The sequence below is a fragment of the Rhinoderma darwinii genome, chromosome 2, assembly GCF_050947455.1.
Source record: "Rhinoderma darwinii isolate aRhiDar2 chromosome 2, aRhiDar2.hap1, whole genome shotgun sequence".
Classification (NCBI taxonomy): Eukaryota; Metazoa; Chordata; class Amphibia; order Anura; family Rhinodermatidae; genus Rhinoderma; species Rhinoderma darwinii.
This window is the reverse complement of record NC_134688.1, coordinates 321,258,387-321,330,475: the sequence shown is the minus strand read 5'-3', so window position 1 is coordinate 321,330,475 and position 72,089 is coordinate 321,258,387.

Genomic DNA, 72,089 nt, shown 5'->3' with positions numbered 1-72,089 from the left:
ATGTTAGATAACATTATGATAAGAGAAAATACTTTGCTTTACTAATATATGTTATGTAACATACATATAGATTTATAGCAGGTGTTAATATTATTTCATTATTCCATTGTTTAGCTATATATCTAATGGACATCTTATAATGTATTTTATTAGGATGACAATAAAAACTTTTTTTTTACACAGGTGGAGGTTTGTATATTAATTTTTCACTTGGCACTTATTCACGTGTGTTCACATTTTGGTTGTTTCACCTTTTATTTCATTATTATTATTTTATAATTTTAATGTTTTTCACAATCATATAGGTTTTTTTAAATCTAAAAATTCTCTATATATCCACATAAAGCTATATATATATATATATATATATATATATATATATATACTCCTATATAGAAATGTTATACTAATATAAATGATGGTTCTTCAGTGGGCTTTGAGCTGATATACTTGGCTCATGCTCTATATATGTCTCTTTTAAATATCTTATAAAATCCTGTTTATACTCATCTGTGATGCATTTGAACCCTAGGTCCCTCCTCTGTTCCGGAGTGGCTGGTGTTTCGTGTCCATCACGGATGGGTTAATTTATAAATATATATACTCCTGGCAACTTTTCTCTACATTAAGATTGCCGCACGTTCCTATGCAATGTGCATGCGCCGTCTTGCTCCTTCCATTCTGGCGCCGTGTGGTGACGCGGGTAGGCATGAATATGCAATATTCGCCCCCTGCCACTCCGGGTTGGCAGGATCATGGCAGCACAGCATGGTGACATGTCAGCTATTTACAAGATGCGTGAACCAACTGTTATGTATCCATTTATACCACACCTGCTTATGTGATGTAAACTGTTAAGTGGGTTCTCGTGGGTATGGTGATGCCATATAGGTGGATGTAAACTGCTGTTGAGGCACGCCGTAGGGTTCAGAAGGGAGGGAGCGCCATGGTAGTTCTGTTTTGCTGGTATTTCAGTTTATAATGTGGGGGCATATGTAAGCTGCGCGGAGTACATCAGGGCATAATAAAATTGTATAATAATGTGGTAAATAAATAATAATTCATAGATATGTGGCCAGTGTCTCACTAATAAATGGTGCCCAATCTTATTCGCTTTTGGAACACTCTGCACATTTTTCATTGCCATATTCGAGCGAGAGCCAGAACTTTCTTATTTTTTCTACAATTTGTAGTTTTTATTGGTACCATATTGGGGTACACGCGATTTTTTGATCACTTTTTATTTCATTTTTTGGCAAGCAAGGTTTCTAAAAACCAGCAATTCTGATAAAGTTTTTTATTCTTTTTTTTACGGCGTTCACCGTGGGCTATAAATGATAATTTTACCTTATTCTGCGGGTCGATACAATTACGGAGATACCATATGTATATAGTTTTTTTATATTTTGCAGTGTCTGCACAATAAAATCACTTGTGTTTCAAATAATTAATTTTTTGTCACCATATTCTGAGTCATAACTTTTTTATTTTTCCATCAAAAAAGCTGTGGGAGGGCTTGATTTTTGTGGGACGGACTGTAGTTTTTAATGATGTAATTTTGGGGTACATGCAACTTTCAGATCACTTTTTTCATATTGTTTAGGTAGGGGTAGTGACCAAACAACAGCGATTCTGGAACTGATTTTTATTTTGTTTATTTACTGTGTTCAACGTGCGAGGCCGGCAGACCGTTGTGATTGGTACCCTGCCGTCTTACTGTGCCAATCAGCAGTTATAAACAGTTGATGGGACAGTTCTGTCACCTTGTCCTTTAACAGGGTCACAGTTGTTAGCCAGGCCGCACCAGTATGTCTCATGCCTTAAAGCACTGCAATAAAGGACGTACTGGTGTATCCTGGTACGTTAAGGGGTTAAGGCGTCTTTTTTCCAAGCTAAACACGCTTAATTTCTCTAGCCTTTTAGGCATTGTTCACACAGTGCAGATTTGTTGCAGGTTTTGCATGCATTTGCTAAGCCAAAAGCAGAATTTAATCCAGGAGAGCAGACCTAGAAGTCTTTCCTTTTATATATTTTTTCTGTTTAGGTCCCTGATTTTAGTAAAAAAAAAAAAAGCAAAATCTTCAGCAAATCTGCACTGTCTGAACAAGGCCTCATTGTAAGTGACTCTTCCCATCCCATTTGATAATCTAGTCGCCCGTCTTTGAACTCTTCAATTATGTGCCATGTTTTTTTCAGCACTCCCTAAGAACAATGCAGCGAAACACAAACTGTCGCTTCCAGAGGGGGCTCACTATGATTGATAGAGCTCTCCCTATTTGTCCATAAGGAAAGACCTGCCAATGGGCCTGGCATGGGGAAACTAGAAGAAGCCTCCCATTGGACTCTTCTCACCCACGCTGGACGCAGTACATGTTTTCACGTTATGCTGCCCGGGTTTAGGACAGCATGATCCTGATTGCAGGTTCTTTTTAATAGTCTGAAAATTATTATAATTTAGTGTCCAGTAGACAGTTTAGATTGTAGTATTCCGTGGAAAGCCTGTAGAGTGTACTATGTGGGGAAGAACCCAAAACGTTTAAAGGGGCTTGATTGTATTTACGGCCAGTGATGACACTGTTTATGTGTATTTATAATGGCCAGAATGAGAACAACGGAGCCGCGGCACGTCGGGGGAGCAGCGGCTTGACTGGGTGGGGAGACGCTGCGCATGCGCAGAGAGGCGGAGTTCGGCAGAAGAGTCGGACGAAGGGAAGGAGAAGGAGCGTTTGGGCCATGCTGAGGATGTCAGTAGAAGAACTGATCGTGTGTATTTGCGGGTGTTGGCGGAGGATCGCGGGCTGGACTGGCTGGCGACGCAGGTGTCCGGGATGAGGTCGGCAGCGGTGGATTCTGGGAGGCCGATGAGGATTTCCAGGCTGCCGGTGCGTTTGAGCCCCAGCCCAGTGAGGCCTACCATGAGGCACAAGAGCGGAAGCCCAGAGCGGCAGGCTGATGAGCGGAGACGGAGAACGGCAGGAAGTGAGGTGCAGCAAGAGTCAAGGCCTTGGGGTCCTGTGAGGAGTGGCACGTCGCCCATCAGAGACAGGCAAGTGGTTGCTGTGACTGCCGGAGAGGGCTTGGTCCGGCCACTCACGGTGAGGGGTAGCCTGGCCGTGTGTGATGGTGTGGCTGGTGTGGGTGGCGATCGGCCACCTGAACGACCTGCACCAGCTGCGGTAGTGAGGCCCATGGACGAGGATGGGTGGGCTCCTGAGGCTAGGGCCGGGGCTCCTTCCAGGGGTCTTGCGGCTTTGAGGAAGGGCCGAGCGCAGGACAACCGTTTATTTGATGTCCTCTCATTTGCCCGTAGGATGGAGGTGGGGACCGGATCGGCGAGCCAATCGGTGACTGGCGACAGATACTGGAGGTCAAGCACGAGGACGGTCAGCAGGCAGAGGAGTCGGGTGGATCGTGGAAGTCGTTCAACGGGAGGATCGGACAGATGCAGCTCTGGAGGTTCGCGACTGTTCGGCGCCGTCAGGAGAATGTTGTTGGATTGGAATCGAGGAGGACATCTTCGGTGTATGGTCGGGAGACCTTATCACCGGCGCCACAGGGAGGTCGCTCAGTGTGGATGGACACCGCTGGTGAGAGTCGTGGTGATCTGGGTCGAAGGACCGTGGTGAGGCAGTTGGAGCTTCAGTTGTCGGAGTACACCGTTGAACCAAGTGGTCAGGCTTCAGGAGGTGGAGGTGAGTGCTGTGAGGCATATAGTGACTTAGTTAGGGATTTACTATCATCCCGGGGTGTTTGTGCAGACTCAGCGGTGGATCCTGGGGTGGTGGGGGCATGAAGATCGGTCCCAGGGTCAGTGTTTTTTTCCCAGGTGGGTAGCGGGGCGGATCGGCAGGAATGGTTGTCGCAGGTCGGGGAATCTTCTATGGTGGGGGATAGGGACGCCACGGGCGTGGAGGTGGGTCCTGTGTCGGATGTGGCCCAGAGGGGCCACACTTATTTGGCTTTCTCAGGTCCTTTGGGGGCTCATCTGAAGACTGAGGACCAGGAGAAGATTGAAAAAGGGGAGTACGTGGAGCTTTTCTCGCTATTGCCGTTGGACGAGTTCCCGGAAACTAAGGAAACTGACGGGGCTGAAAAACAGAAGAAACGGGAGGAGGAGGAACAGAAATGTCGTTACCGGAAGATTCCAAAAACGTTTGGAAATTGGTTGAGGGCTTTTTGTGTTTTTGCGAGCGTGTGGGGGTCGAAATTCCCTGTTAGGTGCGCCTCCTTGTTTTGCTCCGTGGAAGGAATCTGGGATGAATGTAAGACTTATGGGGGGTTAGCCTGGTGGCGGTATGACAAACCATTTCATCAACACTTGGCGTCTTGCCCGTCCATGAGGTGGGACCAGTTGGACCTGCCTTTGTGGATGTGGTTGATGATGGCCCAGTGCCCATCCCCCTTTCAGCCCGGGGCCGGAGGACAGTCATCTGGCCAAACGACGGTTAGCAGAAAAGGAGTTTGTTAGCTGTTTAACGACAGACAATGTAAAGCTGGGGTGACGTGTAAATTCCGACACGAATGCTCTGGGTGCATAGAGGTTGGCACCCCTTCTCTAGATGCTTTAAGCGCTCCGATAAATGGCCGGGGGAGTTTGGAAAAGGGGAAGGCTCCGGTGAACCTCGGCACGATGCTGCCGTGGCTAGGCCAGTATGGTAATAGGCGGCAGGGGAAATTATTACATGACGGGTTTTCGGTGGGTTTTCGGATTCCTGGTAGTGGGGGGTGGGTGGATTGGGGGGGTTCTGGTAATTTCAAATTTGCGGTTCAATTACCGGATGTGGTCAGAGCCAAGCTGAGCACGGAAGTGGCTCTGGGTCGGATGGCGGTCCCCTTTTCATGCCCTCATTGGGTGGATTTGAGGGTGTCCCCTTTGGGGGTGGTTCCAAAGAAGGAACCGGGAATTTTCAGATGATTCATCATCTTTCCTGCCTTAAGGGGGCTTCGGTCAACGACAACATAGATAAGGAACTATGTTCAGTGACGTATGCGTTCTTTGATCGGGCCGTTGATTTGGTTCTGGAAACTGGCCAGGGAGCTTTGTTTTTTGAAGGGGCTTATTTTGTGGATTTATGCCTGCCAATGGGGTGTTCGTTACCATGCTCCTACTCTGAAGCTTTTAGCACCTTCCTGGAGTGGGAGGTTAAGGAATCGTCAGGTTGTGATAGTATCATTCATTACCTTGATGATTTCTCATGTGTTTGGGGCCGGGCGGATCCGCAATGTGTCGTCACATTCTGGACACGCTGATGGCTGTTGCTGGAAAGTTTGGCATTCCGATGGCGGAGGACAATACGGTGGGGCCGGTATCGTGTTTGACCTTTCTGGGATTGGAATTGGATTCGGTGGGAGGTATTTGATGGCTGCCGGAAGATAAATTGTTTGATCTAAGATCCAAGGTAGCGAAACTTCAAGGTCTCAAGAAAGTGAAGCTGCAGTCCCTTCAATAGGTTTTGGGTAAGTTGAATTTTGCTTGCCGGGTCATTCCGATGAGATGGATTTTTAGCTGATGTTTGTGCACGGCGACCTCGGGAGTGGTGGCTCCCCATCATTATGTACGAATCACCAAGGCTCACCGGGAGGATCTCCAAGTGTGGGATGACTTTTTGGTATCTTTCAACAGGGTTTTGGTTTTTCAAGCGAATTTGGTGGATTCAGTGGAGTTGGGCCTTCACACTGATGCGTCCGGTAGTGTTGGCTTTGGAGCTCTGCTAGGTGCTAGGTAGTGCGCGCCAAAATGGCCCTTGTCTTGGTCTGATTCTTCGCCGCTGAGGAATTTGACCTTCTTGGAGCTGTTTCCGATTGCAGTGGCGGTACATGTTTGGGAGGAGGAATTCAGAAATAGGAGGGTGGTGTTTCTGTCTGACAAAATGGGGGTGGTGCATGTGATTAATAATTTGTCTTCTGGTTCTGACCCGGTGGTTTGTTTGTTGAGGGTCTTGGTGTTACAATGTTTGCATTTGAATGTGCTTTTCCGGGCAAAACCTGGGGTTTCGAACGTTGCAGCTGACGCTCTTTCCCATTTTCAGTGGGCGCGCTTTTGGGAGGTGGCGCCAGAAGCCGAGGAGGTCGGATGCTCCTTCTCTCCAAGCCTGTGGTAGTTCCGTGATGGATGAACTGGTGCGGAATTCATTGGCGCCTTCTACTTGGAAATTTTATGGCAAGGCCTTGGGTGCAGTTACGGTATGGTGAAAGGAGTTTGGGAGTTCTGAAAGACAGCTGGAGTCTCTCGAGGAGGTTCTTGAGGCTTTTATGGTACATTTGGTTGAATTGGGGGTGTCGGCATCTGGTGTGGAGTGGAATTTGTCAGCCCTGGCCTTCCACTTTAAATTGGTGGGATGGTTTTGACGTGACCAAAGGACTTCGGATACGGCTGGCCCTGAAAGGGTTGAGGCACCAGAAGAAGTCTGTGAACACCAGGTGGCCGATTACAGCTGATCTCTTGGGCAGATTGATTGAGGGCTTGAATGGGATTTGTCTGTCAGGCTATGAGGTGGGGTTGTTTTCGTTAGTTTTTTCTTGGGCCTTTTTTGGGGCTTTTCAGGTAGGGGAGTTAGTGAGTGACAGTAGGTCCCGCCCTGGGGGTATAAGGATGGAAGGCATGTCTAGCAGGGGTGAGGGGGTGGTCAGAATATGGTTACGGGGTCAAAAACTGATCAACTCCAAAAAGGGGTGGTGGTGGTGCTGTCGGCCATTTCTGATTCACGGATCTGCCCGGTGGCCAATTTTAAGGGCTTCATACAGGCACGTGGGGTTGCTTTCAGGGGTCCGCTTTTCGTCCATGAGGATGGTGCCCCGCTTTCGCATTACCAATTTTTAACGGTTCTCAGGAAGGGTATTGGTAGCTTGGGGGGCAAGGAAGCAGAATTTGGCACACATTCCTTTAGGGTAGGGGCGGCTACAAGCTGCCCGCCTGGGGCTTGGAGTGATGGGGTAAAACGAGTGGGCAGATGGAAGTCTGTGATGTACAGACGGTATGTTCGGCCTCGACGTGTGTGGACTCCTGTGGTTTAGTGGGATAGGTGGTGTGATTGTGGGGGGCATTTTGCTTGATGGCGGGTGACTTTGCTTTTGTTTCAGGCTTCTCTCCGGCTGTGGCGTGGATTGTCAGTCACTCGTTTATCTACTGGGCTCATCGGGGGGTTGGAGTAAGGCGAAATGGAGAGCGGCTTGGGTTTTCAATGGAATAGTTGGACATATGTTGGTTTGGCTACAGGGGTCTTCCGTGTGACGACGCAGTGAGCGAAGTGATTCGTCTGGCAAGAATGGTTGGCCATCCGAAGATATTGGTGTTACACGTTGGAGGCAACAATCTGGGACAGCGGACGCAGAGGGATTTGCTTCGAACCATGAAGAGGGATGTGGTCCGCCTGCTGTGAATGTTGCCTGGAGATTGGTTGGTTTGGTCGGAGATCGTGCCACAGAAGTTGTAGAGTTACGCCAGGGTCTTTGGGGCATTATGCCGGTCCCGTGGTAAGGTTAACAAGGACATGGCTTCTTTTGTGTGTCTCCTTGGGGGTGTTGTGGTGCGTCACCGTCTGCTGGAAGGTGGGACGACTGGTTTGTTCAGTCCGGATGGGGTGCATCTGACGGATGTTGGCTTGGAGATATTCAACATCGGGCTGCAGGACGGCTTGGAAGAGGCCTTGGCGATTGTTAGGGGAGCTGAGGTGTCATATGTCTGGCTCTTGGCAGGGGTTAGTCAGCATGGGGGGGTGTGGTAGGCTTAAAAAAGGGAGTCTGAGTGCATGCTCACTCAGTTGTAAACTGGGTGAGGCATGAAGACCATCCCCTTCCGGGTAAAATGTTTAATTTTATGTTAATTATGTTATGATTGATTTGGATAACAGGTTATATTATATGACTGGCTAACCTTTTTTGGGGCTATCTGTACAGAGAGAGGTTGTAATTAATAAATCGTCTTGGTCAGAGTTTTATCCAACATATGTTTCTGAGTATTTACATTAAGTGTTTAGTTAATAAAGGAGCAAGTTATCCCATCCACCAGTCATGAGAGCTACGGAGCCGCGGCACGTTGGGGGAGGATTGGCTTGACCGGGTGGGGAGACGCTGCGCATGCGCCAAGAGGCGGAGTTCGGCAGAAGAGCCGGACGAAGGGAAGGAGAAGGAGCATTTGCCCGCCCACCCTGTGGAGAAGGCAGGGGAGGATGCGGTAAGGAATAGTGGGGGTTGTGTTGTATTTGATACCATGTTTTTATAAAAAAAATAAAAAAAAAGGATGATAATAGCTAGTGGAAATGCATTCTTATGCCTGAATATGGGTGTTACTTTATGATTTGAACATTGTGTTAGGGATTGTGGGGTTCTGTGGTTTTTGTCAAGACGGGAGTTAGTCAGCATGGGTGGTGTGGTAGGCTGAAAAAAAGGGAGTCTGAGCGCATGGGTGGGGCATGAAGACCATTCCCTTCCAGGTAAAATGTTTAATTTTATGTTAATTATGTTTATTTATGTTCATTTATGATTGATTTGGATAACAGGTTATGTTATATGGCTAGCTAACATTTTTTGGTGGTATCTGTACGGTTCTAATTAATAAATCGCCTTGGCCAGAGTTTTATCCAACATATGTCTTTGAGTATTTACTTTAAGTGTTTAGTTAATAAAGGAGCACGTTATCCCATCCACCCGTCAATGGTGTCTTTATTATTTATATGCACTGTTCCTTTAGCATGTGCTGTTGTGTGTTATTTATGTTGTTATGCTGTTATTTCTGCAAGGTGTGACCCTTAGAAAGATGGTGGTGCAAGGGCACTCTGCAAGTGTGTCGCGGCCAGGATATCATGAAGCAGGATATTGGTTGCAAAATTCAAACTTTAATATGACGGATTCTCAAGACAATCGACCACAACATGAAAAATACAAAGTTCGTCTTAATATGAGAGGCACAATTCAGGCAGGCAGATGATGGTTGGCTGGCCTCCTAGTCATCATGTACAGGACCAAGGGCGCCCCTCCCTGACATAGGGGTCGGTCTGGCAATTTAAGGCCTAGTAAGTCGCTGCTGGCTTACTGCTTAATAAAAAAGTGGGGCAAGGGACCAATTTCATCTGAAAGCATACAGACTATGCCATGCTCCAACGCATGCTGTATTGATATGGGGAAGGGTAAAAGGCAATTCTTATTTTACATTCCTCCTAGGTGCCATTCTAAGGCTGGGTTCACACGACCTATTTTCAGATGTAAACGAGGCGTATTATGCCTTGTTTTACGTCTGAAAATAGGGCTACAATACGTCGGCAAACATCTGCCCATTCATTTGAATGGGTTTGCCGACGTACTGTGCAGACAACCTGTCATTTACGCGTCGTCGTTTGACAGCTGTCAAACGACGACGCGTAAAAATACAGCCTCATCAAAAGAAGTGCAGGGCACTTCTTTCAGACGTAATTTGAGCCGTTCTTCATTGAAGTAATTGAAGCAAAGCTCAAAATTTACGGCTGTCAGAGAAGCCTCGCAAAATGCGAGGAGCAGCATTTACGTCTGAAACGAGGCAGCTGTTTTCTCCTGAAAACAGTCTGTCTTTTCAGACGTAAAAGCCTGCTACCGTGTGCACATACCCTTAAAGGGAATGTGTTGCCAGCAAAACATGTTTTGTTTTTTTTAGTTAAACAATTAGTGTGTAGGTGATTAAACATTGTTCTAATTTTTTTTATTTTTTTCACGAGTCAGGAAATATTATAAATTGGATTCAATTTATAATATTTCCCAGCACTGGTCACTAGATGGAGCAATTCCCAAAATTGCAGCATTGCATGTGGTAAAGCAACCACATTGCTTTATGCTGCAAAATTGGGAAAAAATCCCTCGCTCTAGTGAGCTCTCAGAATCCCCCCCTCCTTTATCCTGGCTAGTGCCGGGAGAAACGAGGGGTTTGAACGGTCTAACCTCCTACACTGTGTGTCGCCATTTTTTGAGCTAACACACAGTGTAGAAGGTTTACATACACTAGTAAAACACACTGAAACACGAACATACATAGAAATCACTTACCTGCTCCAGTCGCCGCCGCTCCCTCCGGTCCGTCTGCTGCCGCTGCTCCATGTGCACAAGTCCGGAAGCCGCGACCGGAAGTAGTAATCGGACTGTGTGGGAGCGGCGCATGCGCCGTTCCCACACACACGGCGTACACCATAGTGGATGGAACGGGCCCCGTTCGCAGTCCTATGGGACTGGAGCTGCCGTATTCCATGTCTGTATGTGTCGTTAATCGACACATACAGAAATGGAAAAAAAAATGGCAGCCCCCATAGGGAAGAAAAAGTGTAAAAATAGGAAAAAGTAACACACAAACACACAAATAAATATAAACGTTTTTAATAAAACCCTAACATAAAACTGATATAAAAAAAATATTTTTGGTGACACTGTTCCTTTAAGGTGAAGGCCTCTCCCAGCTACTGCACTTATGTGGCTAATCTGGTTTGTGTATATTGTGTTGTGCTGCTGTTTAGTTGCACTGTATCTTTACGTTTCTTTTGTACAGGTATGAAGATGGTTGGCTTTCTGTTCCCGAAATTGTAGGCGCTGGTATGTACAACCCCGACACCATTTTGTCTGTATTACCGCTCTATAACAGGATGATGATGTCAGTGTGGCTACGTTGCATCGTCACGCTGGGAGCAATGCTTCCTTTATTAAATGGCAGTGTTCCCACCAACCAGTGTTCAGTTTTTGGGTGCAAGATTGGGAATGAACCACGAACTGCGTTGCAAGAGCGAGATTTGCTGTAGGAGCAGCTGCAAATATGAGTGAAGTGTGAGGAGCTGGTAAGAAGCAACGGCACTAAGGGTATGTTCACACGCAAAGTCAAAAACATCTCAAAATATGGAGCTGTTTTCAAGGAAAAACAGCTCCTGATTTTCAGACATTTTTTGTGCCACTCTCGATTTTCGCAGCGTTTTTTGCGGCGTTTTTTACGGCTGTTTTTGGAGCTTTTTTCAATAGAGTCTATGGAAAACAGCTCCAAAAAGTCCCAAGAAGTGTCCTGCACTTATTTTTAGCGGCCGTTTTTTTACGCCGCGAAAAACGCTCCATCGGAACAGAACGCCGTTTTCCCATTGAAATCAATGGGCAGATGTTTGGAGGTGTTCTGCTTCCGACGTTTACGGCCTGAAAAACAGCCGAAAATAGGCCATGTGAACATACCCTAAGGGTATGTTCAAACGAGGTCATTACAGGGAGCCGGGCTCCAAGCATCATAGTTATGTATGACGCTAGGAGTCCCTGCCTCGATGCCGGACAACTGTCCCGTACATGATTACAGTACGGGACAGTTGTCCGGCAGCGAGGCAGGGACTCCTAGCATCGTACATAACTATGATGCTAGGAGCCCGGCTCCCTGCACTGTGTTTTCGGTCAGGTACTTGCGGCCGAAATACGTCCGTCAATTACGGACGTAATGACCTCGTGTGAACATACCCTAATTGTTAGGCCTGTGTCTGTGGTTCTGGCACGAGTAGTGGATCACGGGCAGGAGCCACCCTATGATTGTGTGTGAGAAGTCTTGTGAGCAGTGGTTGGTATGGACATGAGTCTTTCCACGTGGACGACAGCCAGCAAGAAAGAAAAGTGTAAATTAGTAGCGACTTACTAGGCCATACATTGCCGGACCCACCCCTATATCAGGGAGGAGCACCCTTGGCCCTGTATATGACAGCAAGCAAGCCAGCCAGCCATCATCTGTCTGCCTGAATCATGTCTAAGACTTGTGCCTCTCATATAGAGATGAACTATGTATTTTGTATGTTCTGGCCGATTGTGCTAAGCATATTCAAATTTTAGTTTTTCAACCAATCACCTGCTTCATATGATCCTTTCCGCGACACATCGGCATCGGACGCTTGTACCACCATCTTTCTAAGGGCCACACCTTACAGAGTCACATTTATCTAAGCTATCGCCTAGCCATGTCAATATTTTTCACAGGTATTGCACCACTTTGTGCTGCATGTGCCGCACCATTTGTTTTTCTAAACGACCTAGCTGCGAACTGCAATCTATAATGCTAGATTTCTGTAAACGTTGGAAGGGATAAGGCCTGCTAATTCAGATGTCAATGCAAAAAGAGATGGTTACTGCACTATTCTAAGGATACTCTCTGTAGCTGGACTTTATTTTGAGTTTATTCATAAGGAGGGCAATGGAGCAGGGCAAAGCTGTAGCGGCTTGACCTGGATTGAAGTAGGGAGGCTGAGAAAGGCACTTAAGGGGCTCAGTTTATATAGTCGTTCCAACATTGCACAGTAGATGGCGTGTGCACGTACTGCTGGGGCAGGGTTATAGTAAGTTCAGCAGGAGGAGGGATTTCAGTTTGGTGCCCAGAAGTGGAGCAGTTAGGTCGTGTTTCGGCAGCTCCTCATATTTTAGGCAATGGCCTCTTCTATGTAGGATTTATATGCTGCTTTTCCGCAGCATGGACAGGACTGGGCACAGGCCACACTAATGGCTGCGGTATCCAACAGTTGGGAGACGTAGCGGAACCACCGGCCCATCACTCATGGCCGCCAGAGCACCTCAGCCCTGAGGTTACTCCCCGGGTCAGGCGCCATTTAGGAAACCCAGCCAGGGAACCGCCCGCCGCAACCACCTGGGGATGATCTGCTCCGACAGGTCTGCGGTTGGTGTGGAATACGCTATAACAGCAGTAACCAGCGGGAGGCAGGTGGGGGTCGATGAAGAGCGTGGGGATCGGTGCGGCTGAATCGCATGGTGAAGAGCCGGCTGGGCAGGCAGACATGCAGGAGGCAGTGAGCTTACTTGCATCGGGAGATGCACTCTCCGAGCAGCGTGCAGGCTCCATTTTTGTGGAGCATCAGGCGGCTTCTGCTGCTGGAGCGGCGGGAAGACTCGGGCCTTCCATGCTGGCGGACCAGCACCACGGCCTGTGGGTCAGAGGGTGCTGGCGGCCTTCACACGGATGGTGGGAAGTGAACGGCAGATCTTGTGACCTCACCCGCAGGGAGGATGGCGGCGGTGTCTCTTCACAGGAGTCGCAAGAGGAGAGAGAGCTGCTGAATGATGTCGGCGACGGCGCAGGGGCATTCCCTAATGTGCCTTTGTACGGGGAGAAATCACCTGTGGTGGCCGGAGGGTCCAGATGCCCTGAAGGATGGCAATAGGTCACCACTGTGTCTGCTGGGGGTCCTGCCCAGGGACAGCCAGGTGAGGGCACCTTGGCGCAATTGGGTTTTGTCGGAAGGGGGCTCTGTATTGCCTTTAGGACAGGTAGGGCCGGTGGACCAGGATAGGGCTATGCAGGACGTATTATCAGGGGTTATGTCGTGGTTGGCCTGATTAGGGGGGGCGTCCCAGTGGGTGTGGGGTCTCCTCTGGCTTTATGGTCTGCGTTAGGGAAAGCAAATCCCATAGCGCCGGTTGGTGGGCCGGACGCAGTTGCGTCTGGATCAGGATCCCTGGGTTCTTTCTGTGTAGGGGTGACGGCGGTGGGTACAGCAGGGGTAGTGGATTCAGAAGTTGTCCCAACAACTCAGGTGGAGAAGGCGGCTGGTGAGGATTGGACTTCCAGTGATGGGGGTGAGGTTACCAAGGCTAAGCTGGTGGAGAATGTGCGGCTTGCGGACACGGTTTGCGCAAGCGGCTAAAGGGGAAGTTTATGTCTGTTTTGAAGGCCCCTTAGGTGCTCATTTAAAGCCGGAGACTAAATTGAAGGACGAGTTTGTTGAGATCTTTTCTTTATTGCCTCTTGAAACATTCTATTTAGATTGCATAAATCCGGATGAAGACAAGAAGGACGAGGAAGAGAAGCAGCGACACTGCTTGATTTCTTGTACTTTTGCAAATTGGCTTCAGGCGTTTGCAATATTAGAAAGTGTGGTGGGTGAAAAAGCGCCTGAAAATTGTTCTGCTATATGAACGGGATCGATGAGGCTTATCGGGTATATGGGGGTGTAGCATGGCTGCGTTATGATGAACAATTTCGCCAGTAAAGTCGGTGCGGCCCTGCTTGCTTTCTTATCATAATGACATCAGTTCGTGGATGCAGCTTATGGCGGTGCCTAAAATGAGTGGGCAGACTGGGGGCTTTCCTGGGGCAGCTGGGGGCTTCTCGGCTATGGGGTCCTTGGAAGGTACACAAACGGGCTGTTGTTGGCTGTTCAACGAGGGCCATTTTAAATTTCTGGCAGAATGCCGATACAATCATGAATGCGGATGCGGTCGCACGCATAGCTTGTCCTGGTGTTTGAAGCGGGGAAAAGGGAAGAGTCAACATGTTGGGCAGACGAGGCTTCCGTACCTAGAGAGGTATCCCAATAAAATGGTGGCGGCATTGATGCGCTCTGGGTTTGTGGAGGGCTTTTGGGATCCGTGTATTTGGTCTCTGACTTTGCTAGGCCCGGGGTTGTTGCTAAAAAAAGTTGGTTGAGCTCGGGAGGATAGCGGGCCCTTTCTGCGAACCTCACTGGCCAAACATGTGGGATTCTCACTTTATTTGCTTATCGGCGGACGTGGGGGCTGATCTGTCTGTTTCGGAAGAGTTTCTGGGTTTGTACATTGAAAAATTCTATGTGGACGTATGCCGTTGTATCAAATGTTGACCTTGAATTGCATACGTGGCTCACGGGTATGGTGCGTATTTTCAATGTGAATGGTGTGCCGTTGAGTGGCCAAGTTCGTGGAGGGAACAGGGTTTAGTGGCTAACTTGGCCTTGTTAGTATTGTTCCCCATTGTGATGGCGACAGATTTGAGGGGACAGCTTGCGTAACAAAAAGGTGCGTTTCTGCTGTGACAATTTGGGAGTTGTACAGGTGATTAACAACCAGACTGCCAGTTTCCCTCCGGTCGTACGTTTACTGCTTCAGCTGGTGTTGCGGTGTTTGGTTTTGAATGTTTGTATTGTGGTGGCTCAAGTTCCAGGAATTATTAATGGAATTGCCGATTCTCTCTCTCAGTTTCAGTAGGAGAGGTTTCGGAGGTTGGCACCGGGAGTGGAGCAACATGGGAGGTCCTATCCTTAGTGGCTGTGGAATGTGGTTTAGGGGTAGCGACATCCCTCATTCAACGGTCTGTGAGTAATACTACCTGTAAAGCGTATTCTAGGGTGTGGGTTCGTTGGGAGGAGATGATGCTGCATGTGGGTGTGTGTGAATCTGATGAGGCTTTTGTTTCTTTGTTGTTATAAATTGTGGGACTTTCATTTAGCGATGGGGCTTCTATTTCAGTGGTTTCGCAGCGGGTGGCCGCTGAGGCATTTTGGTATAAATGGAAGGGTGTAAAGGATATTTCCAAGTCCTTTTTGGTGAGGCAGGCTTTGAAGGCTTACTGGAAGCAAAGTGTGCAGCGAGATTCTCATATTCTGGTTTCGTTTGAGTTGTTGGGTTAGCTGCATGATCTCTTGGGTGTGCACTTCTCCTTATGTGGTGTGAGGTGTGTCTTTTTCGTTGGCGTTTTTTGGGACGTTTCGCATTTCTGAGTTGGTGGCGTGGAGTGGGTCTGTTGTTGGTGGTTTGTAGCGGTCTGATGTGTGTGTTTCAGATGTGCAGGTGTCATGTATAATTTGTCGGTCAAAAACGGATCGGGCAGGTAAAGGAATGAGGGCTGTATTGTCTCTTTTGGATAGGTATCCTTTGTGTCCTGTTGTGTGTGTTTTGTGGTTTTTGAAGTTGCGTGCACGGGCAGTGCTCCGTTTTTGGTTCATGTGGATGGAAAATTTTTGTCTCGGTGTCAGTTTGTGGCTGTGTTTCATCGTTGTGTGACTGCTTTGGGTCTGAATGCTGGGGAGTTTTTTTCTCATTCTTTTCGGAATGGAACAGCCACAGAGGAAGATCGTTGGGGTTTGGTTGACTCAGTGATCAAGAAAATAGGGCATAGGGAATCCTCTAGATTTAAAGGGTTTGTTTGTACTCAGCTGGTGTATTAATCTGGGATGTTTGTGTATTCCACTGGAATGTGTCTGTGATGGTGTTTTGTTACATGGTTGTTTTTTATATTTCCTTGTCTTTCAGGTTGGCATAGATAGTTGGCCAATCTTGCGTTTATTGGGTTGTTCTGCCTGCCGACGTCCGACCAGATGGCCAGTAACTGGGCTTCGATAGGTCGGGAATGCAGGTTCGTTGGATGGGGCTTTGTGGCATGTGTTGTGCCCATGGTCGCTGACCGCCGGCACATCCTACTTACCGGCAGCCACGACCACAGGACATTTTCTTCTTCTTTCCCCAGAGACACCGGCATCCGCGACTGCAGCTTCCCTTCTGTAACCTGTAGCCTTAAAGGGCCAGCATGCGCACATGTGTTTAGTTGACGAGCCAATTCCTTTACACCCTGGACTATAAAAAGGGCTCTGCCCTTCCTCTCCTTGCCTGAGCGTTGTTGTGTCTACCCATGTTTGTTTAGCAAATGGTCCCTTAGTTGTATCCTGTTCCCAGTTTTCCCGTATCCTGTTTCCTGTATCCGTATCCAGTAATTGTGTTTGTTCCTGAGTTAAGTCTAGTGTTGGAGTTAAGTTCATCCTCTGTACCACACCAAGTGTCATCTGCCACGCCAAGTGTCATCTGTGCCAAGGAGTCTGCTACGCCACATGTCTGTCAGAATTTCTATACAGGTACTCTAGCTCTAAAAACTTTCATTTACTGTAGTCTGGCCAGCTGCTACTCCGCTATGGGGGAGCAGCCTAGTGGGTCCACATACACTCAGAGCCGTGACAGCATGCTTTGGAATAGGATGCTCTACGAAGTATAATATTATGCTGGCCTGGATAGGCCTCCTGATGTTTTGTTATTGTATGAGGGGGGTAACGACCTGGGCATTAGGCCTTCCAGGGAAATAGTATGGGATATTAAGCTGGACTTGTTATGGCTTTGATCCGCCTTTCCGGATATTCAGGTCATCTGGTCAAACATTGTTGTTAAACGGGTTTGTCATCAGGCACGTTGTGTTGACAGTTTGAATAGGGCGCGGGCAAGGATTAATGAGTTTGCTCGATTTGCTTGCCGATACGGTGGTTTTGTGGTGCGGCATCGTGATCTGAAGAACCCATCTATGGAGTTTCTTAGGAGATGAGGTTCACCTTAACGAGATAGGCATCAATATCTGGTGCCTGGGTTTACAGGAGGGGTTGGAATTGGCCTATCGGGTGTGGAGGGACAGAATACAGGAAGGGGTCACTGTATCTGTCTGTGGCGGGGGGAGCAGGGTTCCTTGGAGGCAGAAAATGTATGGTCTGATGCACACAAATGGATCGTGTATAAGAATTTATTGCAAATATGCAACAAGTATAGTTCATGGGGGGAGATGAAGTTCCCAAGAGCAGTTGGAGAAGTTGTATTTGGTGCCCTTGGGTCAGGTTTTGACAGCTAAGGGTAAGGAGATTTAGACCACTTTGAAAGTGGGGGTGAGAATGGAGACTACCTTCAAGGATCGTTTTACCCATAACTTACTATGGTAAAATGTTAAAGAATTTTTGCGAGATTTGCATTCTGTTATTTATGCTATTTATGTTATTCATACTTCATGTTATTCAAATTGTATGTTAAAAGATTTGCACTGTTTAATAAATGCGGCTTCTATTGCCTTTTACCAGAATTTTAATTTGAGTCTCTATTCTGAAAGTGGTTGGTGTAGGTCATATATAAGCCGATTGTTAATCTTCTATCCTTTTAAAGTCTGGAGAGCAACGGAGCGGGGGCAAAGCCATAGCGTAATGCAGCTTGACTGGGGTAGAAGTAGGGAGGCTGAGAAAGGCAATTAAAGGGTTAAGTTTTATTAAAGCAGTTTCAATGTTGCACAGTAGATGGTGTGTCATGTACTGCCGGAGCAGGGTTATAGTTAGTTCAGCAGGGGGAGGGATTTCAGTTTGGCGCCCAAAAGTAGAGCAGTTAACACCCAGCCACCCTAATTTATAATGGAAGGGTTATGATGTTGCTTGTCATGGCGGCTTTTGAGATGGATTGCGGGGAGAAGGGGTCCTTGGAGGCAGAAAATTTATGGTTTGATGCACGAAAATGGGTCGTTCATCTGAATTTATTGCAAATATACAAATATAGTTCCTGGTCGGAGGAGTCCCCAGGAGCAGTTGGAGATGTTGTATTTGGTGCTCTTGGGTCAGGTTTGGATGGCTAAGGGTAGGGAGATTTACACCACTTGAAAAGTGGGGGTGGGAATGGAGACTGCCTTCAAGGATAATACTCCCCATAACTTACTAGGGTAAAATGTTAAAGAATATTTGCGAGATTTGCATTCTGTTATTTAAGATATTTATGTTATTTATACTTCATAATTGTATATTAAAAGATTTGTACTGTTTAATAAATGCAGCTGCTATGGCCTTTCACCACAACAGTAGTTTGAGTCTTTATTCTGGAAGATGATTGTGTAGGTCATATATAAGCTGACTGTCAATCTTCTATCCTTTAAAGTCAATTGATGCCAGAATTTGGCTACCAAAGGGTGTTTTTTCATAGAATGAAACGTAGTTGGCATAATTCTTAGTGGAACAACATACTCTGTGCTGAAAATGGAATATTTTTACTGCTGCTCCTGATATTATTCACCCTGTTTATTTTCCATCACAGTCTGGACCGTTGAAAATTGGAAGGAATCTGTATCCTGAAGTAACTGTTTCTGTCAGAGGAAATGAAAGAGACACTTAGAGACCAAGATCCATGAAAAAAACACAGACACTTAAGAGCTGTTCCAATGCATAGAACATTTCCACACAAAGTCTCTTCTCTGATCATGCTAGAGTTTAGTCAGAATGGCAACATTCTGCAGGAATGGTATACAGCTAATCCTATAATCGCGCTGTGGTTACATTGACTGAAATATTTTTTAAACAAAGGTTGATTTACTTACAGTTTTTTTTAATTCAAATTTTTATACTAGTACCCCATACCTTCCAACCATCCCGGATTCAGTGGGACAGTCCTGGATTCCGGGTGGTGTACTGCTGTCCCGGATTCCGGGTGGTGTCCTGCTGTCCTGGTCGGTGGTATGTCCCAGCGTCAACTGTATCTGCGTCCTGAGGATGCAGATACAGTTGAATCAAATGCTGAAGCAAGGTACCATCAGCTCCTTACTTCAGCATTTACTGTATGAAGTGGCTGTGAGCCGCTCGGCACAGACAGGCACGTTGCAGTGACATCATCGTGCCTGTCTGCGCCAAGCCACTCACCGTACAGACCCGATGAGAAGAGGGATCTCCCCCTCTCGTCGTGGGAACGGGGCTAGGTAAGTATGCTTTGTTTTTTATTAGGCACCTGATAAGGGGGCATTATACTGTATGGGGAAACCTGTTATGGGGCATTATATTGTATGGGGAACCAGCTAAAGGGGCATTATACTGCATGGGGGCTCCTGCTAAGGGGGCATTATACTGTATGGAGGGATCTGTGTGGGCATTATACTGCATGGGGGCACCTTCTAAGGGGCATTATAATGTATAGGGGCCCCAGCTAAGGGGGCATTTTACTGTATGAAGGCATCTGTGTGGGCATTATACTGTATTGGGGGATTATACTGTATATGGGCATCTGTGTGGGCATGACACTGTATGATGAATCTGTTTGGGCTTGATACTGTATGGAACAGCTATAGGGTATAGTACTGTATGGGGCATTATACTGTATGGGGGCAGCTACATAAGCATTATACAGCGTGGGGGCAGCTATTTCACATTATACTGTGTGGGAGGTACTATGGGGTATTGTACTGTGTGGGGGGTTCTATGGGGGATTATACTGTGGGGAGGCACTATGGGAGCATTATGCTGTGGGGAGGCATTATGGGAGCATGATACTGTGTGGGCTGAACTGAGTGTATATGGGTGGCTATAGATGCATGGCTTAACAGTCTAGAGAGACCCCCCTCCCCCCGCATTACTATATATTACATGTTGGTGTAATCCCGGCGCTCCAAGCTCGTTGGCCTACTACCTCTCCCAGCAAGCACAGCTGCCAGCTCACCTTTGGTATGCGCTTTATGGTTCCTGCATCTCCACACTGCCGTACACGTGCACTTCCTTCCTGCTGCTGGTGTTGCTGGGTCTGACCATAGGGCGGGCGAGTACTCACTTCCTGCATCTTATATGGCCAGCGTGTGCTCCCAAATCCAACCCCAGCCTATCCCTGTCAATCACCAGGTAAATTAGTCTCCTTCATTGGAAATCTTTTTGTTTTATTAAAAGTAAATGACATAACCAATCATAACATAATGTAACAAAATTGTCATCATCACATAACAAAAATGTTATCAATAATACAGAAACAAACGTTGGCCCAGTCGCTACTCACTCCCACATCCAAAACCACACATAACCTCACATAACCATTATTGTTATACCACCTTAACCAACCTAACCAGCCTACTTGCTGATCCAGCCATCCTATCCAATACCTACAAGAAGTAATCTCGTCAAAAAGTACAAACAAAACGAAATAAATCAATACACACAAATTTTTTTAAGTTTTTTTTTTTATTATTATTATTATTATAACACCTACTTAAAGGGATTTTCCCATCTTGGACAATTATGACATATCCAAAGGATATGCCATAAAAGTCTGATAGATGCGGGTCCCACCTCTGGGACCCGCACCTATGTCTAGAACAGGGTCCCCTAAACCCTGTTCTAGCTTACTCGGCTCTCGTTGCCTCCCGGACATTTCCTGGATAGGTGGTCTGGAGTTATGGAAACAGCTGAGCTCACTGTAACTCCCATGGAAGTAAATGGGAGTTACGGAAACAGCGTAGCGTGGCGAGCTACACTGTTTTGTAGCTACTGGGTTCCGGAAACAGTTTAGCTCGCCGTGCTACGCTGTTTAAAAAAAACTCCCATTCACTTCTATGGGAGCTACGGAAACAGCGTAGCTCAGCGAGCACTCGGCTGTTTCCGTTATTCTCCACCACCTATCTAGGAAGTGGCCGGGAGGCTGCGGAGCCGAGTAAGCTACAATGGGGTTTAGGGGGCCCCGTTCTAGAGATAGGTGGGACCCGCATCTATCTGACTTTTATGGCATATCCTGTGGATATGCCATAAATGTCCAAGATGGGAAAACCCCTTTAATATAACCCAATTAAATCCTCCACCCCACCATCCCATCACCCTATAACAAAGTTTATAGACAAAGTCCAAAGCCAGGTCCTTCAGCAAAAGTCTAAGTTTAGATGTCTATCAGTTCTTTCTCCACTGAACCAATCTGGTCAAATCAAAGAAGAAACAAGAAAAAAAACTGAGAACCAGAAAGAAAAAAAAACTAAAAGATAACACACCTATATACACTCCCCTCCCTTTTGCAATACCACCCATAAACAACCCATCCACAACCCATCCCATTAATAACTTACCCCCATTACAACCCTTTTCTATACCACACTTATTTGGCAGAACGGGAAACCGAGTAGGTACTCCTGAGGCCCTAAGCTTGCTCACCCCAATGAGAGAAGGTGAATCACCTTTGGTACGGCTTACTACTTACAAACACATCATCAAACCATCAACAAACCATAAGGCCCAAGTTCAGCGCCTGCAAGCTATATACTCACTGAATTACCATTCAAAGCAAAAAGGCTTAAGTGTTAGCATTTTGAGCCCCCCACCAGGAAGGGAGCCGAGAGAGTTTGTGCACCTGAAAGGCAAGTCCACTGCATAGTGAAGAGGCCCTGCTAGCACCAAGTCCCCCAAACTCCACCAGGTCCCCTAAGATGTTTCTACATACTTCATGTACAGGGAGGATTTTCTGATGCTTCGATACTAAAGAACATGCGTTTCAAGTGAAAAACTGGACCACTATACTAACTAGAAAAAGAGCACTAGTGCCTTCCACCAAGGCCTCTGAATGATCCATAGGCCCACTATGGATAGGAAAGGTCAGCCAACCTAAGCCAACCGATGGAATCACCCACCTTACTGTAGACCTCTGCGTTGAAGGGGCACTGAAGCATGAAGTGCTCCATGCTTTCCAGTGTGTCGCAACAATCTTCCCGAGGACAACCTCTTTCATCGTTGTTCCTAAACTTCATGTTACCCCCTTAACATGCAATATCCCATGGAAGCAGTGCTAAGCAAAGTCCTAAAACTTCACGGGAATCCTTTTCGCAGTTCAATAAACCAAAGCCAAAATCTAGGACCATGCTTGGGCAATCCTTGAGCGCTAGCAGTTTTAGAACTGAGTAAAAAAAAACCTCGAGTCAAGGAGTTTCCTTGACAGGGTTCTTATCTCGCACACCCCCAAACCCCACCGGTCGATGACCTTCAGAGCTAGGGTAACATAAGACGGGAGATGTCCATGTGGTGTGCAAATATCCTTCACTTGTCCTCCTATCTCCCTTTCCTGAAAGAAAGGATGAAACCAACCTGTAACGGCCGCAGTCACAGACCGATGCCTCTCCTTACCTGCTGACAGGCACAGACACCTCTCATCCTGCCGACGTCTCCCTCCCCGGAGATGCCAACACATGCGGCCAGCCTGCCCTGCAGTGACCACTAGAGTGCAAGCGCGAGCTTGTTCCCGGCCTTAAAGGGTCAGCGCGCACATGTAAAGAATGAATTAAATATCCCCAGATCACTCTGGATTATAAAAATGGCCCTGCCCATTAACTCCTTGCCTGAGCGTTGATTGCATTCCTTTGTTAGTCTTGCAAATGGTCCCTTAGTCGTACCCTGTTCCCAGTGTTCCTGTGCCCTGCTACCTGTATCCTGTATCCAATGCTGTATTTGTTCCTATGCCCTTTCTAGTGTTGGAGTCATGTTGTGCCATCTGCTATGCCTGCTATCTTACACCAGGCACGCCTAGTACCTCCTGTCACATTTTGCATCACCTGTCATCAAAGTACCATCTGTGCCTAAGCTGCTGCTACTGTCTGGACTATTGCAGGTACCCTTGAGCTTGGACTTTGTATAGACTTGGGACACTGTTATTCGGCGAGCTGCTACTCCGCTACGGCTAGTGGGTCCACATACCCACAGATGGTGACACTGCGCTCAGGTCTGGTCAACCCAAGCCCTTGACGACATCACAAATCACTCAGGCGGATATGCGAGACCTTCGGTCACGACACGTACAACTCCTCCAGGCGGTGAACGCTATTGCACATCGACTGGATACACAAGCTGCAGTCTTCATGGCACCTGCTACTATTGCTCCTGCTCCTGCACCTCCTGGCAGTACTGATTCCCAATTCCCTCTGCTACTACCTCCTCGCTATGACAGAGACGCGAGGACCTGCAGGGGATTTCTGAACCAATGTCAGATCCACTTCAGTCTACATGCTGGAGCATTTCCTTCTGATGACACAAAGATCGTCTTCATAGTCTCTCTTCTTACTGGCAAATCCCATCTGGGAACGTCAGGGAACAGAGACCCATGACTTACAGTGTTTCCTACTGACATTCCGCACAGTATTTGAGGAACCTGGGTGAATTTCTTCTGCATCTGCATCCATGCTGACCCATCACCAAGGAGAAACCTCCGTGGGTAAGTACACCATTCTGTTCCGTACCCTCGCGGCAGAGCTGACCAGGAACAACGAAGCCTTGGTGGCTACATTCTGGCAGGGTCTATCCTCCAATATCAAAGACGAGCTTGCCGCCCGAGATCTGCCTTCTACCCTAGATGACCACATTCTTCTAGCCACCAAGATTGACATGTGGATCCAGGAACGGTCTCAAGTGGTTTGCCGGGTCAGATGATTTCCTAGGCTGGCTACTACATTTCAGCAAACCACTGCTGTCCTCATCAGCTGTTCCACCAGATGAGACTATGCAAATAGACCGTTTCAAGTTATCTGTCCAAGAGAAACAACGCAGACGCACTTCGGGACTCTGTTTGTATTGCAGTCTCGGAGGTCATTTTGTGCGTCTCTGTCTCCAGAAAACCAAAAAACTCCAGCACCCAGGATTGGCGTGAGAGACAACACAAGGTGGAATGGCGTTACATAAGAAATTCTCTCCCAAACTGTCCATTCCTGTAACTATAGTGTCCGGCAAGAAGACACACCAGGTCTCTGCCTACCTGGACTACGGTTCTGCTGCAAATTTTATCCAACAATTATCATCTCAAGTTGCCTTGGATACACCCCTGGACACACCGCTGGCTGTTGCATCGATGAATGGACTTCCTTTGCCCGATCCTATTGTGTCTGAGACCATGACATTGAAGCTCCAAGTTGTAGTCCTTCACTCTAAGCAAATTGTATTCCTCATCTTGCCCAAAGCCGTCAATCCTGTGTTGCTGGGTCTGCCTTGGCCTGGGCTTGAATTCTGGAGAAGTTCTCCAATGGGGCTCCAAGTGTCTCCATCGCTGCCTGTTACAGATCTATCCTGTCCTGCCTCCTATGTCTCAGTCGTTAACAGGCTTACCCTCTTATTTTGCGCAGTTTGCAGACGTCTTCCCCCACACCGGGCGTACGACTGTCCGATTGAATAGGTTCCTAATGCTTCACCTCCCCGTGGACGGGTAAACCTCCTCTCCTTGTCAGAGACTCAATCCATATCGGCCTATATCAAGGAGAATCTGGAGAGGGGTTTCATACGAAAATACTCCTGCATGTCCGGTGACGTGTTCTTCCTTGTAAAGAAAAAAAGATGGACTTCTTCGACCCTGCATTGATTACCGTGGTCTCAACCAGCTCACAGTCAAAAAAAAAAAAACCTTTGCCACTGTTCTCTGAATTATTTGTTTTTTTTTACGTGGGGCCTAAAACTTAATCCGAATCCGTCAAGGTGACGAGTGGAAGACAGCATTTAACAGGACAGGCACTATGAATACCTGGTAATGCCCTTCGGCCTGTGTAATGCTCCTGTGGTCTTCCAAAAATTTGTGAATTATATCTTCAGAGATCTCCTCTATGTCTGTGTGGTTGTCTATCTCAATGATATTTTGATCTTCTCCCCAGATACGACAACACATCGAAGGCATGTCCGTCAAGTCCTGCTGCGATTAAGGGAGAATCATCTGTATGCCAAGCTGGAGCAGTGCACTTTTGAAAAAAAATCTTTGCCCTTCCTGGGTTACATCATCTCGGATCAGGGTCTCAAGATGGATCCTGAGAAAGTAAAGTCTGTCCTGGAATGGCCACAACCTGTCCTGCCACGCCTGGCGCCTGCCTGCTGCCTAGTCCCAGCCGAGCCTGTCTGTCTGAGCTACCACAGGTAACTATACGAACTACAGACTGTTGACTGTGTCCTGTTGGCGAGCTGCCATACCGTCAAGGCGGTACAGCCCAGTAGGTCCACATACCCAATGTGACAGTAGGCTCAGGCCATGGACCCTGCTGGTCAATCCAAGTCCATGACGACGTCACAAGAGATGCGGGCGGATATGCTAGACCTCTGGTCTCGACAGGACCAACTCCTCCAGGCATTGAACATTATTGCACGTCAGCTGGAGGTGCAAGCTGACGTTCCTCCTAATACACCTCCTGGCAGTGCTGATCCCCGATTTTCTTTGCCGCTTCCTGGCCGCTATGATGTAGATGCGAGGACGTGCCGTGGATTTTTTAACCAGTGCCAGATCCACTTTAGCCTGTATGCAAGGGCATTCTCGTCTGATGGAGCGAGGGTCGCGTTCATCATCTCTCTTCTCACTGGCAGGGCCCTTGCATGGGCGAACCCTATCTGGGAAAGACAAGGACCAGGGACCAGTGACCTTCAGGGGTTCCTACGGACATTTTGCATGGTGTTTGAGGAGCCTGGATGACTCTCGTCTGCAGCCGCCTCCTTGCTGAACCTACGCCAAAGAGACACCTCCGTGGGCAAGTATGCCATCCACTTCCGCACCCTGGTGGGAGAACTGTTGTGGAACAATGAGGCCCTAGTGGATACATGCTGGTAGGGACTGTCTCCTAGGATTAAGGACGTGCTGGCCTCCCGAGATCTACCATCTACCCTGGATGCCCTCATCCTTCTGGCTGCCCGGATTGATATAAGGATCCGAGAACGGTTCCAAGAAGTTTGGGGGAGGGAGGACTCCCTAGTCCTGTTCCTACTTTGCTGCAACCCCTGCTGTCCTCAGATGCTGATCCTACTATGGAGTCTGTGAGGACGGACCAGTTTAAGCTGTCTATACAAGAGAGACAACGCAGACGCACCTCAGGACTTGTCTATATTGCGGCCGCGGAGGCCATTTTGTGCGTCTGTGTCCACAAAAGCCCCAGGTTGGTGGGAGAAACAACCCTGGGTAAAGATGGACTTTTGTCTAAATTGTCCATCCCCGTGACCATAGTGTCCGGTGAGAAAACGTATCGAGTCTCTGCTGATCTGAACTCTGGATCCGCTGCTAACTTAATTCGTAGAGACCTGGTGGTTCTTCTCCATTTGCCCACAACCCCTCTGGAGGGGCCGTTGATGGTTGCATCTGTGAATGGACTACCTTTGCCAAACCCAATTGTAGCTGTGACCAAGCCGCTAAGGCTCCAAGTGGGAGCCCTCCATTCCGAGCTCCTTTCGTTCTTTGTCCTGGCTAAAGCTGTCAATCCTGTGCTGCTGGGACTGCCCTGGCTCCGACTACATGCCCCAGTCCTGGACTGGAATTCTAGAGAGGTTCTCTAGTGGGGTCCAGAGTGTCTCAAGCGTTGCCTGGTACAGTTTTGTTTGGCTCAGCCTCCTCTGCCTCAGTCCTTGGCAGGATTGCCTGGTCATTATTCTGCATTTTCGGATGTCTTCATCAAGAAAGAGGCAGAGTCGCTGCCCCCACATCGGGCGTATGACTGTCCTATCGACCTAGTTCCTGATGCATCCCTTCCCCGTGGTAGGGTATATCCTCACTTCGTGCCAGAGACTCTGTCCATGTCCGCCTATGTTAAGGAAAACTTGGAGAGGGGCTTCATATGGAAGTCTTCCTCCCCGGCAGGAGCCGGGTTCTTCTTCATCAAGACAAAGGATGGTTCTCTGCGTCCTTGCATCGACTACCGGGGTCTCAACCAGATCACGGTAAAAAATAGGTATCCATTGCCATTGATTTCTGAACTGTTTGATCGCATACGTGGAGCCAAGATTTTTTCAAAACTAGACCTGCGTGGGGCTTAGAACCTAATCCGGATTCGCCGGGGTGACGAATAAAAGACGGCATTTAACACCCGTGACGGACAATATGAATATGTAGTAATGCCTTTCGGTCTGTGTAATGCTCCTGCGGTCATCCAGGAGTTCGTTAATGACATCTCCAAGAAGCATGATGACTGGGTGTAGCTTCTTCCTTGGGCCGAGTTCTCGTTTAATAATCATACTAGCGAGTCGACAATAAATACACCATTCTACATAGTTTACAGCCAACATCCATGACTCCCTCTTCCGGTGTCCGTTATGTCCAAAGTGCCCGCAGCTGAATCTGCTTTTAGGGACTTCCTGTGGATCTGGCAGCAGATCCGATCCTTTATTCTGATGGTGGTGGACCGCATGAAACGTAAGGCAGACACAAGGAGAAGAGAACCTCCTCAGTTTTCTCCAGGTACCAAGGTCTGGCTGTCCTCCAGAAATATCCGGCTGAGGTTGCCATCTTACAAGTTTTCTCCCAGGTTCCTCAGACCCTTCGAGATCTTGCAACAGATTAACCTGGTCTCCTACAAGCTTCGGCTGCCTCCTACCCTCCGGATCCCCAACTCCTTTTATGTTTCTCTCCTGAAACCTGTGGTCCTGAACCGTTTCTCTAAGACTTTTAGCCCTGCAGTTGCCCCCAGCGGTTCTTCTGAGATATTTGAGGTTAAAGAGATCCTGGATACCAAAAAAGTAATAGGAAAAACCTTTTATTTAGTAGATTGGAGGGGGTTTGGTCCAGAAGAGAGGTCCTGGGAGCCAGAAGAGAATCTAAAAGCTCCTACCCTCATTAAGAAGTCTCTCTCTCTTTCTGATCCCAAGAGGATGGGGCGTAAGAGGGCCCTGACTCCATCTTCCACCACTCAGGATGGCAGGCTTAGGAGTGGGAGAGCCTATCACAGCCTGGCCAGACGGAGCTAGCTCCCGCCCACTGTCTATTTATACCTGCCTTTCCTGTTCCTCCTTTGCCTGTGATTCTTCTATGCTTGTTTCCTGGCTTGCTGCGGCTGCTTGTACTACTCATCATCTGCTTGTTATTGACCTTGGCTTTCTGACCACTCTCCTGCTCAGCGTTTTGTACCTCGTTCTCTCCTGGTTTGACTCGGCTCGTTCACTACTCCTTTTGTTCACGGTGTCTCCGTGGGCAGCTGCCCCGTTTCCCTAGCTTTTGTGTACCCTTGTCTCCTTGTCTGTCTTGCACTTACTGAGCGTAGGGACCGTCGTCCAGTTGTACCCCGTCGCTTAGGACGGGTCGTTGCAAGTAGGCAGGGACTGAGTGGCGGGTAGATTAGGGCTCACCTGTCTGTTTCCCTACCCTGTCATTACAGCCATCTTGGAAAATCGATGCACCACCACCCAGACAGCACTGCATCCAGCAGAGAGAGGCAGGTCAGTAATAAAGTCCATAGCTATATGCTGCCAGGGAGCATCGGGCACAGGCAATTCCTGGAGCAGGCCAGCAGGTCTGGAGTGAGCGACCTTGTTAGCTGCACACACTGAGCAGGAGGAAACAAAGTCCAAAATGTCCTTGGGCAGTTGTGGACCGCCAGAAATGACGGGCAATCAGATCTCTGGTCTTATGTGTCCCCGCATGACCTGCCAGTCTAGAGGAGTGTCCCCAGCGGAGGATTCTCCCTCGGTCAGCCAGGAGCACAAAAGCCCTCCCTGGAGGAATGTCTCCAACTTGCAGAGGATTGACAGAGACAATGCATGACAGATCAATAATGGTTTGTGGCATCTCCATGGTGTCCTCTGTCTCGAAAAACCTGGACAAGGCATTGGCCCTCACATTCTTGTCATCCGGGCGATAATGGAGCTCAAACTGGAACCTAGTAAAGAATAGCGACCACCTGGCATGACGAAGATTCAGCCGTTCGGCCATCTGGAGATAGGTGAGGTTCTTGTGGTCCGTAAAAATCAGGATGGGATGAGCTGCGCTCTCTAGTAGATGTCTCCACTCCTCCAGGGCCAAACTTGATGTAGCTCCCGATCCCCAATCGAGTAGTTGCGTTCTGCAGAACAGAAGAGCTTAGAGAAATATCCACATACCATAGACTTGCCCTTGGAACCTCTCTGGAACAGGAGTGCACCAGCACCTACAGAGGATGAGTCCACCTCCAGCGAGAACTGTAGAGAAATGCCGGGATGATGGAGGATAGAAGCTGACGTGAAGGCACTCTTCAGGCTAGTGAAGCAGACTCTGCCTCCTGAGTCCACACCTTGAAGTTCATGCCCTTCTTAGTAAGGTCAGAGATAGGAGAAGTCAGTGAGGAGAAGTTTGGAATAAACTCTCTGTAAAAATTGGCGAATCCCAGAAAGCGCTGTATGGCCCTCAAGCCTAGAGGGCATGGCCATTGCAGAATGGACTTTACCTTTTCAGGATCCATCTTGAGACCTCTATTCGAGAAAATGTAGCCGAGGAAGGGCAGAGCATCCTTTTCAAACACGCACTTCTCCAACTTAGCGTACAGACGATTCTCTCTTAACCGCAGCAAAACTTGACGGACATGTCTCTGATGAGTCACAGGATCTAGAGAAAAAATCAAGATGTCATCAAGATAGACCACAACACAAACATAGAGGAGGTCACGGAAAATGTCATTAACAAACTCCTGGAAGACTGCGGGAGCATTACACGGGCCGAAGGGCATTACTAGATACTCATAGTGTCCATCAAGGGTGTTAAATGCAGTCTTCCATTTGTCACCCTGGCGAATCCGGATTAGGTTGTAAGCCCCACGCAGGTCTAGTTTTGAAAAAATGTTGGCATCACGTATACGATAAAATAATTCAGAGATCAGCGGCAACGGATATTTATTCTTCACCGTGATTTGATTGAGACCCTGGTAGTCAATACAAGGATTCAGGCAGCAATACTTTTTCTTGATGAAGAAGAACCCGGCTACTGCCGGGGAGGAAGACTTCCGTATGAAGCCCCTTTCCAAGTTCTCCTTAACATAGGTGGACATGGACAAAGTCTCTAGCAAGGAGAGGGGATATATCCTATCACGGGGAAGGGATGCATCAGGAATCAGCTTGATAGGACAGCCTTACGGCCGGTGTGGGGGCAGTGTCTCTGCCTCCCTTTTGCTGAAGACGTCCGAAAATGCAACATAATGACCAGGCAATCCTGCCAATGATCGAGGCAGAGGAGGCTGAGCCAAACAAATCTGTACCAGGCAATGGTTGTGACACTAGGGGCCCCACTGGAGAACCTCTCCAGAGTTGCAGTCCAGGACTGGGGCATGTAGTCGGAGCCAATGAGACCCAGCAGCACAGCATTAATGGCCTTGGACAGGACATAGAACGGTAGAAGTTCGGAGTGGAGAGTCCCTTCTTGGAGCCTCAGCGGTTTGGTCACAGCTAAAACTGGGTCTGGCAGAGGTAGTACATTTACTGATGCAACCATCAACGGTCTCTCAAGAGGGGTAGTAGGTAATTAGAGAAGGTCCACCAGGTCTTTACAAATGAAATTAGCAGCGGATCCAGAGTCCAGATACGCAGAGGCCTGATGCGTTTTCTCACCGGACACTATGGTCACGGGTGTGGACAACTTAGACGGGAGTCCTTTACCCATGGTTGTCTCTCCTACCATCCCTAGGCTTTGGGGCTTTTGGGGACACAGACGCACAAGATAGCCTCCGAGGCCGCAATAAAGACAGAGTCCCGAAGTGCGTCTGCGTTGTCTCTCCTTGGTAGATAGCTTACATTGGTCCATCCTCACAGACTCCTTAGGAGGATCGGCATCTGAGGATGGCAGGGGATGCTGCAAGGTAGGGGCCAGATTAGGAACTCCTCCCTTCGACGAACTTCTTGGAGCCATTCTCGGAGCCTTCTATCAAACCGAGCAGCCACGAGGATGAGATCATCCAGGGTAGACGGCAGGTCTCGAGTGGCAAGTTCGTCTTTAATCTTAGGAGACAGTCCATGCCAGAATGTAGCCACCAGGGCCTCATTGTTCCACAACAGTTCTCCCGCCAGGGTGCAGAAGTGGATGGCGTACTCGCCCAGAGAGATGTCTCCTTGGCATAGGTTCAGCAAGGAAGCTGCGGCATAGGGGACTCATCCAGGCACCTCAAACACTGTGCGAAATATCTGGAGAAACCCCTGGAAGTCACGTGTCTCTGGTCCTTGCCTCTCCCAAATAGGGTTCACCCATGCAAGGGCCTTGCCAGTAAGAAGAGAGATGACGAAAGCGACCCTTGCGCCATCTGATAAAAATGCCCTTGAATACAGGCTGAAGTGGATCTGGCACTGGTTCAAAAATCCACGACAGGTATTTGCATCTCCATCATAGCGGTCAGGAAGTGGCAAAGAAAAACGAGGATCAACACTGCCAGGAGGTGTAGTCTGAGGAACAGTACTGCCATGAGGTGTAGTAGGAGGAACGGTAGCTCGTGCATACTGCTGACGTGCGAGAATGTTCAAGGCCGTGAGGAGTTGGTCCTGTCGAGACCGGAGGTCTAGCATATCCGCCCGCATCTCTTGTGACGTCATCATGGTCTTGGATCGACCAGCGGGGTCAAAGGGCCTGAGAGTACTGTCACGTAGGGTTCGTGGACCCACAGGGCGGTACCGCCTTGGCGGTATGGCAGCTGGCCAACAGGGTGCAGGTCAGAGTCTATAGTTCATATAGGGTACCTGTGGCAGCTCGGACAGTAGCAAGGCAGGCTTGGCTGGGACTAGGCAGCAGGTAGGTGTCAGTCGTGGAGTAGCAGGACAGGCATGATATACAGTACAGCACGGCAACAGCTCAACACGGCACTAGATCATGATACAGTTTACAGGATACAGGAACAGGGAACACAAGGAGCAGAAAACACTACGGGACCATTTGCAAGACAAACTTAGGATACGACAACAATACTCAGATGGCGTGGGATGAAGGGGCTGAGTCCTTCTTATAGCCCAGGCTGCTCTGGGAGCAGTCAGCTAAATATCCCACATGCGTGCGCTCTGGCATCTTGAGTCTGGACTGAGCTCGCGAGCGCACCCTTGTTATCACCGTGGAACAGGACGGCCGCATGTGCAAACATCTCTGGAGAGAGGGGCGTCGACTGGATGGATGGAGTTTGTGGTCAGTGACCACAGGCGTTACAGTACTTGGAAAGTCCAGACACTGGCCGCAGCTCTGGCATGGATGGAAATGGGTGCAGCAGGTAATGCCAGACGTGGCGGATGACAGCAGGTGCCACAGTTTGCGCCAGACTTGGCAAATCCCTCTGGACGTGGCAGATGACACAGGACATGGCAGATGACACAGGTGCAGTAGACACGACTCCAACTAGTACGCAAAGGAACAAGAACACAGCACGGGATACAGGAACAGGTAACAGGGCACGGGTAACAAATCATGTGTGTTGATGATGATGATTTTCATGTGCGCGCGCGCTGACCCTTTAAGTGCAGGCACGAGCATGCGTGCGCACCCTACGAGACACAGCAGACTGGAGCGGAAGTGATCCATGGCTGCGGGTGTCAGGTGGTGAGTAGACCCGACGGCCCGCGGCCATGGACGCTACAACTCCTTTTGTTTTGCATAGCTTGCCCCTTCATATCGTGTCTGATCGGGGGGTCCTGCTCACCTAGAAATTCTGGAGATTCCTCTGTAAACTCCTAGATGTGAAATTGGACTTTTCCTCAGTCTACCACCCCTAGTCCAATGGTCAAGTCGAGAGGATTAACTAGATCATGGAGAATTATCTTCGTCACTTCATTTCCATGCGGCATGATGACTGGGTACAGCTTCTTTCATGGGCCGAGTTCTCATATAACAATTACACAAGTGAGTCCACTACTTCCACACCATTCTACATTGTCTACGGTCAACATCCATGAATCCCTCTTCCTGTTTCGTCTACATGACATGTACCCGCATCTGAATCTGCAATTGGGGACTTTCTACAAATCTGGCAGCAGACCCGGGCCTCTTTTCTACTGGCAGTCGATCGCATGAAGCGAAAAGCAGATACAAGAAGAAGGCATCCGTCTCAGTTTCTTCCGGGTACCAAGTCAGGCTGTCCTCAAGAAATATTTACCTGAAGGTTCCTTCGTACAAATTTGCTCCCAGGTTCCTCGGTCCTTTTGAGATCCTACAACATATTAACCTTGTCTCCTATGAGCTTCAACTGCCTCCTTCCCTCAAAATCCCCAACTCTTTTCATTGTCCCTCCTGAAACCTGTGGTGCTATGAGAAGTGCTATTGGTCGTCAATTCTCAATACTTGATGAATCCGGCAAAACTTTTCCAGCCAGGCTCATTCTTTGTCAGTTCATAGTTCCCCCAGAAGAGCTCGAGCCCCTCTAGATGAACTAAACTTACATCAATAGGTATAAATCATGGCATAGGCATAGATGTCATTTGCCCTGAACCCCATCTTAAAAAGGCGCTCCACAACCCTAGATCTAAGATGGGCCACATTCCTACGGGTCCAAGCTGTTGGGAGAGACCCAACTATTTGACCTCCCCTTTCTTTTCGGGAAGACCCCAGACCATGCCTTTCAATCCAAAAATTCATGTCCACCTCTCTACCCTCTATGAGGATTGATCTCTTCCCTCTCTTAAGAGCCTAAAAAAGACTCTGCTGCAATACGCTGTCCCCAGAGCCCAGAGATGAAGGGGATGCTCCCGCTCCCTCTGCTGCCACACTGGCATAACTCCTTATGCCAGCAGTAATTGCAGAAGTGGTTGCAGCAGATTGAGGAATGGCTGGAACAGCTGGACCAATTCCCTTACTCTGCCCCCTCTAATACTCACACCTGCATTACCTTCTGTCTGACCTGCTTGCACCACAGCATCCCTCTCCTCACCTAGTTCCTCCACAATTATACACCCTTTTCCATTCAAGCCTTCTCCTTCCATCCCTTTAACAACACTTGCCTATATGGCTGGGCCAAGGGGCTTAGGGGACAAAAAACACAATTCCTTTTTATTTACATTTACTATGTGTTTCCCCATATTATTTTTGTTTTTGTTTCCACTACTCTCTGCCTGATCAAGAAGCTGAGATGGGGACTTCTCCTGGGAAGCAGACTTATCTCTGCCTCCAGCTGAAGCCCCACCCCCTGATGTCATGCCACTCTCTGCCTCATTGAGGTGTTTTGATTTTGCTACAACTATATACCATGCTCACCTCTTTGGTAGTCTGCACTTTCCCTCTTCCTTTGGATATCTTGAAATCCAGCCCTAGGTCCTCGCCAAAGGAAAAGGACTAGAGGCTATAGACTGGTGACTCGCGCCCCCCTGCCTACTGCTCTGGATGTCCTCTCGGCAGTCCTCTCAAGACGATCCTGCACTAGGGGACAGAGCCACCTGCTCTGCCGGAGGTCCGCTGTACAGGACCTACTTGGATGGACGCAGGCCGCCAGTCGAAGTCGGAGTATTGCCATCTTCCGCCTCCTCTGACTGGTTCCTGCCCAATGCCCCTTGGACACTTGCCTGATCCGGGTCTCGATGATCATTTACTCCCTGAAGGACCCACTGCCTTTGACAAGGCTCAGGCATTTGTTATCCAGCAGGTTAATCTCCTCTTTCATTTCTTTCACCCTCGCAGATATTGCTGGCCTCCAGTAACGACTTATAATGTCCGCTTTGGCTCACAGAAACTTCAGCTCCTCCCAGAGCCTTCTCAGGGTCTTCCCTGATTCCTCATACATAGCAAGACAGCTGACGACCCGGGAGCTGTAAGTTGTCAAAGACTCCTGAGCCCTGCGCTTTCCCCATTCTGCAACAGTGAAGGCTTGTTTTGCCAGGTACTTCTTCCTCTTTGGGCTCCAGAAGGGCCTGCGTCATCATCCACCTGGACCTCGCGGTCCCCCGCTGATCCTGCTGGTGCCGAGGAGGTAGATGGAGCTGCATCCCTGGAACCCTATCCAGATCGTGTACTCCTCCCTGACGTGGCTAGCTGATTTTCACCTTGGGCCATGTGATGACCGCCCCTGCTCCCTCCGGCCTAGTATGGGAAGAAGGGGCCTGGGACTTTCCCACTTTGCACGGAGAAGACAGCAGGCCCCCAGGAAGCAGAAGCTTTGTCCTGGGTCTGAGGTATAAGCTGAGCCACTACATACACAACCGCACACTATGGCTGCTTTGCTTCACTGGACACACCCTGTGCCTGTATGCATCTGATCCTGTCTGCTATTGCTACCAGTTATCAGCCTGTGGTCTGTTACAAGCCTGTATCCTGTCTGAACTTTTATGGACATTGACGTCAGGGGCTCCTCCAGAAGTGGAATCCCCGGCCAGTGCAATGATCTGGCTGGGGATTCCACTCCTAGAGGGAGCCCCTGTCTAGGTGTGGAATCCCCTGCCAGAGCGTTGCCGATGCAGTGGCCGGAGATTCTTCTTCTGGAGGAGACCGTGACATCACTGTCCATATATGGACAGTGAGGTTAGGGGCTCCTCCTGGATCATAATCCCCTGTATATAGTGCCACAGACACACCCTTGTAGATAGTGCCACAAACACATGCTTGTACATAGTGCCACACACACACACACACACACACACACACACACACACACACCCTTGTAGATAGTGCCACACACAGACACACCCTTGTAGATAGTGTCACACACACACACACACAATCGGGAAAAATTGCTTTACAAATGTTGGGGTGCTTTTTCTCCTTTATTCCTACATTTCTATGTTTTTCAGAAAACATTTAGATTTTCATTATCATAGCCTAATTCCAATAAATTCTGCAAAAAAAACTGTGTGGTCAAAAGGCACACTCTACCCCTAGATAAATTCCTTGAGAGGTGTAGTTTCCAAAACAGGGTCACTTTTGGGGGTTTCCACTGTTTTGGCACGACAAGACCTCTTCAAACCTGACATGGTGCCTAAAATATATTGTAATAAAAAGGAGTCCCCAAAATCCTCCTTTGCTTCTGAGGCCTGTGTTTCAGTCCATTAGCACACTAGTGCCACATGTCGGATATTTCTAAAAACGGCATAATTTAGGCAATAAATATTGAGTTGTGTTTCTCTGGCAAAACCTTTCTGTGGTACAGACAAAAGAAGGAATTATACTTACGCTATTCTTCTTTCCTGTAGTCCAAGCAGCAGCTTCTCAGATTCACCATCATGGCCGCTACCACCTTTGTGAAGATCCACGGGGCTGAAAATAGGCCGAATGGTAGGCATGTGAACTGGAAGTGTCTCATGACCCCTTCTTCTGGGAAGGCAACTCTTAACAATTTTCTGCAGGACCTCTTCATGGGAATGTGAAGATATGCCACGCTTAAATCCAGTGTGATCATGAAGTCTCCTTCCTCTAGCAAAGCTATTGCCGATTTTATAGTCTCCATACGAAAGTCTTTTTTCCTTATGAAAGTGTTCAGGTACCTCAAGTCTAATATGACCCGAAACTTCCCGTCTGGTTTTGGGACCAGAAATAGTGAAGAGTAAACTTCTGTGCCTCTTGAAGCTTGCAGTACTTCCTCCAATACACATTTGTGGATGAATTCATTGATAGAGATTTTGAGAACCACCTTTGCCTGGCAATCTGAGGAAAAATAAGTGACCTGAAAACTTGGTTGAGGAAGGAATTGAAAATCTATTGTGTAGACTTCTGAAACGACCCCCACTATCCAGGGATCCAAGCCTTGATCCCACCAGACTTAGGCGAAGGATAGAAGTCTTCCCCCCACTCGTGGGACACTGACGTCAGAATCTGTAGGAAGGTGAAGATTGATTCAATCTTTCTCTTCCTCGAGACCTACAAAAAGTTTCCCTCTGGGAAATCGGGCCTCCTTCTTCAAATCGAAAATTTTCTCTGAGGCTCCTTGAACCTGCCGCTGACGAGGAACCTCTGCGAGTGAATCTTCTTCTTGGCCTCTAAAAAAAAAAAAAAAGGAGAGACTTCTCCTTCTTATCCGAGAGTCCATCCATGAGTTAGTCTAACTCCTCTCCAAAAAGCCTCCCAGGCTTATATTCCATCGCACTTAATGCATTCTTGGATTTCCAGTCCACAACCCAAGGTTTGAGCCATATGGCCCACCGGCCTACTACAGACAAAGCCATATTTCTGGCCGCTAATCTTATCAATTGGCCAGAGGCGTCACTAAGAAAGTCCGTGGCTAAAGACATGTACCTGAAAGCCTTCAAGAGATCGTCCCTCTGGACTTCATCTTATATGTCATCCTGTAGCTGCACTATCCAACTCTTAAGGCTTTTAATTACTGCTGAACTGGCAATCGCGACCTTAGACTATGCCACTCCTGAATCATAGGACTTCCTAATGGCTGAGTCGGCTTTACAATCACGGGGCTCTCTAAGGCTTGCCCCATCCTCTACAGGCACTAGGGTACGGGTGGATAACTCTCTAATCCTCCATCTGCCCTGACTACCCGAATCAGTCTTATCTTTTCTAGAGGGAATAGATCCTCCATCGGATCTTCCTCTCCCTCTGAGGCTGACATGTACACCTCATCCAATATCTGTAGGTCCCCATAGGATAACACAGACACGTCTTCTCTAGGAGTTCTTGGGTTGAACATCTGATTAGATGTCGATTGAGATTGTGAGGCTCCTAGCTCTCTCACAGACTTGGCCACACATTCTTTTATGAAAGCTTTCATCTCCCGCGACATCGCGGTTGTAGTCCCGCCTTCCTTTTGTAGAAGTCTCTACATAATTTCTCCTGGCAACCATCAGGTAATGGAGTTTTACAGTCGCTGCAGATTAAGTTCCTTCTCTTAAAAGATGATTTTCCATTTCTCTTCTCATTTCTCCTTGGGTCTTCTGAACCTCAACTGGACATCTGATAAAAAAAGAACTGAATCTAATACAAGACTACAATACAGAAAATGGGACCAACACTCCTTGGCAAACTTACTTTAGAAGGACAGGCAGACAACCTTGCAGCCTATGAGGAAAAAAGCTCTTCACAGGCAGCAATAGACCTCAAACTGAAGCCTTAAATACTCCAGGGGGAAAAAAAACACTCCCAGTGGGAATATCCCCCTGTAAGGTGACTCCCCTCTCCAGAAACCACCTACCATAGGGAACATTTAATCCTATTCCAAGAAATAGAGGAGCTACCAACCCCCTCTAATATCTGGGAGACTAGAAAACTTTTCAATTATAGTCTATTTATTCCCTGCAGAGAGCAAGGAACATACGCTGCCTGTAGCTTCACCCACTTGCTGACAGGAATGGAGCAGCAGCCACTCCGGGCGCCAACACCAAAAAGATGGCAGCACCCAAGACGCTACCGAACGAAGACAGAGGCGGGACGCCTGATGTCGCACACAGATCCGCCCCTAGCACAGAGCTGACCAATCACACAGCAGCCAGTGGAACAGGAAGTTTAGCCTGGGCTGAGATACAAAGTACGGCTGCAAATCTCCCACATGAAAAAGCTTCCAATCGTGCTGCCAAAGAACAGAAGCTGGGGCCCAGAAGTGTCTAAAAAGGACTAGAGGAAAAACGACCTAGCTATTGTTTGTTGCTGACAGGAAGCTATCAATAAATTTAAAACTAACTTATTCAGTAAAAAGGAACCTGGGAAGGAAAAAAAAATACCTTCAATCAGGTAAAAGACAACATCACCTGCCAGTGCCAAAGGTAGGAAAAAAAGACTCAAGGAGGTGGGATTTAGGTTCCAGGATATAGTCTGCCTAATTAAGAATTTGATTGTTTCTTGTCACCTGTCCTACCAGCAGTGGGGAGTTAACCCATTTGTTTCTGTGCTGCTGAATAGAACGACCAGGAAAATGTATTACAAATTAATTACGCCCCCCAAAAAATTTTTAATATGTCAATTTAACCTCTACTTTGCTTTAATTCCTGTGAAACGCCTAAAGGGTTAAGAAACTTTCTAAATACGGTTTTTAAAATGGGGTGATTTATGGGAAATTTTTAATACTTAGGGCCCTCAAAGCCACTTCAGAAGTGAACTGGTACATAAAAAATAAATTTTCTTGAAAATGTGAGAAATTGCTGCTAAAGTTATAAGGCGGGATTCACACGACAGGGTTTCCCGGCCGGATGCCGGCCGTTCATAAATCGGCCGGCCCCCGGCTGCATTAGGAATAATAGACCCCTAATGGGGCTATTCACACAACGGATTTTTTGACAGCCGGGAAAACCGTCCGTCAAAAAATGGGACATGCCCTATTTTCGGCCGGGTGCCCGGCCGCCCGGCTCCCATAGAAGTCTATGGAGCCGGGTAATACACGGCCATCACCGGAATGTGTCCCGAGTGATGGCCGGGTCTACCATCACTCGCGCACTCTCTCTCCTCCTCCTCACAGTGCAGAGTGCATGTGAGGAGGAGGAGGAGGATGGTCTAATATTGCTCGCTGTAGGTGTCGGAATCCCCAAACCCCGGCCGGGGATTGGAGATTCCGCTACAGGAGAAGTGCGTGACTACGCTGTCCATATATGGACACAGCGATGTCACTCACTTCTGCAGCGGAATCCCCGACTCTATGGCCGGGGATGCCGCTACAGTAGAAGTGTGTGACTACACTGTCCATATATGGACATAGCGATGTCACTCACTTCTGCAGCGGAATCCCCGACTCTATGGCCGGGGATGCCGCTACAGGAGAAGTGCGTGACTACACTGTCCATATATGGACACAGCGAAGTCACTCACTTCTGCAGCGGAATCCCCGACTCTATGGCCGGGGATTCCGCTACAGGAGAAGTGAGTGACTACACTGTCCATATATGGACACAGTGACGTCACTCACTTCTGAAGCGGAATTCCCGACCTGTGGCAGGGAATTCCTCTCCAGGAGAAGTCAGTGACTACACTGTATATATGGACATTGAAATCAGTGACTTCTCCTGGAAGGGGGGATGGGTGCAACCTAGAGGGGGCTGTGTGGCATCACCTACAGGGGTCTTGGTGGCATCACCTACAGGGGGCTGGGTGGCATCACCTACAGAGGGCTGGGTGGCATCACCTACAGGGGGCAGGGTGGCATCGCCTGCAGGGGGCAGGGTGGCATCACCTGCAGGGGGCAGGGTGGCATCGCCTGCAGGGGGCTGAGTGGCATCGCCTACAGGGGGCAGGGTGGCATCGCCTGCAGGGGGCAGGGTGGCATCACCTACAGGGGGCTTGGTGGCATCACCTACAGGGCTGGGTGGCATCACCTGCAGGGGGCAGGGTGGCATCGCCTGCAGGGGGCAAGGTGGCATCGCCTGCAGGGGGCTGTGTGGCATCGCCTGCAGGGGGCTGTGTGGCATCGCCTGCAGGGGGCTGAGTGGCATCACCTGCAGGGGGCAGGGTGGCATCGCCTGCAGGGGGTTGTGTGGCATCGCCTATAGGGGGCAGGGTGGCATCGCCTGCAGGTGGCTGTGTGGCATCACCTACAGGGGGCTTGGTGGCATCACCTACAGGGGGCTTGGTGGCATCGCCTACAGGGGGCAGGGTGGCATCGCCTGCAGGGGGCAAGGTGGTATCGCCTACAGGGGGCAGGGTGGCATCACCTACAGGGGGCAGGGTGGCATCGCCTGCAGGGGGCTGTGTGGCATCACCTACAGGGGGCAGGGTGGCATCACCTACAGGTGGCTGTGTGGCATCACCTACAGGAGGCTTGGTGGCATCACCTACAGGGGGCTGGGTGGCATCACTTGCAGGGGGCAGGGTGACATCGCCTGCAGGGGGCAGGGTGGCATCGCCTGCAGGGGGCTGTGTGGCATCACCTGCAGGGGGCTGTGTGGCATCGCCTACAGGGGCAGGGTGGCATCGCCTACAGGGGGCAGGGTGGCATCGCCTACAGGGGCAGGGTGGCATCACCTACAGGTGGCTGTGTGGCATCACCTACAGGGGGCTGGGTGGCATTACCTACAGGGGGCTGGGTGGCATTACCTACAGGGGACAGGGTGGTATTCCTACAGGGGGCTGGGTGGCATCACCTACAGGGGGCAGGGTGGCATCGCCTACAGGGGGCAGTGTGGCTTCGCCTGCAGGGGGCTGTGTGGCATCGCCTACAGGGGGCTGTGTGGCATCATCTACAGGGGGCTGTGTGGCATCACCTACAGGGGGCTGTGTGGCATCACCTACAGTGGGCTGTGTGTCATCACCTACAGGGGGCTGTGTGGCATCACCGAATGGAATCGGAACGGATGCAAACCGGATGCAAACCGGCCGATTTTCCCGGCCGACACTCGGACCCTGTCGTGTGAATGAGGCCTAAGCCTTGTATCGTCCTAGATAAAATAAAAGGCCATTCAAAAAATGATGCAAACATAAAGAAGACATATGGGAAATGTTAACTAGTAACTATTTTTGTGTGGTATTACAATATGTCTTACAAGCAGATACATTCAAATTTAGAAAAATGCTAATTTTTGCAAATTTTCCTCAAGATTTTGGTGTTATTCACAAACAAACACTAAATGTATCGACCAAATTTTACCATTCACATAAAGTATAATGTGTTATGAGAAAACAGTCTCAGAATAGCTTGGAAAAATAAAAGCATTCCAAAGTTATTACCACATAAACTAACACATGTCAGATTTGAAAAAATTGGCTGTGTCCACAAGTCCAAAACAGGCTGTGACTTTAAGGGGCTAAACTGGAGAGTTGATGGACTATCCAGAGACTATGCCATCAATTTCTGCTTGTTGTCGGTCAAGCTCTATGCATATCAGTAGAAGGAGCTGTGGAGATTGTGCGAGTATTTCGTTTACCTGGTCCATACTTAGACTCTCTGACACATTTGTAGCAGTGCAATACAGTAGACCGCAGCGAGGGCCAGCCTTAGGGGTGTGCGACCTGTGCAAGTGCACAGGATGCACCACTGTGCAGGCCGTTTGAGCTCTGTTCTCTGCTCCTCCTTACACACACAGAGGAAGCAGAGGCAGAGCAGAGCAGAGGAAGATCCACCCACAGCCCGTCCTGCAAGAAACCTGTAAGCAAGGAGAGATGGTAAGTGATGGTCAGTGGCGGATTAAGTAGACCATAGGCCCTGGGCTGTTCCACAAACTTGAGCCCCCCTTTCCCACCGCCGCTCTGCTGAGAATAGTGAACACCACCTTTTTGTGTGAGCATTGACAAATGGTTGTTACGATTCCCCTTGTCAAAGGGCTGTGTCCCTACATACTGACAGTCTCCAACCGTCGCTGACAGTATCACACTGTTCAGGGACACTTCCTCCTGTCAATGAGAATGGTAACACGCATTTGTATATTAGTCCTAGGTACACAAAGATATGTAGAATACAAGGATTCCCTACAACAGACATGTCAGTAGAGGGGACAGATCCCCTATAGATCCAGTGACTCACAAGTGATGTCTTCTCTGATGGGAGTCATTTTCTTTTCTTCTCCATCTGACACAGACCGTTAAGGCGACTTCTCCTGATGAGACATCTTTTCTCCTCACTTCTGCAGCCATTTCCAGCATCTATAGAAACCCAAAAATTTAGACACCAAGGCCCAGGGCCATACATTAAAGGGGTTGTCCGAGCACGGACCGTTTTTTATACTGATGACCTATCGACGTGCCCGGACAACCCCTTTACTAATAAATTTGGACCCCAGACCAGATCCTAGAATACATACAGACCCCAGACCTTCTAAACTATTGCAGTCCCCAGACCAGACCCCCCTAAACAAATACAGACCCCACAACAAGCACCCTAAATAAATACAGACCTCGGACCAGAACCCTAAATACAGACCCCAGACCTGACTCCCTACACTAATAATGAACCCAGACCAGACCCCCTACACTAATAATGACCACAAACCTAAATCCCTTAATACAGACTACAGACAAGACCCCCTAAACTAATACAGACCCCTAAATAAAGACCCCTAAACTAATACAGACCCTAGAACAGGCCCCCTTAAATACAGATCCCATAAACTAATACAGACCCCAGACCCCTAAATGCAGACCTACTAAATACAGACCCCAGACCTCAAACTAAAACAGACCCCCTAAATACAGACCCCAGAGCTGATCCCCTACACTAATAATGACCCCAGACCTAACTACCTTAAGTAATACAGTCCCCAGACAAAGACCCCTTAATCTAATACAGACCCTAGACCAGACCCCTAAATACAGACCCCTAAATAACGACACCAAAACAAATACAGGCCCCTAAATACAGACCGCAGACATCAAACTAATACAGACCCCCTAAATACAGAGCCCAGACCACTTAAACTAACATACCCCTAAATATACAGACCCTAAACCCTTAAACTAACACAGACCTCAGATCCCCTAAACACAGACCCCAGACACTTTTAAACTAATACAGACACCAAACCTCCTAAATACAGACCAGACCCCCCTAAATACAGTCCCCCAACCAGGCCCCCTAAATACAGACCCCCTAAATACAGACCCCCTTAAACAAATCCATCCCCTTATACTTACATAGCAGCTCACCTCAGTCTTCTCTGTGGAATTTTGCTGCTGCTGCTGCTCATTGAGCTGCGGTCATGTGACCAGCAGATCTCTAAACCGTAGTAAGAACTTCAGAGATGAGGTCATGTGACCTTGTGTCTAAAAGTCCTTTTGCATGACATATACAAAGAAAAACGCAACAAAACTACATTGTTTTTTGGGCAGCCATGGGCATCCCGGGAGCCTCGGGCCCCCTCCAAAAATGCCCTATGGTGATCCGCCATTGGTGATGGTAAGTGAATATTTGTGTGTATATGTCTCTGTGTGTGTGTGTGTGTATGTGTGTGTGTATGTGTGTGTGTGTGTGTGTGTGTGTGTGTGTGTGTGTGTGTGTGTGTGTTTATCACTGTGTGTTATCTGTGGTGTTACATATGACTGCAGGTAACATCTACTACATTATCTGTACTCAGAAAGTTAACAGTGTGTTATCTGTGGTGTTACATAGGACTGCAGTTAACACTACTACATTATCTGTACTAGAGAGATATCACTGGCTGTTATCTGTGATGTTACATAGGACTGCAAATAACATTGTAATGGCGTAAGGAGGTGAAGGGAACAAGTGAGCCCTAATCTACCCACCGCCCTGTCCCTGCCTACTTGCAACGACCCGCCCTAGGAGACGGGGTAAAACTTGGCGGCGGTCCCTACGCTGACTAAGTGCAAGGGGATACAAACAGGGAACAAGCAAGGGAAGGGGCAGTAGCCCACGAAACACCGTGAGGGAACGGAGTGGTGAACGAGCAGTCAGGATCAGGATGTAATGAAGTATACAAACGCAGAGCACGGAGCAGGAAGCAAGCCGGGGGCAGAGCGAAGCAGGATAAGCGGGAACTGAAGCAAGGCTGAAGCACGGCAGAAGCAGGCTGGAGCAAGGCAGCAGTGGGGCCAGGAAACCAAGAAGAATCACAAGCAATGAGGAAGAGAAAACGGCAGGTATAAATGGACAGGGGGCGGAGCTAACTCCGACTGACCAGGCCGCGATAGGCTCTCCCACTCCTGAGCCTGCCACCCTGATTGGTGGGAGCCGGTGTCAGTCTAAGAGGTCTGGCCTCAGGTGTCGATTGATTAATCCTGGGAGTATCCACAGACGTAGTACCTTGTAGATCCTTTACAGTACTCCCCTTTTTATGAGGGGCCACAGGACCCTTACTAAGAGGACCCGGTTTAGTGGGGAAGAGAAGGTGGAACCTCCTGACCAATACCCCAGCGTGAACATCTCGAGCAGGTACCCAAGTCCTCTCCTCCGGCCCGTATACTCTCCAATGGACCAGGTACTGGAGGGAGCCCTGGATCATCCTACTGTCCACGATCTTGGCCACCTCGAATTCCACCCCCTCAGGGGTGAGAATGGGAACAGGAGGTTTCCTCGAGGGGGACCAGGACGGGGAGCAGCGTTTAAGGAGGGAGGCATGAAAGACGTGTATGCGAAAGGATGGGGGCAGCTCCAGACGGAAGGATACAGGGTTGAGGACTTCAATGACCTTATAAGGCCCAATAAATCGGGGAGCAAACTTCCTGGACGGGACCTTAAGGCGCAAGTTCCTAGACGACAACCACACCAGATCCCCGACGACAAACCGGGGGTTAGCAGAACGTCTTCTATCAGCCTGAATCTTTTGTACGCTCTGGGACGCCTCTAGATTCTTCTGAACCTGGGCCCAGAGTGTGCACCGTTCCCGATGAACGTCCTCTACCTCCGGATTATTGGAACAACCAGGAGAAACGGAGGAGAACCGTGGATTAAACCCGAAATTACAGAAAAACGGGGAGAGCCCTGACGAGTTACTGACCCGGTTATTCAGGGAAAATTCGGCGAGGGGAAGGAATGAGACCCAATCAAATTGACAGTCAGAGATGAAACACCTTAAATATTGTTCCAGGGATTGATTAGTCCTTTCCGTTTGGCCATTAGTTTCGGGATGGAAGGCGGAGGAGAAGGACAGATCAATCTCCAACTTTTTACAAAAAGCTCTCCAAAATAAGGAAACACATTGTACCCCTCTGTCAGAAACGATATTGACTGGGGCCCCATGGAGACGCAGAATGTGTTTAACAAACAAAGAAGCTAACGTCTTGGCATTAGGTAGTTTCTTAAGGGGCACAAAGTGGCACATCTTGCTGAAGTGGTCTACTACCACCCACACCACCGACTTGCCCTGAGATGGAGGCAAATCGGTGATAAAATCCATGGAGATATGGGTCCAAGGGCTCTGGGGAATGGGCAAAGAACGTAGTAAGCCCGCAGGTCGGGACCTAGGGGTCTTGGACCTAGCACAAACCTCACAAGCGGCGACGTAAGCCCTAACGTCCTTAGGCAACCCAGGCCACCAATAGTTTCTGGTAATGAGGTGTTTGGTACCCAAGATGCCAGGATGACCAGATAGTGCGGAGTCATGGTTTTCCCTGAGTACCCTTAGCCGGTATTGCAGGGGGACAAACAGCTTGTCCCCAGGGAGGTTCCCGGGAGCTGAACCATGATCAGCCGCAATGTCAGAGGCTAAATCAGAATCAGTGGACCCAGCCCTATAGGTAACCAAGAAGTTAAATCTGGTAAAGAATAGCGCCCATCGAGCTTGTCTAGGATTAAGCCTCCGGGCAGATTCTATGAAAACCAGATTCTTGTGGTCAGTAAGGACCGTTACCTGGTGTCTGGCCCCCTCCAGGAAGTGACGCCACTCTTCAAAAGCCCATTTAATGGCTAAAAGTTTGCGGTTGCCAATATCATAGTTACTCTCCGTGGGCGAAAACTTCCTAGAGAAGTAAGCACAGGGGCGGAGATGGGTGAGGGAGCTGGTACCCTGGGACAAGACGGCCCCCACTCCCACCTCGGACGCGTCAACCTCCACAATAAATGGCTCCCTTTTGTGGGGCTGAACCAGCACGGGGGCCGAGATAAAGCACTTCTTGAGAGTCTCAAAAGCCTGGACGGCCTCAGGAGGCCAGTGGAGGACATCAGCACCCTTGCGAGTGAGGTCCGTAAGAGGCTTAGCGACGACCGAGAAGTTGGCAATAAATCTCCTGTAATAGTTAGCGAACCCCAAAAAACACTGTAGCGCCTTCAGGGAGGCAGGTTGGACCCATTCCGCCACAGCCTGAACCTTGGCAGGGTCCATGTGGAATTCATGAGGAGTGAGGATTTGGCCCAAAAATGGTATCTCCTGTACCCCAAACACACATTTTTTCGGTTTTCGCAAACAGATTATTTTTCCGGAGGACCTGGAGGACCTTCCTGACATGCTCCACGTGGGAGGACCAGTCCTTGGAAAACACCAGTATGTCATCAAGGTACACTACAAGAAAATTTCCCAGGTAATCTCTCAGAATTTCATTAATAAAATTCTGGAAGACAGCAGGGGCATTACACAACCCAAAGGGCATGACCAGGTATTCGAAATGACCTTCGGGCGTGTTGAACGCAGTCTTCCACTCATCCCCCTCTTTGATGCGGATAAGGTTATACGCCCCCCGTAGATCGTACTTAGAGAACCATTGGGCCCCCTGAACCTGATTAAAAAGATCCGAAATCAAAGGAAGGGGATACTGGTTCCTTACTGTGACCTTATTCAAGTTCCGATAGTCAATGCACGGCCTAAGACCACCATCCTTCTTCCCCACGAAGAAGAAGCCAACACCTACAGGAGAAGTCGAGGGGCGAATAAAACCCTTGGCCAGGCATTCTTGGATATACTCCCTCATGGCTTCACGTTCAGGACATGAAAGATTAAATATCCTACCCTTAGGAAGCTTAGCACCTGGTACCAAATCGATGGCGCAATCGTAATCTCTATGAGGGGGCAACACCTCAGAGGCCTCCTTAGAAAAAACATCAGCGAAGTCCTGAACAAACTCAGGTAGCGTGTTTACCTCCTCACGGGGAGAAATAGAGTTAACCGAAAGACATGACGTCAGGCATTCACTACCCCATTTGGTGAGATCCCCAGTATTCCAATCAAATGTGGGATTATGCAGCTGCAACCAGGGAAGACCTAATACCAGATCGGACGATAATCCCTGCATCACCAGTACAGAGCACTGCTCCAAATGCATGGAGCCAACAAGGAGTTCAAAAACAGGAGTATGCTAAGTAAAATAACCATTAGCAAGAGGAGTGGAGTCGATACCCACTACCGGGACAGGATAAGGCAAATCAATAAAAGGCATTTTTAGAGACATAGCAAATTCCACAGACATGATATTAGCAGATGAGCCAGAATCCACGAAGGCACTGCCAGTGGCAGACCGGCCAGCAAACGAGACCTGAAAGGGAAGCAAAATTTTATTGCGTTTCATATTAACGGGAAATACCTGTGCGCCCAAGTGACCTCCCCGATGATCACTTAGGCGCGGAAGTTTTCCGGCTGCTTATTCTTGCGCCTGGGACAGGTGTTCAGTTGATGCTTGTCATCCCCACAATAGAAGCAGAGACCATTCTTCCTGCGGAACTCTCTACGTTGTCGAGGGGACATGGAGGCCCCGAGTTGCATAGGTACCTCCGAGTCTTCCGTGGAAGAGCGAGGAGACGGGACCTCGGGGGGGATCGCAGGGAAGTCAGAGGGGAAAACACTGAAACGTTCAAGCTGACGTTCCGTGAGACGTCGGTCAAGTCGTACTGCTAGGACCATAACCTGGTCTAGGGAGTCAGAAGAGGGGTAGCTGACAAGCAGATCCTTCAGGGCGTCAGATAATCCTAACCTAAACTGGCACCTTAGGGCCGGGTCGTTCCACCGAGAAGCTACGCACCACTTTCTAAAATCAGAACAGTATTCCTCAACAGGTCTCCTACCCTGACGTAAGGTCACCAGCTGACTCTCGGCTAAGGCAGTCCTGTCAGTCTCGTCGTAAATGAGTCCGAGGGCAGAGAAAAAACGATCAACGGAGGAAAGTTCAGGGGCGTCAGGAGCCAAGGAGAAGGCCCACTCTTGGGGCCCTTCCTGGAGTCGGGATATAATGATTCCCACCCGCTGGTTCTCGGAACCCGAGGAGTGAGGTTTTAGACGGAAGTAAAGTCTGCAACTCTCCCGGAAGGAGAGAAAAGTCTTACGGTCCCCTGAGAACCGGTCAGGTAACTTGAGGTCAGGTTCTAGAGGTGAGGTGAGGGGTACTACTATGGCAGCGTCAGACTGGTTGACCCTCTGAGCCAGGGCCTGGACCTGTAGGGAGAGGCCCTGCATATGCTGGGTCAGGGTCTCAAGGGGGTCCATGATAGCGTCAGCGTAGGAGAAATGGTAGACTAGGTATTGGCTTGTGATTATGTAATGGCGGAAGGAGGTGAAGGGAACAAGTGAGCCCTAATCTACCCACCGCCCTGTCCCTGCCTACTTGCAACGACCCGCCCTAGGCGACAGGGTACAACTTGGCGGCGGTCCCTACGCTGACTAAGTGCAAGGGGATACAAACAGGGAACAAGCAAGGGAAGGGGCAGTAGCCCACGGAACACCGTGAGGGAACAGAGTGGTGAACGAGCAGTCAGGATCAGGATGTAATGAAGTATACAAACGCAGAGCACGGAGCAGGAAGCAAGCCGGGGGCAGAGCGAAGCAGGATAAGCGGGAACTGAAGCAAGGCTGAAGCACGGCAGAAGCAGGCTGGAGCAAGGCAGCAGTGGGGCCAGGAAACCAAGAAGAATCACAAGCAATGAGGAAGAGAAAACGGCAGGTATAAATGGACAGGGGGCGGAGCTAACTCCGACTGACCAGGCCGCGATAGGCTCTCCCACTCCTGAGCCTGCCACCCTGATTGGTGGGAGCCGATGTCAGTCTAAGAGGTCGGGCCTCAGGTGTCGATTGATTAATCCTGGGAGTATCCACAGACGTAGTACCTGGCAGATCCTTTACAAACATCTACTATATTTTCTGTAACTAGAGTTATTAGTGTGTTATCTGTGGTGTTACATAGGACTGCAAGTAACATCTACTACTTTATATGTACTCAGAGTTATCACTGTGTGTTATTTGTGGTGTTACATAGGACTGCAGGTAACACTACTACATTGCTAACCACAGAAAAAAAGTGGGACATATAATAAGATTAAAAACACAAAAAATGGCCTAGCTACGCCTCTGACCAAAGATAACACACAGTGATAAATCTCTGGGTACAGATAATGTAGTAGTGTTAAAAACTACAGTCGATTATACCTGCCCAATTTGTGAGTATGGCCATTTTTTGTGTTTTTAATCTTTTTATATGTCCCACTTTTTTTCTGTGGTTAGCTTCAAGTTTGGAACAAAAGTTCCAGTTAGGGACTCGCAAGTGTGGGGATCCGTGACGAGGATTGTGAGCTTGCGTTCTTTTGGCCAAAATTACAACCAATACCCCATGTATTTTCCATGTTTACTTGTATTATATTTACTACTTTTTGGACGCAGCCAGGTATTCAATGATGGGAGAGCATGGTGTGTTGCTGTCTGGCATAGCAAGCAGGGCAGCCCGCTCTATGTATTATCATGGCGCTACAAATAGGCTGCTACCAGGCTATATAGGCTGTGCACCCATGATTTACGCATTATCCCTCCCTCCATGTTTTACACACTGCACCCACACTTCAGGCATCACTCACATTCCTGACCCTTTCAGTACTGCCCCCTATATTTTACACATGTTATTCACCACTCACTATTCTCAGTACTGCCCCCTATATTTCACACATATTATTACTCCTTGCACATTATACACAATTCATTTAGTTTTTACTACTTATCCCATGCACCACACGCCACTCCCCTCAAGGCTAGTGGGAGTGGCTATTATTATTTAACACACCTGAGCATTTTCCTTCAGCAGCATTTTTGACCTGGCTGCGTCCTGTTGGGATTATACCTGTCCAATTTGTGAGTATGGCCATTTTTTGTGTTTTTAACACCACTACATTATCTGTACCGAAATTTATCACTGTGTGCTATCTTTGGTCAGAGGCGTAGCTAGGTTCTCCAGCACTCGGGGCAAAGATTCAGTTTGCCGCCCCCCCCCCCAACCCATTTCCCGACATCTCCTTTCGCGTCGTCAAGTTTATTTTCCATCACAATCAATGAGGGTTCATTTTTTCCCAAATTTTTTTTATGTAACTCAAGCATAAAGCCATTTGTGCATTTTACAAGCAATATAATTCTATATACAGCACCAGAACAAAGTTCATTACATATATACAAGACCAGAACAAAGCTAATTACATATATGCAGCACCAGAACAAAGCTCAGTACATATATACAACACTAGAACTAAGCTCAGTACATATATACAGCTACAGAAACAAGATCAGTACATATATACAGCACCAGAACAAAGCTCAGTACATATATACAGTGCCAGTACAAAGCTCAGAACATATATACAGTGCCAGAACCAAGCTCAGTACATATATACAACACCAGAACCAAGCTCAGTACATATATACAACACCAGCACAAAAACAGCTCAATTTAGTGCAACTCCTGCAGTATAGGTTTGCACTAAATTGTATACAGCTCCCAGCATGGCCCAAACAATGATAAGGATATGCTGGGAGTTGCTGTTTCACAAAAAAAATAAAACATACCTCCCATCATCTCGCTGCAGATCATACAGTGACTACAGTACTGATTAGAGGCAGAATAAACATTTACATTAACTGACACACCGGTGACGATCTCAGATTCTAGTTGTTCTTTTTCTCTTTTCTTCTCCATCCGGTTAGGACCTCTATGATGACTTGTCCCGGCCACAGCCCATTTCTGCAGTTTGCAAATCAGATGTCTTCAGCTTCTCACTGATCAAAGATTTCTGCACCTATAAACAAATATAAAGTTATCATGGTGTCAGACACTTAAATATACTTAACCCCTTAATGACCGGGCCTGAAAAGACCTTAATGACGAGCTCAATTTTTCTGTTTTTGCCTCTCTGCGTTTTAGCAGCCATAACTTTTTTATTTTTTCATTGACGTGGCTGTATGAGGCCTTGTTTTATGCGAGAGAAATAGTGTTTTTTTTCCCCACAGTTTGGGGGTAAAAAATTTTTTTTTCACGGCGTGAATATAGGAAAAAGCGATTCTCGCAATAGTTTTTCTTGTTTCTTTTTTATTCCTTTCACGTTTCACGCTAAATAACCCATTAGATTAATTCTTCAGGTTATTACGGTCGTGTAGATACCTAATATGTGTAGGTTTTTTGTTTTTATTTAGTGTAGGGGCAATAAAATGTATTTAATGCAAAATAAAGACTCTTTTTGGGACTTTTTTTATTTATTTGTTTTGTTACTTTTTTTTTTAATCCCATCAAGTGATAACTTTAATTGTAACTTTATTTTTTACTTGTAATGTATTAACATACTTCTGTACGCTAATACATTACACTGTGTCACTATGACATAGGCTGCTGATCGGGCAGCATATAGTGTGCCCGAACAGCAGGCAAACGGAACAGACAGCCCTGGGGTCCTTTGTAGGTCCCCAGTGCTGACTGCAGAGGGATTCCCCATTGTTTGATCGCATCACTGGAATCCCGGTGATGCGATCAAAGAGGGGAATTCCCTTTGATCTTGCCGCGGTCATGGACCGCGGTAATCAAAGGGTTAAACAGCTGGGGTCCGAATGTTTGCCGACCCCAGCTGTGTTCAGGAGGCTGCTCTAAGATCAGGAGCTGTTAGTTACAGCTCCTGCTTAGAGGATGAGCGCTCTCACGAGCGGTCATCAGCCTGATCTACAGCGACGCCAAAAGACGTCTCTGTAAACTAAGCACCCGCACCGCCTGACGTCAAAAGACAGTGGGCGGTCGGGAAGGAGTTAAATATAATAGCACCATACACTGTCCCTGATTATAATAGCACCATACACTCCACCTCTAATTATAATAGCACCATACACTGTGTCCCCCACACACACGCACACACACACACACACACACCGTGCCCCCTATAGATAGTGCCCTACATAAAGCCCCATATAGATAGTGCCCTACATAGATCCCCTGTGTATAGTGATCCCCATAGAGCCCCTGTAGATAGTGACCCACATACAGCCCCCTGTAGATAGTGACCCACAAACAGCCCCCCTGTAGATAGTGCCCCACATGTAGCCCCCAAGTAGACAGTGCCCGACATATAGCCCCCTGTAGATAGAGCCAACCTTTGTATATAGCCCCCCTGAAGATAGAGCCTGCCCTCTGTAGATAGAGCCCCCTGTAGATAGTCACTTAAATTTTTATTAGGATAAAAAAACAAAAACTTTACATACTCGCCTTAATCCCGTTCCCGCGCCATCCGGTGTCAATGCAGACCTGCTTTCTTCTGACATCCTCACGCCGCTTGCGTTGTTGAAAAGCGCTGACTTACAGGGCTAGTCATTCTGCCCTGCCAATCAGCGCCTTTCATAGATGCAAGCGGCACGATGCCGTCATCACGCCGCTTGCGTCTATGAAAGGCGCTGATTGGCAGGGCACTATGACTTGCCCTGCCAATCAGCACCTTTCAACAATGCAAGCAGCGCAAAGAGGTGATCTCGCCGCTTGAGTCGTTGAAAGGCGCTTAATGGCCGGGAACGTGGAACGTACCCGGCCGTTCATCGCCTACAATGCAGGAGGGGGTGGCGGTGGCTGGTTTCAGTGGCACCACCGCCCCTCAGAGAGGCAGTAGGCCGCCGTCATGGACGGTGCACTCCTGGCAACCCCCAACCTTCCCTCTTACTTGCGCCTGGGGGGAAATGCCCCGCCTGCCCCCCCAAAGCTAAGCGCCTGCTTTGGGGTTACATTGGACTGCAGGTCACACTACTACATTATCTGTACTAGAGAGTTATCACTGTGTGTTCTCTATGGTGTTACATTAGATTGCATATAACATCTACTACATTATCTATCTATTATGTAATATACAGTGAAGGAAATAAGTATTTGATCCCTTGCTGATTTTGTAAGTTTGCCCACTGTCAAAGACATGAACAGTCTAGAATTTTTAGGCTAGGTTAATTTTACCAGTGAGAGATAGATTATATAAAAATAAAAAAAAACAGAAAATCACATAGTCAAAATTATATATATTTATTTGCATTGTGCACAGAGAAATAAGTATTTGATCCCCTACCAACCATTAAGAGTTCAGCCTCCTCCAGACCAGTTACACGCTCCAAATCAACTTGGTGCCTGCATTAAAGACAGCTGTCTTAAATGGTCACCTGTATAAAAGACTCCTGTCCACAGACTCAATTAATCAGTCTGACTCTAACCTCTACAACATGGGCTAGACCAAAGAGCTTTCTAAGGATGTCAGGGACAAGATCATAGACCTGCACAAGGCTGGAATGGGCTACAAAACCATAAGTAAGACGCTGGGTGAGAAGGAGACAACTATTGGTGCAATAGTAAGAAAATGGAAGACATACAAAATAACTGTCAATCGACATCGATCTGGGGCTCCATGCAAAATCTCACCTCGTGGGGTATCCTTGATCCTGAGGAAGGTGAGAGCTCACCCGAAATCTACACAGGGGGAACTTGTTAATGATCTCAAGGCAGCTGGGACCACATTCACCAAGAAAACCATTGGTAACACATTACGCTGTAATGGATTAAAATCCTGCAGTGCCCGCAAGGTCCCCCTGCTCAAGAAGGCACATGTACAGGCCCATCTGAAGTTTGCAAATTAACATCTGGATGATTCTGGGAGTGATTAGGAGAAGGTAATGTGGTCAGATGAGACTAAAATTGAGCTCTTTGGCATTAACTCAACTCGCCGTGTTTGGAGGAAGAGAAATGCTGCCTATGACCCAAAGTACACCGTCCCCACTGTCAAGCATGGAGGTGGAAACATTATGTTTTGGGAGTGTTTCTCTGCTAAGGGCACAGGACTGCTTCACCGCATCAATGGGAGAATGGAAGGAGCCATGTACCATAAAATCCTGAGTGACAACCTCCTTCCCTCCACCAGGACATTAAAAATGGCTCGTGACTGGGTCTTCCAGCACGACAATGACCCGAAACATGCAGCCAAGGCAACAAAGGAGTGGCTCAAAAAGAAGCACATTAAAGAGGCTCTGTCACCAGATTTTGCAACCCCTATCTGCTATTGCAGCAGATAGGCGCTGCAATGTAGATTACAGTAACGTTTTTATTTTTAAAAAAACGAGCATTTTTGGCCAAGTTATGACCATTTTTGTATTTATGCAAATGAGGCTTGCTAAAGTCCACCTGGGCGTGTTTAAAGTAAAAGTCCAACTGGGCGTGTATTATGTGTGTTACATCTGGGCGTGTTTACTACTTTTACTAGCTGGGCGTTCTGACGAGAAGTATCATCCACTTCTCTTCAGAACGCCCAGCTTCTGGCAGTGCAGACACAGCGTGTTCTCGAGAGATCACGCTGTGTCGTCACTCACTTCCTGCCCCAGGTCCTGCATCATGTCGGACGAACGAGGACACATCGGCACCAGAGGCTACAGTTAATTCTGCAGCAGCATCGGCGTTTACAGGTAAGTCGATGTAGCTACTTACCTGCAAACGCTGATGCTGCTGCAGAATCAACTGTAGCCTCTGGTGCCGATGTGGCCGACACGATCCAGGACCTGGGGCAGGAAGTGAGTGACGTCACAGCGTGATCTCTCGAGAACACGCGGTGTGTCTGCACTGCCAGAAGCTGGGTGTTAACGAACAGAAGTGGATGATGCTGATTCGTCAGCATCATACACTCCCATTCCTAACGCCCAGCTAGTTAAAGAAGTAAAAACGCCCCGATGTACACACATAATACACGCCCAGTTGTACTTTTACTGTAAACACGCCCAGTTGTACTTTTGCAAGCCTTATTTGCATAAATACAAAAATGGTCATAACTTGGCCAAAAATGCTCGTTTTTTAAAAATAAAAACGTTACTGTAATCTACATTGCAGCGCCTATCTGCTGCAATAGCAGATAAGGGTTGCAAAATCTGGTGACAGAGCCTCTTTAAGGTAATGGAGTGGCCTAGCCAGTCTCCAGACCTTAATCCCATCGAAAATTTATGGAGGGAGCTGAAGATCCGAGTTGCCAAGCGACAGCCTCAAAATCTTAATGATTTACACATGATCTGCAAAGAGGAGTGGGCCAAAATTCCATCTAACATGTGTGCAAACCTCATTATCAACTACAAAAAACGTCTGACTGCTGTGCTTGCCAACAAGGGTTTTGCCACCAAGTATTAAGTCTTGTTTGCCAAAGGGATCAAATACTTATTTCTCTGTGCAAAATGCAAATAAATATATATAATTTTGACAATGTGATTTTCTGTTTTTTTTTTAAATATAATCTATCTCTCACTGGTAAAATTAACCTAGCCTAAAAATTCTAGACTGTTCATGTCTTTGACAGTGGGCAAACTTACAAAATCAGCAAGGGATCAAATACTTATTTCCTTCACTGTATATGGGTCTGTGTGTGCGTGTGTGTGTGTGTGTGCGTGCGTGCGTGTGTGTGTGTGTGTGTGTGTGTGTGTGTGTGTGTGTGTGTGTATATGTGTCTGTGTGTATATATATATATAAATATGTATATATATATATATATATATATATATATATATACACACTACCGTTCAAAAGTTAAAAATTTCCATATTTTTTAAAGAAAAGCACAGTTTTTTCAATGAAGATAACATCAAATGAATCAGAAATACACTCTATACATTATTAATGTGCTAAATGACTATTCTAGCTGCAAACGTCTGTTTTTTTAATGCAATATCTACATAGGTGTATAGAGGCCCATTTCCAGCAACCATCACTCCAGTGTTCTAATGGTACATTGTGTTTGCTAACTGTGTTAGAACGCTAATGGATGATTAGAAAACACTTGAAAACCCTTGTGCAATTATGTTAGCACTGCTGTAAACAGTTTTGCTGTTTAGAGGAGCTATAAAACTGACCTTCCTTTGAGCTAGTTGAGAATCTGGAGCATTACATTTGTGGGTTTGATTAAACTCTCAAAATGGCTAGAAAAAGAGAGCTTTCATGTGAAACTCGACAGTCTATTCTTGTTCTTAGAAATGAAGGCTATTCCATGCGAGAAATTGCCAAGAAACTGAAGATTTCCTACAACGGTGTGTACTACTCCCTTCAGAGGACAGCACACACAGGCTCTAACCAGAGTAGAAAGAGAAGTGGGAGGCCCCGCTGCACAACTGAGCAACAAGACAAGTACATTAGAGTCTCTAGTTTGAGAAATAGACGCCTCACAGGTCCTCAACTGGCAGCTTCATTAAATAGTACCCGCAAAACGCCAGCGTCAACGTCTACAGTGAAGAGGCGACTCCGGGATGCTGGCCTTCAGGGCAGAGTGGCAAAGAAAAAGCCATATCTAAGACTGGCTAATAAAAGGAAAAGATTAATATGGGCAAAAGCACACAGACATTGGACAGAGGAAGATTGGAAAAAAGTGTTATGGACAGACGAATCGAAGTTTGAGGTGTTTGGATCACACAGAAGAACATTTGTGAGACGCAGAACAACTGAAAAGATGCTAGAAGAGTGCCTGACGCCATCTGTCAAGCATGGTGGAGGTAATGTGATGGTCTGGGGTTGCTTTGGTGCTGGTAAAGTCTGAGATTTGTACAAGGTAAAAGGGATTTTGAATAAGGAACGCTATCACTCCATTTTGCAACGCCATGCCATACCCTGTGGACAGCGCTTGATTAGAGGCCAATTTCATCCGATAACAGGACAATGACCCAAAGTACACCTCCAAATGATGCAAGAACTATTTAGGGAAGAAGCAGGCAGCTGGTATGTTATCTGTAATGGAATGGCCAGCGCAGTCACCAGATCTCAACCCCATAGAGCTGTTGTGGGAGCAGCTTGACCGTATGGTACGCAAGAAGTGCCCATCAAGCCGATCCAACTTGTGGGAGGGCCTTCTGGAAACATAGGGTGAAATTTCTCCCGATTACCTCAGCAAATTAACAGCTAGAATGCCAAAGGTCTGCAATGCTGTAATTGCTGCAAATGGAGCATTCTTTGACGAAATCAAAGTTTGAAGGAGAAAATTATTATTTCAAATAAAAATCATTATTTCTAACCTTGTCAATGTCTTGACTATATTTTCTAGTTATTTTGCAACTCATTTGATAAATATAAGTGTGAGTTTTCATGGAAAACACAAAATTGTCTGGGTGACCCCAAACTTTTGAACGGAAGTCAATATATATATATAGATATATGTTTGCCTGTTTGTCTAAATATGTCTTTATGTATGTACAGTATGGCCTTGTTCATACAGCGCTAAAACAAAAAACCTGTAAATGTGTCAAAAACACTAGCGTTTTTGTAAAGTGCTTTTAAAATACAGTAGTCTTTGGCGAGTATTTTGATGCGTTTTGTTCACGTTTTTGGCGTGTTTTTTAGTGCATAATTAGGACTCCCATTGAATATGGGAATTAGGCAAGTTTTTTGCACGTTTTAAGCGCCAAGTATTGGCCAGACGCTTCCTGTTTTCACGACACATTTTTTAAACACGCGCGCGTAAAAAAACACTTTGTATGCTCTACAATGTGCTTTCCCATCTATGTGAATGGGAAGCCTAAAGCATGTGTTTTTTTACATGTTTTTCAACACGTAAAATTAGTTGTATGCACGCCGTGTCAACAAGGCCTATATAAGTACAACTGTGTGCGTGTCTATATATGTGGTTAATTTTAATTTGTGGAGGGCAACAATAGAGAGTCCAGCATCGGGCGCCATCCAAACTATGGCCGGCCTTGACCGCAGCTACAATTGTGTTGGTGAATCAGAGTACAGAGCTTGTAAGTATTGAAATGGAAGCAGTGCTTGCACGAGCACAGCTATCCCTTTAAAAAAGCTAATTCGCTTTGCTGCGTAGAGTCGGACCACCAATTAGTAGATATTAATGGCCTAATCTCAGAATAGGTCATCAATTAAAAAATTGCAGCAAAGGTGAATGGGGGCATTTACATACTTATTTTCTAATGCTGTGCACGGTTCCCCTGCTCTGAACAACTCTGCTATTTCCTCCCAAGCAGCATCCTTTTTGTAGCGGCCATGGTAGGACTTTGAGTGTGTATCCCATAATTCAGGATGGTCATGCACCATACTGTTCAGCCTCCCTACGTCCATGTTGTGCGGCATGCTGGGAAAATCAGCCCACCCTCACGTTGCCCGGCAAACTTTCCAACAAAAAACGTTTTTTGATGGACCCATATGCTACAGTGGGCGAGACCGAGACGCAAAAATTGACAGGAATAGGACCTGTTCTATAATTTTCAGAACGGACACATGGCTCCGCAAAAAAACTGATGTGTGCATGGCCCCATAGAAATGAATGGGTCAGTGTTCTAGCCGTTACAAATACGGATAGTATACAGAATATCACTGAAGCAGTGGTGTAACTATGGGGTCGCAATTGCGACCGGGCTCTGAACGAAGCCAAGGGCCCCCTGCACTACATCAATAAAAAGTTACTATAATAAACTACACGGCCCCCTGTTACAATAGTAACTGACAGTACTTACCCCCCTCGTTCCGGAGGTCCTGAATGCTGTGTGCAGCGCATGACGTCACAACGCTGTACGCTGCGCACAACATCCCGACCCTGGATGGAGTCAGGACCTCCGCTGCGGCGGAAGAGGAGGGTAAGTTTAATATCACTGTCTGCTGGAGCTTATAGGTCAGGTCCGACTCCCGGGATCCCTGCCATTGAACTTTTTTGTAGGGGCCGCAGTGCTCATACAAGCTCTACTTCCCCTTCATTCCGTTCACTTGCTCACACTGTGAATCACAGACACACACTGTGAGCAAGTCAGAGAAACAAAGGGGGAAGCAGCGCTCGTACGAGCGCTGAACCCCCTTCAAAACAGCTCATTGGCGGGGGTCCCGGGAGTTGGACCATGACCCATAAGCCATTGATGGCCTATCCTGAGGATAAGCCATCAATGTTTAGGAACTGGACAACGCCTTTAAGACTACCATGTGGTAGACTTAAACAAAGGGCCCATGAGACAGAATCACACAATGTGTGATCCTGTCTGCTGGGCCCTGTGTCTAAGCCAATCAAATGGTAGGTTTAGATACATGGCCCATGTGTGATCCTGTCTGATGGGCCATGTATCTAAGCCTACCACACGGTAAGCTTAGATACAGGGCCCCAGCAGACAGTAATCTTATACTGTATATGATTACTGTCTGCTGGACTCTGTATCTAAGCCTACCTTGTGGTAGGCTTAGATACTGTACAAGATCCAACAAACTGTATCACACATGCACATGGGCCCTTGTATCTAAGCCTACCACATGTGTTACAAATGTTTTGTTTTTTGTGTTTGTGTTTTTTACAGGTTCGGTCATTGGACTATGTCGGATTGGGGGACTAATTTGATGACGGCTCTTTTTTTATTATCAATAAAATGGTTATTGAGGGCTGTGTGTTTTTTTTTTATTTCAACAAAAAAAAATTTATGTTTTGTATTTTTTTTTAAATTTCATTTCTACCTCCTTAGTAATGGCTGCAGGGTGATTGACAGCATCCATTACAAAGGCGGGCCTTAGTGTTAGCCGATGCAGAGGCCAACACTAACCCCTATTATTATCCCGGTACCCACCGCCACCAGGTGTGCCGTCAAGAGCCGGATATGATCTGTAGTGATGGTAGGGCACCAGGGCGGCCGCAAGCTGGTATTATCAGGCTGGAAAAGGCCAGAAACAGGGGGCCTTCCTACACTGGCAATGCTAGCCCGCTACTGCTATGTTGTATAATTTGAACATTAAATTGACGTATCATTATGATAAACAACAGGCAGAATTTCTGGATATTAAGCTATCCAGAGATTCAAATGGCTTTCTTCAGTCGGATGTTTTCCGGAAAGCGACTGCGGTTAATTCCCTTCTCCTTGCCTCTTCTTCTCATCCCACACAGACTGTTTGGGCCGTTCCAATAGGCCAATTTTTAAGAATCAGACAGATTTGCTCCTCTCTGGAAGGGTTTGAGAAACAGGCATAAGATCTTACGAATCGCTTCCTCGCGCGTGGATATAGCAAAAGCTCAATAAAGAAGGCATATCACCGCGCTAGAAACACCTCTAGATAAACCCTCTTATTTCCCAAACCGAAAAAAAAATCTGTAACACAGGTAAGATTCACTACTGAATATCACTCACGCTGGCATCAGATGAAAGGAATCTTAAAACAATTCTGGCCTATTTTGCTTACAGACTCCACCATTGCAAAATATATTCCCAAATACCCAAGTGTCTCAGCAAGACGCTCTAAGAATATCAAAGACTACCTTGTCAGAAGCCATTATCTAAACAAAAGCCTAAAGTTCCCCTTTGGTACCAAGGGTCCAAAATGGGGGTGTAAGGCCTGTGGTCATTGTGTGGCTTGCCCTAACATCGAGCAAGCAACATCTTTTATTGACTCAGCAGGTACACGTACCTATAACATCACACATCCAATTACTTGTTCAACTAAGGCAGTTGTCTATTATGCAACATGCCCTTGCCCCATGATATATGTTGGTTTGACCACTAGGGAGTTCAAAGTCCGGGTCAGGGAACATGCTCGAGACATCATAATGGCTAAAGAGATAGAGACTCCTGAAACTCTGAAACCTATTGCTAGACATTTTAAAGCTCATCACTCTTGCGATCCAACAAAACTAAAAGTAAAAGGGATTGATTGCATCAAACAAAATATTAGAAAAGGTGACATTTCAAAAAATCTGGCAAAATGTGAGTCAAAGTGGATCTGGACTCTGGGAACAATGCGTCCTATGGCACTAAATGAAAATCTGAATTTCGCTCCGTTTCTCTGACCATTGACCTCCAGCGGGTCATTTTTTTAAGTATGTTTTATGTTAATCTCTTTCTTTATGTTTGTCAAATTATATCCCTTTTCATCATAGAATCAATCAACTAGATCATACTTGGAGAAAATTGAGATACGAGAACTATGATACGAACAAATTGATTCCCTATAAGAAATGTTACGTATTTTTGTTTAACCTTCAGAAAATTTCTGTATATTTTTACTGTTTATACGGCACATATATGAATGGTTATAACTAATGAATTCTTTTGGTGTATATTTATATGAATTTATCACTATATGTATAATTTTTAGATATATATATATATATTTTCTCAGGTATATATTTTTTATAGATATATGTTTCTATCACTCTTAACACACTATATATTTGAATATTTATTTAATGTATATACTTGTATTGGTTATTTTATTGCACTTATTAACTAATTAATTTTTTTTGTACATCGGCACTTATATACACTTATTCTATGTATAGTGATATGCACATTGCACCTACATACACATATGTCTCTCTTTTTACTTATATATCCATTAAACTTATTAATTCTGTAATCCTTAATGCACTATTTTTTTATATATATATAATAATAATTTTTTTGACACTTTGTTTATTTTATTTTATTTATTTTTCACTTCTTCACCTGTCTTCACACCATACGCATTGATGTGTCTATTTATATCAAATCTTAAATGTATATTATATTATTTTAGGGTCCATTCTGTAAGTATATATATGTATATGAAATTTTCTGTAGATTGCGCTATTTTGTTTATGTATTATGTATACCGCATAAAATGTTTATCTGGGACACATGTGAGTGCCGATATTTATCTGGCAATAATAATTCAATAAACTTTGCTCTAAAATTTCTCAATGCCATGTATCTGTCCAGTCCTGTGCCGTATCTATATGGTTATCATTTACCTCACTTTGGGGTTTTTCTTTGTGTGCTTACGTCAGGGGGAGAGGCATTGCTGTCTTCCGATTGGTGCGTCTATATCGAGGTGGGCGTGTTTTTCCGGCGTCAGACGCCGCCAAGCCACTCCCACGTTGATGACGCATAGCCGGAAGCACACTTGCGGCCATCTCCACACCTGGCGCATGACGCCGTCACTCTAAAACTTACGAGGTTATACAACCTGTTTCGGCGCATGATTGGACAGAGGGTTCTGTTAAAAGGGTGACGTCAGCTGGAGAGACGCCACCCCCGGACGAAGGCATCCCACCGAAACGCGCGTCGGGTCTGACGGTCTCTCTGCAGAGGTATCATCATGGGTATGTTACTGTCTTTGTTTCTTTCAGGCTGTTTCACTTAGAACTTGCTTGGGAGCAGTATTTATGTATATTTCCTTGCTGACTTTAGCATTATAGAGTGCCGCCCAGCAATAGGGTGCTGGTGTTTGTGACACTTCAGACTTCACTACTCACTTAGTTTTTGTGGTACACAATATTATATTGTTCATGCCACTGTTTGCATAATAGCTCCTATCAATCATTTATCTATTCAGCCTGTCTGTTTCAGTTTGACAAATATACATTGTTTATACTTGCTACTCTACCCATTATGTATACACATCCTCTGCATTGGATAAACGTTTTTATTCATGCTTTGCATGACTCATCTTTTAACTCTTGTGATTTTGTTGAATAAAGTTTATATTTTCATAATATACATGTGTTGTGTTAATTGTACCCAATCCTTTATAGGCTTTGTAATAGATATCGATGGTCAAAGCACCAAGATTTACTTGGTTTTATCAAGATCTTGCGTTTGATTTGGTTAAATATTATTTACTTATTTTTCACATTTATTAGCAAGATCGCTTTTCCTGTGCGTACCAATAGGTTTATGTTGCTTAACGTCTTTAGGCAACCAAGGCCATCAATAGTTTCTAGCAATGAGGTGCTTGGTACCCAGGATGCCTGGGTGGCCAGATAGTGCAGAGTCATGATTTTCCCTGAGTACCCTTAGCCGGAATTGCAGGGGAACAAACAGCTTGTTCTCAGGAAGGTTCCCGGGAGCTGAACCTTGATCAGCCGCAATTTCGGAGACTAAGTCAGAATCAACAGAGGATATGATTATACCTGGGGGCAAAACACAAGCAGGATCTTCCTCCAAAGGAGGGCTGGCCATGAAGCTAAGCGACAGTGCATCAGCTTTAATATTTTTAGACCCAGCCCTATAGGTGACCACAAAGTTGAATCTAGTAAAAAACAACGCCCATCGAGCTTGTCTCGGGTTTAGCCTCCGGGCAGATTCTAGGAAAACCAGATTCTTGTGGTCGGTAAGGACAGTTCCCTGGTTCCTAGCCCCCTCCAAGAAGTGGCGCCATTTTTCAAATGCCCATTTGATGGCTAAGAGTTCGCGATTGCCCACGTCATAGTTACTCTCAGTGGGCGAGAACTTCCTGGAGAAGTAGGCACAGGGACGGAGATGGGTGAGGGATCTGGTACCCTGGGACAAGACAGCACCCACTCTCATCTCGGAGGCGTCACCCTCCACGATGAATGGCTCCATTTGGTTAGGCTGAATCAGCACTGGGGCAGAGTTAAAGCACTTCTTAAGGATCTAAAAAGCCTGGGCTGCTTCCGGAGGCCAGTGGAGGAGATCAGCACCTTTGCGAGTAAGATCCGTAAGAGGCTTAGCGATGACCGAGAAGTTAGCAATAAATCTCCTGTAATAATTAGCAAACCCCAGGAAGCATTGTAACGCCTTCAGGGAGGCAGGTTGGACCCATTCAGCCACAGCCTGAACCTTGGCAGGGTCCATGCGGAATTCATTAGGAGTGAGGATTTGACCCAAAAATGGTATCTCCTGCACCCCAAACACACATTTTTCGGATTTAGCAAAGAGTTTGTTTTCCCGAAGGGCCTGGAGCACCTTCCTGACATGCTCAATGTGGGAGGACCAGTCCTTGGAAAACACAAGTATGTCATCAAGGTACACTACAAGAAATACCCCCAGGTAGTCTCTTAAAATCTAATTTATGAAATTCTCGAAGACCGCGGGAGCATTACACAACCCAAAGGGCATGACGAGGTATTCGAAATGACTTTCGGGCGTGTAAAACGCAGTCTTCCACTCTGATTCGGATAAGGTTATAAGCCCCCTGAAGATCAAACTTAGAGAACCATTGGGCCCCCTGAACCTGATTGAAGAGATCAGAAATCAAAGGAAGGGGATACTGGTTCCTTACAGTGACCTTATTTAAGTTTCGGTAATCGATGCACGGCCTAAGACCACCATCCTTCTTCCCTACGAAGAAGAAGCCAGCACCTCCCGGAGAAGTAGAGGGGTGAATGTAACCCTGGGCCAGGCTTTCCTGGATATATACTCTCATGGCCTCACGTTCGGGACAAGAGAGATTAAAAATCCTACCCTTAGGGAGCTTAGCTCCTGGTACCAAATTGATTGCGCAATTATATTCTCTATGAGGAGGTAACACTTCGGAGGCCTTTTTAGAAAAAACATCAGCGAAGTCCTGAATAAACTCAGGTAGAGTGTTCACCTCCTCAGGGTGAGAAATAAAATTAACAGAGAAACAGGACGTCATGCATTCATTACCCCATTTGGTAAAATCCCCAGTATTCCAGTCAAACGTGGGATTATGCATCTGCAACCAGGGAAGGCCTAAAACCAAATCGGACGATAATCCCTGCATCACCAGTACAGAGCACTGCTCCAAATGAATGGAGCCAACAATGAGTTCAAAAACAGGGGTATGCTGTGTAAAATAACCATTAGCAAGTTGAGTGGAGTCGATAACCACTACCGGGACAGGTTTAGGCAAAACAATCAATGGCATAGCTAGAGACATAGCAAATTCCACAGACATAATATTAGCAGAAGACCCTGAATCCACGAAAGCACTGCCGGTGGCAGACCTACCCTCAAAAGAGACCTGAAAGGGAAGCAAGATCTTATTAGGTTTCATATTTATGGGAAATATCTGTGCGCCCAAGCGACCTCCCCAATGGTCACTTAGGCGCGGAAGTTTTCCGGCTGGAGTATTCTTACGCCTAGGACAGTCGTTCACTTGATGCTTGTCATCTCCACAGTAGAAGCAGAGACCATTCTTCCTGCAGAGCTCTCTACGTTGTTGGGGAGACACGGAGGCCCCGAGTTGCATTGGTTCATCCGAGTTTTTCGTGGAAGAACGAAGCAATGGAACCTTGGGAGCCATCATGGGGAGCCAGAGAAGAAGGCACAAAAACGTTCAAGTCGTCGTTCCCTGAGACGTCGGTCCAGACGTACCGCTAAAGTCATAACCTGATCTAGAGAGTCAGAAGAGGGATAGCTAACTAACAGGTCTTTCAGGGCGTTGGTCAGACCCAATCTAAACTGGCACCTCAAGGCTGGGTCATTCCACCGAGAAGCTACACATCACTTCCTAAAGTCAGAACAGTACTCCTCAACGGGTCTCTTACCCTGACGTAAGGTCACCAGCTGACTCTCAGCAAAGGCAGTCTTGTCAGTCTCGTTATAGATGAGCCCGAGAGCAGAAAAAAAAAGGTCAACAGAGGAAAGTTCAGGGGCGTCAGGAGCCAAGGAGAAGGCCCATTCTTGGGGGTCGTCCTGGAGCTGGGACATAATTATACCCACTCGCTGGCTCTCAGAACCTGAGGAGTGGGGCCTTAGACGGAAATAGAGCCTACAACTCTCCTGAAAGGAGAAAAAGGTCTTCCGGTCCCCTGAGAACCAGTCAGGAAACTTGAGGTGGGGTTCAAGAGGTGAGGTGGAGGGCACTACCTGGGTAGCATCACGCTGGTTGCACCTCTGAGACAGGACTTGGACCTGTAGGGAGAGACCCTGCATTTGCTGAGCCAGGGCCTCAAGGGGGTCCATAGTAGTGTAGGAACCAGTGTAGAAAAGGTATATGGGCCTGTGATTTAGTAATGTAGGGGTAGGGAGACAGACAGGTGAGCCCTAATCTACCCACTACTCAGTCCCTGCCTACTTGCACTGCTCGTCCTAGGTGACGGCGTACAACTTGGCGATGGTCCCTACGCTAAATAAGTGCACGACAGAAAAACAGACGAGGGTACACAGAAGCTAAGGGAAATGGGGCAGTTGCCCACGGCAACACCACGAGCAACAAGAGTAGTGAACGAGCCGAGTCAAACCAGGAGTGTACGAGGTACCAAATACAGAGCAGGAGAGTTGTCAGTAAAGCCAGGCTGTGATATGTTCTCCCACTCCTCAGCCTACCAGCCTGAGTGGTAGCAGATCGAGTCACTTTATCAGACCTAGGAGCAGGTGCAGACTGATTAATCACGGGCGTCGACACAGAAGATGTATCTGGTAAATCCTTTACACTAATAATATTAGCCTGTGGCCGCCCCAGTGCCCGACCATCACTACAGATGGTCGGGTACTGCATGGTACCTGGCTCTTCCCGGCACCCCTGGTGGCGGTGGGTATAGGGGTAATAATGGGGGGTTAGTGTTAGCCTCTTCACTGGCTAACATTAAGCCCCACCTTAGTATTGGCCACTGTTATCAGAGTAATAAATCTAATAACTGTTAGATTTATATTGTATTAATATTATCAAAATGACTGCATTATATTGTTTGAGATATGTATTAGATATGTTTTAGATATCTTTTTAATCGTCTGTTAAATGAATGTATTCCCTATCATCTAAAATAGGGTAAAGATGACATCATCTGGCATTCCAAACTAATGAATACTAGGAAGAAAATCATTACCTTATATGGAAGTATTTTTGAGTGTATGCCTATATGTACTGTGTGTTAAGTGAAAGCATGAACCTATAAATAAAGGCTCCGTCCACAGCCATTTTAGATTTCTGTACATCAAACCATTGTATGTGCAATGTCTCGAGATCGGTCATTTTTGTAAATATGAATGAATCCTGGACAAATTCTGTTATGGAGAAAAGGAACTCAAGAGTGATGGGGATTAATCACACAGTTGGAGGCCGAACGCAAGATTTCATCAAAATCCGCCTGATCCGAAACTAGCGTGGAATTTCCCTTTGGAGAAAGGGAGAGAAAAACCGGTGGGTAAGCCATTGCCTTGCTAATCAATCTCTCCCTCTCTCTGTGGGGTAAGTATCTTTCGGGTCTTTTGGGCAGCAGAGAATCTCCGTGAATATGTCTGGGATGCTGTACGTGTTATATGTGTGTGCTTTATGTATGCCAAGTGTATTATTGAAATATGAGGGGAAAAGATATTTGTCTCCGTAAGTGTCTACATTGTGCTGTGCAAGGTAATGATGTATATAGATATATGCTTCTGTTAATGTATGATATGAAACATATCTGAGTCAGTAGAATGGTCCTCTTCAGTATGGTGTTAAAAGAACAGAACTGCTAGTAATCCTCACATTAAGGGTTAACAGTGAATCTTGCTGTGCATAGCTGAACTTTAGAAAAGGTGGGAGGGAAAAAGAGAGTAGATGTTGTGGTACTACAAGACTCAGTTTAGTTTCTTGCATTTGCCTCATCCTGATTGGTCCTCCCACAGCTGCCTTATCTCTTCTTTAAGAGATCCTGTTACACAGCTAATTCAGCTATGTCTGTTCTAATCCCCCTTCCCCCTCCCCTTCTAAAAGTCTGGGAATGTCTTTGTTCAGCGTCGTCTGTATCATAGTTTTAGGGTATTGGCATTTGTAAATTTTAAAATATTTTGGTTGAACCAGAATAAGGTCATACATTTGTATGTAACATTGAATTGTCAGATTTTTATAAGGTAAAAATTGGTCCCCATAATGAATAGCTGCTGCAGTGTGTTCTTCTTGTGGTGTATTATATCTGTGTTTGAAGTATTAATTCCAGAAAGTCAGGTAGCCATCCTAAAGGGAAAAAAAAAAAAAAGTTCCAGGTTAATGGAAATGTAGGTTAAAATTTCCAGGATAGGGAAATTTTTAAAAACGAACTTACGGTAAATTAGTTCCAGGAATAGACCTCAAGAATTAACGCTAGCTACCATAATAAATAGAGGTCTGGATTAAAATGGGCTCACTAAATAGCAAATTAGGTTCTAAGGGCCAGGAAAATGTGAGTAGAACCAGGGCTATGGATATAGTGAGACCACAGAAGGAAGGATGGGCAGTAGAAGGAATAAGGAATAAGGGTTTGGAGGAAAGTAAAGACATAGAAAGTGATGTGGGCCTCTGTGCTCTGAAAGCTTTAGAACTTTTATAGTTTATAACTTTTGTCTTTTTTGACACAAAAATATTTAACATTGCATGTTGAGAAATGTAGAAATGCCAAACCACTAGGGGTTTATTCATGTTGGGGTGCTTGCTCTGATGGACCCAACCTGAACATTTGGCTATGACAAGGAAATTGCCAGATGCTACAGAATTGAGGACCAAATTGATGGGAGGAGTACACCGGACTGTATTTTGATACCTCTGGAACAAACAGTTTTGGTCCTAAGAGCATTAGAAGAGCAGGAAGTAAGACAGAGGGGGGCGGGGGGGGGGGGGCAAATAAACCCCAGCTCATCATAATTAATCTAGTCACAGGAACCCAGAGCAATGCCAGACTGTGAAGAAGTAAATGGTTGTGCTTCATGTTTGAAATTTTTTATGTTTGTAACCTTTGTTGTGGTACATGAGTTCCCCTGGTTTACAAAACTGTGTGACTGCTTCTTATCCCTTTATTCCTTGCTTTCCCCATTAGGCTGGCCACCTAATGCTCTATTCCTTTTCCCCTTTATGTTTTGTTACCTGGGAACAATGTACCAAAACTAAGGAAATACTCCCAACAATATGAGCCGATATGTTAAATTATTAGTGTTTCTGTGTAACTATTTCACTTACCTGCACTAGTGCAGCTGCAGCAGGTTATACTCTGGGCGTATAAGAGACAGGCTAGCAGCGACTCTAGTATTTTATAGTGAAATCTGCATGGGATTGTGGAAGTTTTGTTGTTATGAAAGATTTCATGAAACAGCAATCAGAGGTAGATGAGAGTGGATTCTGAGAGGTGTTGTAATGACGGGGGTGGGGAGACAGACAAGTGAGCCCTAATCTACCCACAACTCAGTCCCTGCCTACTTGCAATGACCCGCCCTAGGCGACGGTGTACAACTGGGCGACGGTCCCTACGCTCAATAAGTGCACGACAGACAAACAGACAAGGGTACACAGAGCTAGGGGGAGAAAGGGGCAGTTGCCCACGGCAAAACCGTGAGCAACAAGAGAAGTGAACAAGCCGAGTCAAACCAGGAGAGCACGAGGTGCCAAACGCAGAGCAGAAGAGTAGTAAACAAGCCGAGTAAAATCAGGAGTGTACGAGGTACAAAACGCAGAGCAGAAGAGTAGTCAGCAAGCCGGGGTCAATATGAAGCAAGGACAATGGTACAAGAAGCTGCAGCAGGGCCAGGAAACCAAACGAGAAGAATCACAAGCAAAGGAGGAACAGGAAAGGCAGGTATAAATAGACAGAGGGCGGGAGCTAGCTCCGTCTGGCCAGGCTGTGATAGGTTCTGCCACTCCTAAGCCTGCCACCCTGAGAGGTGGAAGTTGGAGTCAGTCTCACAGACATAGAAGCAGGTGCAGACTGATTATCTATGGGCGTTAACCCCGAAGCGGTGCCTGGCAGATCCTTTACAGGTGTGGTGTTAACATGATGGGAGTCTATGGAATTGCAACATCCTGATGTTTAAGGATTTTGTTGTACAAATTCAGGTTGTACCAGATTAAGGGTATGATGACTAGGAAAAAGGCAGAAAAATGTCACTTGACAGCTGAGGAATTGACAACATTTCAGCAGCTAAAGGAGAACATTTTTAGCTACATCAGCCTCAGCCATACCAGATTACATGAGACCCTTTAAACTCACCTTGTGCATGTTCCTTTGCCTCATAACAAAAGTCATACACAACTAAATGGGTCGAAACAACCACCATTAGGGTACTACTCTGTACATCTAGGCCCTGTGATCAGAGGGGCACCGTCATGCATCAGAGTAGTAGCAGCAGCAGAACTATAAAAGATAAAGTAGCAGATATTGTACTTGAGAGCCTTCTCACCATCCAGGTACCACATACAGTACAGGAAATGTTGTCACATGCCAGTACAACATATCTATCAGCTGCAAGACTTACAAAATACGAGGTAGCATTACTTAACCCCCACCCCTCACCACCACCATGCACTGTTCTGAACCCAGCAACATTACTTACACTTGGTCCAGAAGAGGAGAATGAAGAATGGGATGAAAGGCTAGAACAGAAAGAAGAGGCCCATTGGAAAGCATTAGATGGAGCAGAACATGCAGCTGATGGTCAGATAAGATTGGGAATTAGGAAGAAAGGTGATAATAAAATACCACACAAATTTTTCTTATTTGATGATCCAGATGACATACAGGATTGTTCAGAATAAATGAAACAAGAAGCAAATGCACTTGATAATGTGGTGAAAACACCCAATGCTAATGTAGATCTTGAGCTTTTTGTAGATGGATCCTGATCAGATTACAACGGAGAACCCAAAACAGGATGTGCCGTCACCACCTTGTATGAAAGATTGATTCCGCAAACCACTCCCACCTGGGATTTCGGCCCAGGACGCAGAGTTGAAGGCAATCACTGCAGCGTGTACACAGGCCGATGGTCATACTGTAAGGTTTTATGCGGTCTTGAGGTATGCTTTTGGTGTTGCACATGATTATGGCCCAATTTGGAGGAGCAGAGATTTTGTTGGCTTTTCAGGTAAACCTGTGAAAAACAGTGATGCTGTAGCAGCCCTATAAAGTGCCTTACAGCTACCTAAAAAGGCAGCCATTATAAAAGTCCAGGCACCTACAAGGGAACAGTCACCTGAGGTCGTAGGTAACCGAAAGGCAGTTGAGACAGCCAAGGAAGCTGCACTGATGCCTCTCCCCACAATAATGCTATATGAGCCTGCTGAAGCAGGCCAGGGGACGGTTAATATGTCAATGATCAGATTACTCCAAAAACAGGATGCAATGGAAGAAAAAGGAAAATGGAAGGAAAAAAGCGCAAAAGAGGACTTAGAGGGGCTATGGTAGACAGAAGGTAAACTGTGCCTACCCCTGGTCCTATACCCTATGATGATACATCATTTGACACATGGATGCAATCGTAAGTTTAGTTTCCAGGTTCTGGGTAGTCCCTGGGTACAACAACACTGCTACCCGATATGTGCAGACATGTCATCTCTGTGCCAGCCATAACACAGGGTGAACAGTAAAAGTCCCAGAGAAGCATACCCCAAGGCCATGGTACCTGTTCCAGCAACTGCAGATTGATTACATACAGCTACACAAGGTTGGTCGGTATGAATATGTCCTTGTCTGTGTTGAGAACTTTTCAGGATGGCCTGAAGCATGATCAGTGGTAACAGCGAATGCAAAAACACGGCTAAGAAGCTGCGCAATGAAGTGGTATATAGGTCTGGTGTTCCGGAAACCATAGAATGTGAACCAGCTACACATTTCACAGGAGAGATACTTAGAGAAGTCATTTCAGCCTTAAACATTAAACAGGCGTTCCATACACCCCAACACCCCCAGGGTAGTGGGGCGGTAGAAAGAATGAATTGGTACACTGATGTTAAACATTCAAAAGGCAATGGCTGAGACAGGAAAACCATGGACAGAATGCCTTCTAAATAGCATTACACTCAGTCAGAGTCACTGCAAGCAGAAAGATAGGGTTGAGCCCATATGAGATATTGTTTGGATGTCCACCCAAAACAGGACTATATTTCCTCAACAGCTTCAACATTTGCACTCAGATCTTACTGCATATGTGGGAGCACTGAATAAAAATAGAATTTCTGTGTATCATAATGTTTATGGTTCCCTTCCAGATCCATATTCCCTTGCAGGGTCTCATTGTGTTAAAGGGAAAGTGTCACGAAAAAACTTTTTTTTATATGTTATTGCTTTTAGTATGTCATTAAAATAAATTTTATTTATT